The 54478-nt window shown below is 42.2% G+C and overlaps 1 protein-coding gene across 2 annotated transcripts; it reads left to right on the top strand.

Annotated features, from left to right (window-relative positions):
* Positions 1–3671: 3671 nt before the first annotated feature.
* olfm2a (olfactomedin 2a) lies at positions 3672–46811 on the top strand. 2 transcript variants are annotated; one of them, XM_069148860.1, is made up of 6 exons: positions 3672–4135; positions 34933–35082; positions 40125–40280; positions 42018–42237; positions 43513–43619; positions 45820–46811. In XM_069148860.1, the coding sequence occupies exons 1-6, from the start codon at positions 4079–4081 to the stop codon at positions 46492–46494; spliced, it is 1365 nt and encodes a 454-aa protein (XP_069004961.1). In that variant the 5' UTR covers positions 3672–4078; the 3' UTR covers positions 46495–46811. The 2 variants fall into 2 exon arrangements, with proteins under 2 accessions (XP_069004961.1, XP_069004960.1); XM_069148859.1 differs by lacking the exon at positions 3672–4135 and adding an exon at positions 25032–25456.
* The last annotated feature ends 7667 nt before the right edge of the window (positions 46812–54478 follow it).

Genomic DNA, 54478 nt, shown 5'->3' with positions numbered 1-54478 from the left:
GGCTGCGCTTCACCATCACTAACTTGTTTTTACTCAAATTATTTTATGAGGTTTTTCCTCATCTGTACGAACAAAGAGAGGGGATTTAGTGAGCTGTCAGTGTGTTAACACGGTCCTGGCAGAAAAATCCTTTTAAAATATGACATTTTAATTGTAAGAATAATAGCTTTTGATGAATGGAGTTTCACATTGACCCTGTTCGGCAAGCTATTAGCTTAAAACCCTGGAATTCTCTATTTTCAAATATAATGTTTAGATTTACAAAGAGTTTCAATTAGTGAAGTGGAAAGAAGAACTCAGCAGGTGGGTGAGTGTGAGCTGTGGTGGTCTGTTTCGCTATACAAAGACACTGTACTTTGGGGACTGCTGAATAAGGGGTTTCATGCTGTTTACTCAGACGTAAGTTTATCAGATATTCATTAAGAAGCATGAGTGTGGGATTCATGCTGTTATAATGTTTGCACAAGGATTAATTGTTAGATATCTGTGTTATGTTTGCAGGAGTGTCGGGGTTAACACTTCCCCATCTTTGTGTTTATTGACATGTTGACGTTGTGGCGAAGTGTGTTAGTGTGCGAGAGATTGTGTGTCTATTCAGGATTAAAAGCCCCAAAAAAACTGAGGTCCATAAGCTTTACTCTGCCCTGCGGGCCCACCAGACAACTTAATATAGATTCAACATTTTGGATACTTTCAGGAAGCATTTGGTCTTTCAGTTGTATTGCATAATAACTCAGCAGCAGCGGCAGCAGCAGTAACATTACGGAGATCAATAACAACCACAATCTCCGTTATAGGACAGACTCCAATGTTTGCTAGATGGATAGAGCAACTCATGTACTCCAACTTCACAAAATCCAATTAGACTGTCTGTGTATGTCTGTGCAATGATCTACAATCTAGTCACTCACTGGGCGTATATGCACCTGTCTATGATTTACTATGACCATGAACAAAACACAAAGCCCCTCTTTTCCTCCAGCTCTTCCCTAACCACATCCTCAGCATATGTTTAATATTCCTCCTGCTTCCCAATCATTTAAAGAGAATCAAGTCTTGGAAATTGAAAATCTATGTAATGATAGACTTGGCAACGGTGGCTCAATACAAAAAAGCTCCACCCACACAGCTGTGTTTTAATGCTTAAAAAAACATACTTTTTGACAAGCAAGGTGCCTGTAGGCAGTCAAAGACAAACACTCAGGCGCGTGCGCGCACACACACACACACACACACACACACACACACACACACACACACACACACACACACACACACACACACACACACACACACACACACACACAAAGATTCTGGTGGCTGTGAAATATAGTCCTCAGGCCACTTCAAAACTGTGGGTGTATTGTTTCAAATATTGTTGCAACACACACACTTACCCAAAGGAAAACACAGTGAGTGGACCTCAATCAGAAGGCATGAAATACAATAAAACAAGTATTAACATAAACACTGAGGGTAACCATGAGAAGATGAGAAGTCAAAGAGAGAGAGACAGAGACGACTTCAGAAAGGTAGATAAACATCTCGACTGGCAAACTGTTAAAACCTGTGATTTTAATGCTACATCTGCAAAACACAGTGCAGTCTCATGTGAGGTGACAGAAAGAGTTGATTCCTGCTTGCCTGAAAGGAAGTATAGTTCCCCTGAAGGTCTATTTTCTTCTTTCTCTTGGCCTTCTCACACTAACTCTGGGATGAAAAGAGAAAAATGCTGGGTCTTTGACAAATGGGTCATGTTTTGTATGCATTTACCTCAGAAATATTCCCAAAGCTTCCTTGATGCCCCAGGTCTCTAAAGTGTGACATGGGATGGAGATGAAGGATGAGATGGGAGCAGAGCAACCAGGAGAAGGGAGGAGTCTGTTAGTACAGTGTATTTCCTCAGCATGACCATTAAACACAGCAGCACTCTGGCCCCATGCAATGACTCAACATCACTTTTACTCAGCCTGGCAGCCCTGGGCTTCTCTATTATTCTCAGACTCAGGCTTTACTGTATGTATGAGCAAAGGCACCATGGTGCTACACTAAGACACAATACCACTGGTGAAAACCACATCACAGAAAGGCAGGAACAATCCCGGCAATTCTTCTTTCCATCTTTCTCATACACCACCTCTCCCTTGCTCCCCCTCAGCAACTAATTTTGCATCCTCGTCGGTTTTTCCTGCTGAGAAAATAGAGGGGTGTGCACCATGCCACTGAGGGCAGCGGCAGGGGTGGAGAAAGTCAACCCTCTGCTGTACCAAACCGGGGCAAAGGGGCTGGAAGACACAGGTTATCACACTGTCTGAGCTGATAACCGTTCTGAATGCGTTATGAACTAATCCCACTGTTCAGGTGTTAAAAGCCAGGGAAAACTAGAACCACAAGGTTTTGTTTTCAAGAATAAGATCCAGTTTTTAAGATTGTGAGATGGGTAAATTAAATTTAAAAAAAAGTTAACATAATTTATTCAAGCAGTTCCAAACATGATAAACCTCTGTGTTTCACATCTTTTTGTAAGTATTTGGGTCTGTGGTGGCTTTCAGGTTCATTTACATATAGTATGTCTTTGTGGAGTAGCTGTGGTCGAATTGGTGGCCTTTTCCCGGAAGTGGGCTCTGCATAAAGGAGGCCAATGGGGATCCTTCCATCCACCATACACGTGATACAGTCTGAATCTCTGCTTGAGGATCTTTGCTCAGGACAAAGCACCCCTGTTGGGCACCTCATCTCTCCAAGACATGCTGAGAATGTCGAAGTACTGGCTTCATTTAACACACAAAGACAATGTATGTGGTGCTCTACCACCTTGAGTACGTTAATGAAAGCCCTCTCCCCAGCAACTGTTTATTTTGTATGTCCTGCCCCTGCTGGGGATTCAGCTTCCATGACTCTGGTCAGTTAAGAGATACATCGCATGTGACATGAAGTGCATTTACATCTGAAAAGTTTTTTTAAGCCAAGCCAATTTTAAGGGGTGAGACACAGAATGTGTAGTGATATGGGTTGTGATATTTTTCATACCCAACTGAGGGTCACCAGAAGCTACCAACACAGCCTTTGAAAAAAAACCCCAAAAAAAACAGGGAATCAAAGGCCGGTACACAGCTCCCACTGACACACACAAAACACATGCAGAATGTGTGCACACCCATTCACAACCTCAACTGGCTTGGACGATACTAATTAAAATGCCTACCCATCATTCAATTATCTCTGTAAGTTAACGACATTCATTATCTTCATTGTAATCGAGGCAAGAATAATCTTTATCATTTCCCTAAAGCCCAGAGAATCCTTCTGTTTTGGCATATCCTAATTGGATTTACGTCAGCGTTGAAATAATGGTATTAATGTAGATCTGACAGTCACTATCACGATCATTGACAATGAGCAGGAGAGCATTATTAATGCTAAATGTCAGCTCCTTCTTGAGGTGTGTGTCATTAATATAGAGATCAATCAAACTCTTCATCTATTTATCATTGGAGTAAGAATATTTTCAGTGCAAGCAGGTCTCTCTCGCTCTCTCTCTCTCTCTCTCTCTCTCTCTCTCTCGCACGCACACACACACACACACACACACACACGGCCAAGCTTGGCTGCATCAAAGAGTGGTACTTCTTTGACTAGGCTCCAAGCACATAGACGTGCTGCTCCTAGCGTCGGCACCTTGCAAGCACAGCAGTCACCTTCCAACCTCTGCGACTCTCCCCCGCTCCTCTCGCTCAGTCGCAGTTATTTAGCAGGACGGAGGGGACCGCTGTCCGTCCTCTTCGCGCCGACTACAGCATCTAAGGACTCCCCCAAAACCCCCCTCTTTTAGAGACTGGAGCTTTCGCAGTCGCTACCCGCAAAGAGAGTCTATGCTCCACAAGAGCAACGCGGCTGGTCGCTTTACCGAGCCAGAGAGGGCTGCTGTGCGTCCTGGTGATGAGGCTGGTGGCGCACAGCCGAGACAGCATTAAAGGAATCCCTCTGTGTCTGAAGAAACCGCCCCAGTAAAGGACAAGAACGGAGGGGGAGAGCTGCAGGAACTGGTGTCGGCTGGGACGCTATCATTTCGACAAGAATGCATCTCTTCAGTGCCATGTTCCTACTTGTGATGTTAGCTGTCATGCCTGCTGAGGTACGGACGCTTGCAACCTATTAATGAGCATTGCTTAAAAGTTCCTAAGGCATTGTTAACCGCTCGTGTATGGATTCTCAAGAATGTGAAATTTAAGTGGGAACCGACGCCTTCATCAGAAATGTATGGCATTATAAAAGAGGGGAAATATTATGTAAAGTCAGTGCAAAGACCTGGTGCAGTATTAAATAGGCATAGTGCTATTGTTCAGAAGCTATCTCCATTCAATATGTAATCTGGTGTACTACTAAAGCAACAGCAGCGTAGGTATAAAGTTCAGGCACAATAGTAAGCAGAGCTGTTTTGACAGTAAATCCACTTGAACACGGTTTACTTGAGCTCCCGCACATTTTAAGACATACATCTTGATGTAATTTCTAGTTGTGTTGCGGACATTGTCTCAAAGAGGGGAAAGTAAGATGATATAAAGTAACGTTTTCTCTTGACAGAAGGCTATGTTTAATTGCTTTGCGGGCGCTCTGATGCCTTCGATGCCCCCCGGAGGTCGTTGTTTACGGATCTTCGTATCTACCTCTAACATCACTGACAGAGAGGTTCCAGGGGCTCCCCGAGAATCACTGTAACTGATGGCACCGATCAGGCTGAAAGGACCAGACAACTGTGTCCGATTTGTGGCTGTGAATAGAAGCTATGAGTAATTAGTATGGCGTACCAGACCAGCGCCAACAAATGGTTGTATATCCTGGAGATGTGTGTCTGCGCGTGTGGCGCGTGCTTAATGTGCACGACACTCGAGAGAAGCCGTGTCCGTTCGGGACGAATGACAAGCTTTGATGTGACAGTTGTAAATTGAAGCGAAGGACAGTCAATTATTTGACCCAGAAAAGCTTTCAGTCAAGGCAGGAGCATTTTAACTTGCAGGGGTTCAGCTGGTCAGCATACTGCACAGGTAGTGTTGAGCACAACTCCTGACGGATTGGAAAGTGTCAGGTATGCAGCTGAAGCAGATCCAAAGTGCCTGTTATGCAAGTTTGCATCAAATAGGTAATGATCTGTGTTGGACTGCGCCGTTTCTCACCTATAGTTCTATGCAGCAGTGTATTCAGGTCCATGTGCGGCGCCCTGTGACGCCTTCGGTTAAAACCAGTAGTCTGAGTCAATTTAGCACCTCAAACAGCGCCTCCTCGTACGTTGGCGGTGAGTATCACCGTTTGGCAAAGGCCACAGACAGGCCGCAGGGCCCTACAAATACAGCTCTAAAAATAAAATCCTTAACGTAGATAAACAAACGGAACAGCTTAAGTAATATTAGAGATGAGTAGCAGTATCACATTGAGTCTCTGTCATGCAATTTTTCTTCTGGGATGGTTCCAGTGGATTATGACACTTTAACCTCTGAAACCTGTAAACAATGCAGTTTGTTACAGTGAATGCCTTTTTTGTTGTTGTTGTTGTTGCCTGGTGGACTTTTCACACCAAGCACAACCACTGCCTGCATCTATATCACGATATTGAATCAAATCATTTGTGGTGTATTGTTGCAATTGTATCAGGCTGAGTAATAATTTGTTATGCATTTACAAATGTTTTGTAACATGTAAACGGTAAAGGCCATATGTTGCTGCCTAAATACACTGTGGTTACACACTGCGGTTATCCTTTAAATGGAGTCGAGGCTACAGTGTGTTTTCGCTCTGCAGGAGGTGCGTTGATGAACAGGTTGTACTGTACACCTGTGTGTCGGGTTCAAAGTATAGCACGTACAGCACAGATGGCACAAGAGGAAAACATACTGATTCCATTCTGAGTGGGATGAAACAACGTGCGGAGTTTTTTAGGCTCTAATTTAACAACTATACTGAACACATGGCCAGCCACATGAACCAGTGTAAATGTAATCAGTTAAAATTCCCATATGCTTGATAATGTTTTTAACCACAACTTCAAATAAACGGACATTTGATAAAAGCTAACTTAATAACAAATTTGAACACTTCAAGCAAAATAGTAAATTACACAACTTGTGTCTCCTGACACAGCACCATGGATGCATTTCAGTAAATGAAGAGGAATAAATGTCTGTGAAACACTTGTGGATTTGACACTGAAAATGTAGCCGATGATATACTATCATATCTCAAGCCCTTCTCATACAGTAATTGGCCTTGGGGGACAATTTGTTGTAAGTGTTTACATTAAATATTGAAAGGTCTGAAAGAAAATATGACACCACCCGTCTCTCTACAATTGCGCTGCAAACATAAAGAATTGATGACTTCTTGCATATCTGCTGCAATGAGGGTACACACTCTACCAGCAGAGTTGAGATATCACATATTTTCAGTCACAGCGTCAGCGCAGGCCTTTATGAAATATTTAGTGGGCTTTAATTAGACAGATGCACTTGTTCGTTCACTGCATGTGTTTGTTAAGTACCCATAAAGCCCAGGGGTCCTTAGTGCCTCTGATACAGATGAGCACCTGCTTGACCTTGCCACAGATGTCTTGCTATGGTGTGCACATGAAGCTGTGCATGACAGGATATCCTGACACGAGTGTGTGTCTGTGTGTGCATTTGTACGTAATGCATTTACTACACATCTATATACTATATGATAAACGACACCTACATGATACTTTGCTGGCTTCAACTTTAACAAGGTATGGAGGGAGATATATTGCATCAGATTAAACTTGGAATTAGAAGATGTTTATTTACTTTATGTCAACTAGGCCTTAATTGTGATTAATTATAATTATAAACTATGAGGAAATCAGATATTTTTTGTTGTTAAACGCAGATAAAAAAAAAAAAGACCACAAGAAAAAATTTTCTGAATATAAACAAATATAATTTCTTTGTCAAAGCCAAGAATTTAAGAACATAATCAAGACACATGCTCATGTTTGCAGATTGTAAAAATGCGTTTAGTAATATTTCTGCCCAACAACCCGGTTTAAAAAACATGCTGAAGCCTGACTGAAACTTGCGGTAACATCTTTCAAAGGGCAAATTTCTTTGTTTTGTTTTCTGTAGCTACATAATTTCTGTTTAAGCTGCAAGACTAAATAGATTGTTTCGTGTACTCGAAAGATTCATGCTAAAGTTTAGGGGCGGAAAAAAAATAATTTTGGTTTGGTCCCATTGGAGCAAAGCGAGTGCCAGAGGTTTGCCGTTATTGGTTTAAGATGTCTGGCCCTGAAGACTCCCAACATCAGTGTGGTTTAGAATGATAGAAATGAACAATCGGTTTGTTGTTTTTCCTGTTCAAACACCAAGTGCAGTGGGGGAGAAAACCTAATTGTCGCCATTCTCAAAGAGGCAGACAGAACCTTGTGTAAGCGATTGGCTTGATTTTTCTGTGATTAACTTGATCCCTTCTCTCACCAGGGATCATGAAAAATAATCAGTTCGAACAGACTATTTAGGACCTCGTTAAATTGTGTTTCCTCATTCTAGATTTGTGCAAAGATTGTGGCAGAAAGTCGCTTTGCCAAGGTCGATTTATAGCTAAAAGGCGAGCTCTGCAAAGGAAGGAGCATTTGTAAATCATATAGCTGTTTAAAACATCATTTGGCACACATGTTTAGTTTATTTACATTGAGGTAATTACACGGTAGTTTAGTACTATAATATAAGTGTCACTGAAACTAGACGGTTTTATTGACACAAATGCAACAGCAGCTATAATGAGAAGACTTTCTTGGTTATTTGTCAGAATTATGAACAAGCCTGACATAACATTAGGTCAGACTCTACACAAACAAACAGCCAAAGTGATGTATAGCAGGAAGCTGACCTGAGGATAGAGCTTTCTACAGTGTATCCACATGTGAGGACAATGAGGACAGACCTTTGCTAAACCAGAGTCAGGCAGGACAAACAGCTGGTTTGGCTAATGTCCAATTGAGACGGCTTTAAACAGTGCACCACCCTGGCAGTGACCCTTTGGCAAGAAAAAAAAAATCTCTTTTCCTGGTGCCAGTCCAATGAGAGCAAAGCAGCATGATCACAACAAAAGCCCTTCCCCAGATATGAGTGATCACGCCACTTGTGGTAAATTTCTGTCCTTGTCTCCACGCCAAAAAACAATTACACAGCAATCTGACCAAAACATTGCATGTCAAACCGTGTAAAAAGAAATATATATATATATATATATATATATATATATATATATATATTATTTTTTTTTATTTATTTATTTTTTTTTTTTAAACATATTCCCTCTGCCATCATTATCAGTGAGCTAACCTGTTAAAAGTTTACACAAATAGTGAGGAATGACACAGTCTAGCTTGATGACAGTTCACAGAAGAGCAGAGATGCAAATCTACAGGAGAAAGGACACTCCAGTAGGTAGCAGGCTGGACAGAGTGTGCTCTGCCAAGCAGCAGCCTAACCTCCACCTAGAGAATTAAACAAATGAAAAGCTGCAGGAGCCAGGGTGTAAATCTGGCAGCAAGAGCCACAGACACACAACTGTTACAATCACCTTGCTATGCTGGACAGTTCCAGTGCCTGTCTGAATTGTGAACATTGCATGACCACACAAGCCCATGTAATTAGAAGGTCAAGCTGCAACAGAGACATATCTTGAAATCTGTTACAAGGACGTAACACCGTCTGTACGTAGTTCAAACAGCATTCATTCTCTCAATTAATAAAGTACACATTTTCCTAATATATTACAATATTATGTAAGCTTAGTGTAATTTGCATTTCTACCTTGGCCTGTTGAATAAGAAACCTCACACTGACCTACATAACCTAATTTCTTTGTTGCCGTCAATCAGTAACAATCACGTCTTGCACTGTGTGGGTGAATAAGTGAGCAGGCAGGGTTAGATTAGCCACTCTGCCTGCATCCAACTTCATGCTCTCCCCCATCAGTATACAAAGGTGCTGCTTCACAATCAGCCACAGATAATGAGGTTGCATTATGTTTGATTCAGTGCTGCTTGGAGAGATTGAATAGTATGTGCTTGTGTCATGACTGATTAGGGTAGAGCTTGAATTAGTGCACGATAATGATAGCACATTGTGTGAGTCAGCCACTGTAGAGAGATTTGTTTTATAAAAGAGATACCGCCTGAGAAAGGAGGCTGAAGCACAGAGAGCTATTGAGCCTTTGTGCCGTCCGCTGTTCCCTCCCTCATCTTAATGTTTGATGTGCTTTCATGTAGCGTGCTGCTCCATCATCAGAGGCGTTTGTATGTTCGGGCGCGTTTGTAGGGACTAATAATCTCTACACACACACACACACACACACACACACACACACACACACACACACACACACACACACACACACACACACACACACACACACACAGCGACCGTGGGGACCCAACTCCCATCTGTGAACACAAAAGATTGTATTTTTGGAGTAAGACTTAAGGTTTTAAGGTTAAGGTTGACAAGTTGACAGTTTGGGCAATTGTGAAACGTGTTGTTTGTGGTTAGGAATTAGTGAGAGTCAATACTGTTCGATGGCACAGTGGGCTTTTTTAGGAGATGGAGGATTGTGTGCCTGGTTGGGTTATTGATGACGATATTTTTTGCAGGCAGTGGTCTGCGTGGTAACTGGTTAACGGATGCAACGGCAAGTAGAGAAGCATGTGATGTCAGTGGGATGACTCTCAGTAACTTTTTCCATATACAGTATATACATATGCAAACACGAATGACCTTCCTGCTTGAACAAAGACAACATAAGAACTGTTCGCTAATCTCACTACATACATTGCATACATTTACAGAATAAGATACTAGTGGTTTGTGCAACAGTCAGTTTTTCATAGCAACCTTTCCTTGCACTGTGGGCCAAATGTCATATTAATTTACAACCCTAACCACATCCCTCGGATGTTGTCTGTTTCTTGATTTTTTTTTTAAGCTCTGCAATTATACAATAATTGGATCTATTCAATTGTCATCCACACGAGGCATTTCTTGTTGGAAACCCTGAATATTCTTCAAATATCTCAAAGATAGGTAATACTCTCGCTTCAACCTGGAATGGCCAGAATGAAATAGAAGATTTTGGTAACCTTGGTATTTAGTTTATGTTTTAAATGACCACTTACTCATTCCCAGCCACAGACTGACCACCACCATTCGTGCTGCAGGCTTATGTGGGCTCTACATGACCTCTATTGCTGTTTTCTGTCTTGCTGAAAACCCAGCGGCCTGCTGTCCTAAAATGACCATCCGCCGTCCCATTGACCGAGCTGTCTGACTCCAGGGCAGGTTATAATCGCCATTAGGAAGGTCTTTAAGGTCTTTGGGGACCGAGTCCTAAATACAGTTCTTCAAGCCCTCTCATTTGTACAGACATGGTTAACCTGGCAGCTAACCAGCAGCCAGCTGTACACTCGGGGACTGATTACTTTTTTTAATTCATGCAGGAGGAAATGAAAGTAGATTTACACGTGTCATCTTTTGAGCCCGCACGTCCCCTTTTTGACCCTTATTTTCTCTTCCAGAAACTTTTACAATGTCTGACTAATGCACAAATTATTTCTCAAAATATGCTGGTTGCTAATATAATGCATAGGATGTTATTTGTATGTTTGCTGTCAACAGTGTATGGAGGGATCAGCTTGACTGGTGGGATGAATATCATCCCTATATCACATTCTCTCCCCCACTTTCTCTCTTTCCTTCTGTGTGAGTGTGCTGGAGGGTGTAGGACTCCCAGAGGTTTATGTCTGTGACTCTAAGCAAGAGTGACATTTCCCTGACAACACCCAGAACAGGCACACACATGCACGTCGGCGTGCACTCTTTCTTTCACACACACACACACACACACACACACACACACACACACACACACACACACACACACACACACACACACACACACACACACACACATTGTTTTTGTCTCCCACCCTTTCTCTCCAGCTCCCCTTTACTCTCTGGTTCACAAACATGTCAGCGATGGGATCCACACCAGACAAAGAGCTTTGCAACGCATGGAATCGATTCTAACAAACATGGCTAAAGCTATTAAGGCTGCTGTAGTGTACTGTGTGACTGACAGATGCCAATTAGAGCACAGACATGCTTGATCATCTGGTCAATGCTGGACACACTGCCACCAATAATAAGGGTAACAACATACATTACCCTTTAAACTGCCACCGTGGGACTCACTCTGTGTTGTTGTTTTTTTGGTGTGTGTGTGGATGCCCATCCACTCTTTTTTTTTTTTGCTTTGCAGTAGGCACCTTCTGACCAGTTTTCTCTACGACCTTGCTTTCCCCTGCTCGATGAATCTTTTATGAGCCTGGCAATGTGGGTTTCTGTGTAGAAGATTGGAATATAAATATGGCTGTTACGCCTAGAGCTCCTCTTCCCGCTCTGATACAAAAGCTTTCATAAGACTGAGCAGATTGGGCGAGCTGCTACTTGAGCGGTGCTCTTCACATCTTTTCACTTTTATCGGAGGAAACACATCAGAGAGTGTGATGCATTCTCAAACACCAGACATAGATTTAGTTTCCACCTGCTCATTCACATGGCTGGACAACGTTCCGCACCCCCTAGGAAATCGTGTTTCCTTGAAAAGCAGTTCGGTTTTCATGTCAGATTCTCCCTCAGAGATTCTGTGCAGCTTCGTTTTTCCCTTTGAAAGCCCTAGTTAATTGCTGACATTCACGTTATGGAGTTGAGAGCAGTAGCAGCCAATTGACAGTGAATGAGAAGCAATGAACAAGAGACAGAGTAAATCTTGGTTAAAATGCTCACACTGTACTCTGCTCCTTTCTCTCTTACTACCGCAGCTATTGCTCTCCTTTTATCTCTTCTGCACTTTGTGTCCCTCTCCTTCTACTTCACATGATCCTTGCTACCTCCGTTCCACAGAATCGTCGCCTCACCGCCACGTGTGAGTGTGACAGCATTGCCTCCCATGATGAAAGCTAACTCAATTGCGGGGCATTTATTTTGGGGTGGAATGAAGGATGAGCGCTATGCAGCACAGTGGAAGCGGAAGCAGAAGGCGAGAGGAACCGTTTAATCGATGTGTTTTCCGCGTGGCACTGTCACAACCACTCAGTAGGACCATTGATGAGGGAGGCTTTCTCTGACTGCGCCAAGACTTAAAGGCTCCAGTCAGAGAGGCGTGGGAGCCCAGCAGCCACCAGACACTGCTGCATATCAAGCAGGCTGGCGGAGCTGCTCTCTGCAGCCCCATGGTGAGCAAGGTAGAGAGGTCCTTTGATAGAGACACTACATGTACGAGAGGGGAGATAACAAGACGCTCCAGTGGAAGGAACACCAGCTTGAATTACATTTATGCCGCCTGATTCTAAACCCCTGGGATTTCTCCAAGTCTATAAAACACACATGACACAGTAGTGTGTAATACTGGCTGTGAATACAAAATCTGGATGTAGGAGTCACAACTGAAGACTGCCCTATGCAGCTAATTGGAGAGTCAGAATAAAATGGAATGATACTGTATGTGCAACATTGATGACATATCTTGAAATGAGGTTAATCTGGCTTTGATGGATTACACAAGATTGGAGAAAAATCATGTAACTCACAGACTTTGGCATTAATTTTTCATAAACCCTAGGGCTCTGATTTAGATCAGCATATTAGTTGAAAGGAACTTTTCTTAAAGTAAGTCCTGTATCCGGCACTTCCATGAAACCATTGCTACTTTTGTCCTTTCGATTATTAACACTTTGGAGTATACAGACAAGAATGGTTTTCTTTTCACCTTCTTTTTCAGTATTCTTCAGCTTTAGAAGCACAAAGACATCTTGTAAAAAGACTAAACGTATTTATTCTACTCTAAAGAAAGCATCCTTTCACCCTTGGTGATACTCTTGGCAATGGGCATGCATGCTGCATCCAAATGCTGTTAATGCTACGGCATGTGTAGGAACAAAAACAGCTACAAGAAGTGTTGCATTCTAATAAAAAGGGTTTATGTATTACAAAAAGAGAGAGCAGATCGTATATATTAAGCATTTAATCACACACACACACACACACACTGTAGCCAGATGCAGTGAAGTGAAGATGCTGTGGTGATCAGGGTTGGTGGGCAGCGTCAGTCCAAAGTGAGAGGATGTGAACTGGGTTTGAATTAGTGCCCAGTGGAGTAGCTGAGCAGGGCAGCATGGTTGGGAAGTGTGTCTGTGTGTGTGTGTGTGTGTGTGTGTGTGTGTGTGTGTGTGTGTGTGTGTGTGTGTGTGTGTGTGTGTGTGTGTGTGTGTGTGTGTGTGTGTGTGTGTGTGTGTGTGTGTGTGTGTGTGAAAGAGAGAAAGAGAGAGAGAGAGAAATAAAAGAAAGGATAAAGACAAAGCAGAGTTGCTGGAAATGAAAACTGGAGATTGCGGGCAGGGATAGAGGGAGAAACAGTCAGAGTCGGAGAGCTTTCCGACTGTGCCTGTGGGGCTATTATCCTTCCCATCCTCACCAAAGGGAGAATAATAATTAGAGGCCTATCACTCTGTCACTGCTGTGATTCTGTTACCCTCACTGGCAATGACACTCCTTGCAGATTGTCTTTAATTAGCTCTACATCGCTTAATCAATACGGCCACAACCATGACAAAACAAAGGCATGTGCATCCTGTCGCTTGGAAAAGAGAGACGCAGGAAGCAACAGGAAGAAAGGATGAGTGTTGACAGGCAAGATGTGAGAAGAAAATGATGTAGAGTGGCATTTCTGTGGGTTGGGGGGAACGTCATGCTCTGATAAAAACATGCTCTCATGATGATTAGAGTCTAGACTTGTTTATCTACTATCGAGTTTGTGTGCTTGCGGATGAGTAGCGAGATATATACGGCTGCATCTTGTTGCATAACAAGGTGAGAAAAGCAGGAGGTTTGAAGTCCTGGCTGTGCGTCAGGCAACCAAGATGTCAAACTATGCCACGGGTTGTAATGCAGCGATCCTTGTTATATTTTTCAGCAGCGTAGCTGAGTGCTACAGCCACACTAATGGTGATGTGATGAATAGGTATTCAGGAGAGGTCTCTCTTTATGCCTTAGTGCCTCGGGCTACTGGCCCTCTCAGGCCCGGCTCTCATCTCTTACTCTTCTCAGCGAGAATAACAGCTTACAATGAGCTGGTGCGGAGATCTTCAGGGAGGAGTACTCCTCACTTGTCAGGCACATTTTTCTACTTGGCATGCTCTGGATCGATATCTGCAGCTGCCATGCTTAAATCTGTGTTGATCTTATCCAAACAGCCCGGAACAAGACTATTAAACGTGAACGACGGGACTCATTCCAAACTTAAACCAACCGATTTGTGCCTGTGAGTAATATTAGATATTTTGGGGGGAACTACACTGTGAAAAAAGTGTATGTGGATAATCTGTTGATTCAGGGAAGTGCCATTAAATGGAGAATATCAACATGGAAATTTGAAAATCACATTATTTTGGACTAAGAGACAAGTGTCCTCCTTATAAGCCTTTCATTTTCGAATTAAGACAAACACAGAGTTGTTGTGCAGATGTGGGCACATGCACGGGTGTCATTAAAATTTAAATTAATGATTTAATCTGTGGGTGGCAGAAATGGTTCCAGAATGCTTGTTACCCTCTCAAACTCATTATTACAGGGTATTTCTGTCATTCTAATCTCCCATGCTTAGAGGTTGGATCTTATTTACAATCCATTCTTGTCCATTTTACCCGTGGCAATCAGGCAATAATCAACAATGATTTGTCCCGGGAGAAATGAGCAACAGAGTTTAAGTCGTAAAGACAGCCAATGAAAATACTTATGGTAACGATTAGCAAAGGAAAGGCCTCCTGAAGGGGAAAATCATCTTCCATCCCTCCATGTGCTGCATGGAATATTAATGCAAGGGATGGCCTTTATGGTATCATATCTGGGCTCAGACATGCACTCACAAATATCATCTTTAAGCTCCATAGATGTGCGTTGTGTTCACTGTGAAGGGCATGATGCACATCTTGCGTCAACTGGAATTCTTCAGACAAATCCACACAGCTACTATTTGTGTTTGTAAAACCCACACGTAAACTCACACATTCAAAGCACACCAATCCTGAGATGTGGTTTGTATTTTGGGATGAGAACTGAATTGAAACATGTCACCACATCCACCATACAGTTTATGTGCACCTTAGCTGCTGAACATTACGTCTGTTGCTGAGAGATCCAGCCCGATGATTCATTGCAGCCCCGTGTGGTGTACAGTAGCACACGACTCTATGGCCACTCTTTACTATTAGGGTCTCTCCACCTACCTCCCACCAGCTCCTTCCCACTCGCTTAACTCGCACGATACTTCTCATCTCACACTCGGCTAACTCCACAGAATATTGCCCCTTCATAATATCCATACAAACCTCTCATTTCCTCTCGCTATCCTCATTTTCACCAGTTTGTTGATATTTTCCTGTCTGTTTGTTTGTATAATCAGTGAACGGATCAGTGGCTCCTCATTTTGACAATGCAGCAGAGACTTTGCAGATTATACGGCTGGAAACGACGGGGTGTTGGGGGAAGGTACGACAACACAGCTAATACAAGGCTGTTTATTTAAACTAATAATCTTTCTTCTTTCCTTCACTACCAGCAAGGCAAAAACTCCATAAAAGCACACAATGACAGGGTAATGTGTGTATCTACAAGTTTCTCCCAACCCTTTTGCCCATAACTCCATGTGGCTCTAAATGTAATATTCAGTTAGGGGCTGTTTTGGGATTTCTCTCCACTGCACACTGTGCCTGTGTTGTACTAATAATGTCTCCCTAATTAAATGTTACAGCTTCTGTGAGCATTAATGACCTGAAGACAGAGGATACAAATGGGGGCTTCAGTAGGAGCTCTGACAAAGAGGCTGGACACAATACTGCAGGCTGGTTCTGTGCCTTCATTACTAATATACAGTACATAGTTGATGGGTTCTGGTCATTGTTTGCTCCTGCCCATGTCAAGCACAGAACCTTATGCAACTGTAATTGGCTGCTGCAAACTCTTGGTAAAGCAGACTGTAATTGGCAGGATCTCACCACATCTCTCCGGTCCTGTTAGTTTCGCTGTAGCAGACGTGGCAGAAAACAGACAAGATGTAAATTCATCACGTCTGGGAGTTTCAAATACATCATCCACCCTTTTCCCCCCTTTTTTTTTTTTTCCACTTTCTCTCGCTGTATCACTCTCTGCCCTTCATAAGCATCACATTCTCCTTTCTAACCTTTTTGTCCATCTCTTGTGTGATTCTTTGGCTTATTGTCCTCTTGTGTAACCTATCACAGTGATTAGCCAATCATGGCAAAACCTTCACTCTGACTGTGACATTTGTAAACAATGACTCAGACAGAGGACCAAATGAGAAAATACACACTCTTTGTCCACTGGCTGTCCCTTTAGTCCTCAAACAAGGCATTAGGTACTAAAAACAGCTCTTAGCTCCCCTGCAAATATAAATAAATACATCATTAACAAAACAAAGCACTGTGATAGTATAGAAATAAGACAATGGAATGGCACTCAATTCAAGCAGTGCAGGAGGAGATTTTCAAATGCTCTCAGCAGCAAACAGTACAAATCCTGTATAAAGGCCTACTTCAGGCTTGTAAATTTCAGCACGTCGATTAGTTGTGTTTTTTCAGTTGTGCTGTCTAAAACTGAGCCGCTGTTTGAGGGGAAAATGAGGTTGCCAGCGCTCAGTGGAAGACAAGTTACCATCTGGGTGAAAAAAAACTCAATTATTCTGGATGATAGTGACAAGGCCAGCACCACAAGTTCAGTGAAGGGCGTTTTGAAGAGGCGAGTAGCCATGGGGCGGCAGGCTCAATTAGAAGGCTTTCTCTGAGCCTCGGCTACCTTTCTGCTGGGAAGAAGACTTCCAATTTGCTGTCAGTAATTACTCAATTTACAGGAATAACTTTCCCTATGTAACAGAGAGAATGTTTGATTAGCTGGGTGGGAGAAAAAGGTCAACATTGGATCCAGAGAAGGGTAGGTTTGTTGGACATTGGTAATCAGGTCATGGAGCCAGAAAATGATCATGGTAATTGCGCGTGTGAATGCATATCTGTATCCATCTGTATCTGTGTGAGTACCTCATATTTGCCTCAGAAAGGGCTGCAGTGAGTCGTATTCAGCTGGTGCTGCTGGCATAAGAGGGGGCAGAACATAGAGGCATACTGCGCTGCAGAATGCATGGCAGCTGATTGCAGCATGTAGTACTTGTCTATTTCTTTGATCAAGGCTTTTCTGTGGCAAGCCCGAAAGCAAAATGTGGCGCACTGCTCGTGTCTGATTGAGCTATCACAGATTCAACCATATACAGTTTATCATACCAAATACCCTACAAATAATACTGTATAAGCCCCCATAGTGTATTGAGATTGTAATCAAGGAAGCAATCAGGAACAATCAATCCTTCCATGAATAAAATTTGAATGCGTGTCCCAGCAATTTATTCAGGAACCTGCTCAATACTCAGTACTGAACTAGGATTTTTGCCATGCCATGTCTGTTTGGTCATAGAAAATATTGGATGGTAAATATTTTTGTAATTAAGCCTCTAAAATGACAAAAAATTAGGTTGAGCATCTGATAGATTTCAGGGTAAAACGTTGAATTGTGTAATTTTACCATCTTGCATAATGGCCATAGATTATATATATATATATATATATATATAAAAAATTGACATAGTTCCAGGTCTGAACGTGAAGCCACTGTTGAAGTGACTTTAAATGCAATACCACTGAGGGCCACAAAACTCCAATTCAAATTCTCTCTGGGTTCTGACGATCCATCTGACAAAAAAAAATATTCAAATTTAATTTGATATAGGGCCTCAAAAAGCAGTATATTTGGGGGCATGTCTGGTTTGACTGGGATGTCTGGGGTGCAGTCAGGTTTCTGCTATAGGTGGGTGGGTGCAGAGTTACTGCTACTCTCCAACTCTTTCAAATGTGGTCACTTCTGGCCTCAATAAAACAAAATGGCGAAGGCTAGAATGCCAAACCAGTAAATGCCGTCATGGTGGACTGCAGCTTGGTAATGGTGCAATTTTAAAGCAACGTTAGCTGAGGTTTTAATATCTATTCCGTGAGGATAATATTCTTTTAAAATCTTGGTCTGGTATGAGGTCCTGCTGCCTTATATATTATGAATGTGTCTTCTTGTCCTCAGTTGCGGGTTGATTAGATGGGCTTTACAGGCTATACAGTAAGGACAGTCCATGGACTCACCACAGGGTATTGTATGTGTGTTACTGTCAATACAGCCAGGCAGACGCACTTACTCCATTGATTTTCTTTATCACACGTTTCCACTAGAAGGACAGGTTTTCACCTGTTAACAGCCATTATTAGAGTTTTTAGGCTAAGCCTTGGGCAATGATGCTGTTTTGTTCCCTGCTTTGGTTTCATATGGTGATCAAGGTACTATTACATGCATGACACAGCTCAACCAGGTCTCTCACACAACACTGTGGCAACCACCATTAGAGGGTATTGTGGACATTTCACAGCTCAGTGGAGAGAGAGCGTTGCTCATGCAAGTGGACACAAATATAGAGAAGCACTGACACGCACACACAAAAAACTATGCATGCACATGTGGACACAAACACACAGAAAAAAAACACATTTTAACACAGAAGCTTTAGATGCATGCACACACACCATGTAGCAACGGTTATTTTATTGTCTGTAGGAGAGTCTAGTGACTAACCTTCTAAAGTTGTGCTGATGCAAGCTGAACATAAAAGGTTATAGACTCCCATGTCAGGTCTTAATACTAGGCACATATATCATGTCCTAATACACCGTCGATCACTTCTGTGGTCAGAGTGCGACAGACGTCCTACTTTATTTGTGGTGATTGCTCACTGCTTGAATTATTGAACGTATTCATCTGAATAGGGTGTGTTCTTTATGCAGGCACGGGTCGATGCGTGTGTAGTCCTCCTGTGGTCTCTGTCACTACCATAAAATGCAAAACCCCAGATGAGTCTCCTTAATCAAAGGCCCACAGGAGCCATTAATAGATTAAACACTACATGTTGAAAACACACCACTGTGTCTGCTGGGCTGGACCTTGGGGTACAGCCTATTTATACCATTTAAATAGTTACCATGGTAATGAGGTCACACTTTGTTTGAGCTGATTTTGATTTTGATACATTTAGAAGGCAGTTGGCCTCCATGTCCATCAGCTAATTAATGAATTATGACTCAGAAAAATAGCCAGTATTCTTAGAGCCAGATGACTCCAGCATGTTTTTGAGCTCAGGCGGGGGCTCAGCTTCTGTGCAACCTCGCTGCCTCCGTCATAACAGTTCTGCATTATTATGAAGGAGGTCTGTGTAATTAGCTGAGGTGTAATTCGGTCCTCTATTTTCGCTGTGAATCTGGAGCTGGCTGTGTGTTTGTGCTCTGTGACAATGTGGCTAGTGCTTGGCGCTTGCTGCTCCCCAGTATCGTTATCTCACCCAGAGCTTGTCAGAATGGCCTCTGGGCTTCGTAGTGCTCTACTGCCATCCATGGGTGTGTACAAATTCTGCCATTTCTGCAGTTGGTGGGCATTTTCACCATTTGAACTGATTAAAAATGCCCTTTATAGAGCACACCCACAGGCTAAGAGCAGAGTGGATTTTTTTTTTTTTATGTTTATGATAGAGCACAAGGCCATGCTGGCATGACTATGTGGCAGCACCAAGGGGCTCAACAACATGCATGCATGTAGATGTTCCACAGCCTTATATCTACAGTATTGCAAATGTGAGATCGCTGATGAAAGTGTATGAGCTTAGGACAGAAATAGTAGAAGCTACGAGGGTAAAGGAGAAACACATGATATGATGCCATTTTTCCCCCATTGCCAAAGGGGCCAAAGGAAACAACAGGGCAAGGGAAGAGAGTGAGGGGAATTAAAGGCTAAATAAAATTCACAGAGAGGGAGAACAAAAGAAAGCGACAGAGAATTGCAGATAATGATATGGCAGAGTCGCAGAGAAAATGAGGCTGGCCAATTATTAGAGTGGAAATTTTGAGGAATGGAATGGCTGTGAAAATTAATCAAAAAGGATTAAATTAATACAGGTTAAATGGCTGACTTCCTCTCTAGCTAATATTTAATGAAAGCTTGTTCTGCCAACAGACTCTGTGATTAGACAGTTGATTGGCAGAGCGAGGGATTCTTTGAGGTATGACAGATTGTCCTCATCACTCTAATTATTCCCTATCTTTTATTTGGTCCATCACTTTACAAAAGATGACATCTGACCGATACTCGGGGAATGCTTCTTTAAAGAGTTCAGGAGCACTCCCTCTGCATGGTAGAAGCAAATACGTACGTTATTAACTGGACTGTGGTTATAAGACGCCTTAAAAATAGAAGATAAATGAGTAAAGGTGAAAAAGTCTGAGAAAAGATATAGCTTTAGTTACTGTACAACCCGCTGGCACAGAATACATCTAGGATTTTGTTAATGGCACAATCAATATGCATAGAAAAAGAATAAAGAGGACTGGGGAAATTCATACTTCATAAAACATGACATTAAAGTGTTGTTTTGATTTTGTAATAATCTATAATATGAAGCATAAGGGATTCTGTTAATTTTCTTTGTTTAATTTATAGTAATTGTAGTTTTATGTTATAAGAATATAGAAATACTTTGTCTAACTTGGTCTGACAACTTCTGAGACCATTATGAGAATGTCATGGACTCAGCTCAGTTGCTGGTGCAGTAAACTATGGAAACTGTTACCAGCATGTCAAATGTGAGAGGCAACATAAATAGTCTGCTTTATGTCTGTTAACTGTTGATGATTATTATATCAGAATCAGATTAGAAAACAGTTATTTTGTGCCATATATCACATGAGACCTCAAAGCATCTTTATTCGATCATATGAAAGCAGCACACAAAAAGAGTTACACACATGGCCTCAACCACCATCAATTATAACTGCTTCGGTGTGCGTCCTCCGTCTACTTTGAGACGACTGGTTTGAGTTTGGAGTATAACATTGTTGAAAAAGGAAAAAATATCCTGGCCGATTCTCCCCCTCTGTGATTTGTTTTACTGGAAGTTAAAAAGTTAAGTTCGGGGTTGGCATGAGACCAGTAGCTCTGATTATAAAAGTTGTGGAGTAGGGATGGGGAATGCATGATGACAAAATAGAGTCCCTAAGTGTGGAGTACTGTTTGTGTGTTTACTGTCTCAGCATTTCCTGTGCTCTCCTGCTATTGCATAATGCATTATTGAGCACATATTTAGCAGTCACAGTGTACAAATGGGAGCCACTGGAGGAAATTATAAGAAATGAATGTGTTGCATGGGTTTCTTGTTGTAGTCATGGTTGATTATCCAGCTTATTGTTTGCACAGTGGCCACATTTGCACATTGGGCAGCTGGTGTGTTTAATTATCCTCATCAATAAGCAACATCCTAAAAGATTTTCTTTTTTTCATCCCTCTTACCTTGGTGCCAGGTTTTCTTCGAAAAAGCTAAGTAAAGGAGCTTGGTTAAATACAGATTCAAGGAAAAAGGACATCTATATTCATTTTTAAATCTTTGCTGCCACCCTGTGAATATGAACATTACTGCATTTGCTTTAGATGGTGCATTAAAGGAATATATTTCATGGCACATTAGAAAATATAGCTCGCCTACCTTATCCACATCAAGCATGTGAGCAAAAACCATTAAATATAAGCACCTCCTTTATGATTCCATAAACCATTATAATCTGTAGATCAATGTAGATATACACTGCTAAAAAAAATAATGGGAACACTTAAACAACATCCTAGATCTCAAAGAATGAAAATGAAATATTCCAGTTGAAAATCTTTATTCATTACATAGTGGAACAAAATAACAATGATCAATGGAAATCAAAATCATTATCCCATGGAGGTCTGGATTCAGGTCTGGGGAACGGGCAGGCCAGTCCATAGCATCAATGCCTTCATCATGCAGGAACTGCTGACACACTCCAGCCACATGAGGCCGAGCATTGTCATGCATCAGAAGGAACCCAGGGCCCACTGCACCAGCATATGGTCTTACAATGGGTCTGAGGCTCTCATCCCGGTACATAATGGCAGCCAGGGTACCTCTGGCTAGCACATGGAGGGCTGTGCGGCCCTCCAAAGAAATGCCTCCCCAGACCATCGCTGACCTACCACCAAACCGGTCACGCTGGAGGATGTTGCAGGCAGCAGAACGTTCTCCACGGCGTCTCCAGACTCTGTCACGTCTGTCACATGTGCTCAGTGTGAACCTGCTCTCATCCGTGAAGAGCACAGGGCACCAATGGAGAAGCTGCCAATCTTGGTGTTCTCTGGCAAATGCCAATCGCCCTGCACGGTGTCGGGCTGTAAGCACAGGCCCCACTTGTGGACGTCGGGCCCTTGTACCACCCTCACGGAGTCTGTTTCTGACAGTTTGAGCAGAAACATGCACATTAGTGGCCTGCTTGAGGTCATTTTGTAGGGCTCTCCTTGTTCCTCCTTGCACAAAGGAGCAGATAGCGGTCCTGCTGCTGGGTTGTTGTCCTCCTACGGCCCCCTCCACGTCTCCTGGTGTACTGGCCTGTCTCCTGGTGTCTCCTCCATGCTCTTGACACTGTGCTGACAGACACAGCAAACCTTCTTGCCACAGCGTGCATTGGTGTGCCATCCTGGATGAGCTGCACTACCTGAGCAACTTCTGTGGGTTGTAGACACCGCCTCATGCTACCTCTAGTGGTGAGGGCACTGGCAAAATGCAAAAGTGACCAAAAATCAGCCAGAAAGGACAAGGACAGAGAAATGGTCTGTGGTCACCACCTGCAGAACCGTTCCTTTATAGGGGTTGTCTTGCTAATTGCCTCATTTCTACCTGTTGTCTGTTCCATTTGCACAACAGCAGGTGAAATTGATTCACAATCAGTGTTGCTTCCTAACTGGACAGGTTGATTTCCCAGAAGTGTGATTGACTTGGTGTTACATTGTGTTGTTTAAGTGTTCCCTTTATTTGTTTGAGCAGTGATTTAGTTTGATTTAAAGTATCAAAGATAATAAATCCCATGTCAAATCTAATTATAATAAAAATAAGTGATTAATTAACTAGGCAACAGTGTATTTATGACAATTACCCTACAAAGACAGCAGCAGAAGTGTGTACGTGTGTGTGTTTCCCTGCACAGAATCTTTTTCCTCCCTCACTGAAGCCTGTTCGACATGGAAAAGTGTGACTGTAAACAGCGATGCCACATTCAACCTCATATCTCCTTGAAACATTCCCGTAAAGTGACAGCTACATGTCACCAGATACACCCTTTGCTCAATAACAGCAACAGGAGTGGGCATCACTTCATGTTAGACAGCTTGTTTGCAGTTCCACTGGCAACCACATGGGGACAGTCTTGTTGCAAAAACAGAGGACAGAGCCCAGGCAGGACTGATGAGGGAGCGTGCAGGTGAGCTGAGGAGGGTTGACATTTTCTGGATGGGGCTCAGAAAACTGTCTCTTCTCATATCACTTCACAGCGCACCCCACACAGAGGAGCCCGTATCACTCACCAAATGTGACTGGCAGGGGAGGGCAGCCCATCCATGGCTGACAAAATGAATAAGTCAGCAGACCAGGAAGAAGGCAGGAATAGGCGATGACCTGGCCGTTTTGTCTGAGCAGCCCATTCTGACATCATTATGCATGCCTGTTTAGGGCGTAAAATGACACTGCCAGTACCCCAATATCTTGCCAGAAATTGTTGCGAGGAAAGGCTTCAAGGAGAAATTTGAAACATCCTGCAATTTCCATACCCCTTCATACCTCATTCCATCTGGCCTATGGCTGTGGAAAATTCAGGCTGCTATGATTCGGAGACAAAATACATCCACGGGGTCGATCTAGACTCCAGAACACGTCTGACATCTGTCCCGAAATAAGCTGAAATCAGGCTCGAGACGCAATCCCTGAGGTGAAATGAAATAGGTGGCGAAGCAGTTGATATGATGTCTGACACTGGGTTACCTGCTGTAATTGTGTTGAAAGCTGAAGCCAGCTAGATTACAGCTATACAACAATGGCAAAAGTATACAACTTGAAAATAACATGTTATACCCCTTTATTCAAAGAGGACGTGCTACAGCATTCAAGTTACTGCAAATCCTGAGATTATTTGTGGGTTTTATATCCAAAAGCTTCAAACCATGATTTTGTCATTTATGTCAATTCAGTCTTCATTCAGATTTACACTCATGCACTTTAGAGCATCAGCATCATTTAAAGTGGGTATCAAGGCTCAGGCAGTGGGTTGGTAATATTATAAAAGTGCAAGCTACTGGCTGATTTAGGATATGTCATGAAGCAGAATGATGGATGAGCTGTCAGAGGCAGCCGCCGGCAGCAGCACCTGGATCTCTTCCACATTAATACCTTGCAGAACCACCTGCCCGTGTCCACTGATGAGCCTCTGGCCAACCTTTAATCTATCCATCTACCCCTCTATATCCTCAGTCCTCCAGTCAGTACAGACACCGTGATGAGACAGCAGGACAGTCGACTGTGCACAGGACGGCACCCAGGTGCCCTGCGCACTCACATGTCACATAACATAGAGTGCAGATCAGCCGTCTGAAATCCATCTCGCTCAGATCTCGCCTCAGAAATGTGTGCGCGCACACACCAAGATGTGAGTCATAAAAGAACAGCCAAATGTCTGAGAAAAAGAGAGGAAGGGAAAAGAAAGGATACAGGCATGCAAAACAGGGCTGGCAAGAACAGAGCAGAGGCTGATTGGGAGGGGATGAGACAGAGAAGCAGCCAATGCGCAGCTCTGCATCTTGAGGAAAAGAGGTGGGGGGGGGGGGGGGGGGGTGAGGAGAGAGTGAGGAAGTGAGAGAGATGGAGAGAGCGAGTGAAAGAGAGGGAGGGGGTGAGGCTGAGGCAGCCGCTCTGAGAGGGAAGGCTCCAGTGCGATGCTTCTGGATGTGAGCTGCTCTCCTCTGACCGGTCTCTGCCTGTCCCTTTGACTGAGCCAGTGGTGTGTGAGTCTGGTAACTGTGCAGTACCAGCTCTGGGGGGCTCTGCTGCTGCTCACACTTGAGGCAGAAGCTGACCGGCTGGTTCCCTGCCTGGGCTGTCTGGAGCAGAGTGGGGTTGACTGGAGCCGAGGTCCAGGGTAGGGCAGGGCAGGGCTGGCTGTAGGGCCGTTTGTGCCGGGGCCCCACAGGAATCAAACATGAGCGTTCCTATGCTAAAGATCGGGGCAGTGCTCAGCACCATGGCCATGGTGACCAACTGGATGTCTCAGACTCTGCCCTCTCTGGTGGGACTCAATGGAACCACCATCTCCAGAGGGGGTACCTCAGAGAGGATTGTCAGCGTGCGTATGACTTTATTTGCTTTTTTTTCCCAAGTGTGTGTGCACTGTTTTTGTTTGAGCATGCTCTGGTAAACGGAAGGAGGAAGGAGGAGAGAATGTGATAGATGACAGAGTGACACAGCAGTAGAGAGTGTGAGAAAGTGAAGAAAAGAGATAATCCTGGGACTTTATGAGTGCTTGTATGTTTAACTAGAGAAAGACCCGAGGTTTCAGAGAGGGGTTTAGAGGTGTGAGTGGGACTTAAAGTCTGTCTCAAGGGCTATGCTATAGAAAGAGATGATGGAGGTAGATATGCATGTGCAAGCAATGTTTCAACCAAGCATGAATGATGCACATGTTGGTCTGAGAGTCACATTAAATATAATGATGCAGAATTGAGGGCTCGTGGTTGAGTGATGGGGAGAGGTGGAGAATGCATGTCTATGGTACATAATATGTTTTTTGCCCGCCTGACGGGAGGTAGAGAGCCGTGCTGAGTGATGCTCGGGCTGATTCCATCTGTCAGTCACCTCCAGGAGGGAAGGATGGTGCTCACATGCGCAGGTGATGGGGAAGTCTTGACAGGTTGAGACAGTTTTACAGTTCTGAGAATGTCTTATTCCTCCCGTGCTCCGCTTGTCCCTAAATCCTCTCAGTTGTCCTCTCCTCATAGTGGGAGGGCATGCATGCATCGGAGGTGTTTTGTAAATTAAAAAAAAAAAAAAGGAGTGGAAGTTCAGTTTTTAAGGTTTTATATTAAAATTTTGTTTTCTTGCAATATTGTTTTCTCTTTTATGCATGCACAAATATCAGAGCTCTATGTGTCTGTCTCATTGTGCTAACGAGAAATGATACAGGCAGTGACAAATATCATGCAGGGGCATGAATCCGACATTGCCTGGCTCATCAGCAGTTAATGGTTGCTTTTGCCTCTATCCTGAGTGTGTTTTTATGGCATTTTACCCATTAAGCAAATGCTCTGGTCTGTTGAAATGACAGAATGAAATGGGATGTCCCACGAGGTCTACGACCATCTGGATTCTGTATGTGTCTACTCCTGCACGAGTTTGTGCATGAGTATGTTTGTGTGTTCAGACATGAACTCTGAGTCCTGTCTCAGGGGTGAAGGTCCATCTGTTTAAAGAATACTTTTATAATTTATAATGGCTTGTTTAAAACGTTGATATACCACTTTATGTCTCTTTAATGTGCAGCAGTGAAGTGTCAGATTGAAATGTTTTCTCCAAAGAAAAAAATACATCTCGGCAGTGTTCTCTTTGTGAGAATTTTGCTCCAAACTGTTTATCTTTCCTTCAACTTGAACATATGTCAGCAGGTAATTTTAAGCAATACCTCAAAGTAAAATCACCACCATGTCAAGGCTTGTTTACAACTCTAAACTTTATAATCCTAATTGAACACTCACTTTTCCTTGGAGGGTATGGCCTGGATAAGAATCTATTTTATTTTCTATACACACTCATCTTGCTCAGGGTCAAGAGGAATAAGGAAATGTTGCCATGTCTCTTTTCAGTAGACTCATTCTAATCAAGACACATACAGCTCCAACATTTGCATATCAAAAGGCTGGAAACAGTAAAATATTATACATAGTCATGAGTGGGTATTTTTTTCAGAGGCAACCCTGATTTACAACTAGTGGAGGAAAAACGCTGCTATGGAAGTTCATTTCATCAAAGTTTCATCAAAACTGATGAGCCGGTTTGATGGTGCCAAGAATTATTCCAGTGTAACAGTCCGTTGTGAAGGCAAATGCCTTCGCTTTGAGACAGGAATAAACCCCACTCGTAAACAATGGGAGCAAATAAAACTTTAATGTAAAACTTCGCCTCAAAGTCCCATCACTATTAATAAGACATTTGCCTGTGATGATCTTGGAAGCAGACGTGACTCACAAATTGTTTAGAGCTCTAATCAAAGACAATCGAGCTACGGACTTGTGACACTATGGTGCTAGCATGCCAGTGGCGATTGCATGGCTGCTCCCCACCCTGCCACCCATGCATGCTGTGCTTCATATTCTCCCAGCTCAGAGCTATTTTTTTTTAAAGTCTGCTTCACTTACTTTCTCTTGCCATCTCCTCACCAGCTGATCTAAGAACACAGATGAATGAGTTTATATGAGTCTTGCTGTGATGGCATCGAGCACAACATTGCCTGGACGCCTGTACACATCTGGATAGTGCAAAACCATGTTCTTTACTGAGCCGAAGAGACCCGGGAACTCTAACACTTACATGGAGCCGATGTGGTTATTCAGTATGGTCAGGCCAAGATAAGCTATAGACCTGCCAGGCTGTGCTCATAAAACATGTTTTTATAATAACATAATGAGAAACCCTTTATTAATCTATAAAAAGAGACATTATAAAACTTTTCAAAACAGTGTTCTGTGTGAAAACAGAACAGCTAGACAATAAATGGTAAATATGATAAAAGGTGAAGTGCAGTTAGTTGTCGAGTGTTAGTTGATAGGATATAAAGGTACCGATTAAAAAGTGCTCAGTCTAGATGCTGCATTTTAAAGCCTTCAAATGAGCAACTGTACAGGGGGGGGGGCTTTGATGCTGTGAAGGTATTAAACACTCTGAAATATACTCTACAGAAATACGACTTTGATAAGCAGGTAATGTGGGAAATTCAGCACAGGTGAAAAGGAGTTTATTTATACGAGTCATTCATCTTGGATCTGAGTTCTGAAATAATTTCACGTTAGCACATTTCACACAGGTTAAGTGCTCTGAGCAGAGCATTACAGGAGTGTGAATAATTCGGTGTGTGTGACAGGGAGACAGACGGGGTCAGTCGACTGACGACTGTCTTTTTGATGTTTAGCTGGATGAAATTCTAAGCAATGAGTTGCACAATGTCTGTAATGTATTTTAGTATTGTAAATGCATTCAACAAAACTTGAAAAAGAGAAGTTGAGCTGAGTCATAATTATAGAAATAAAAAGAAGCATCATGCATGTAAACAGATTTAATTTGCAAGACACGTAATAAAGAAAAGGCTTGTCAAACCCTGCTGTGAATGTAGAAAATCTACCGAGATGAAAAATGTCTGCTTTCCTATGAAAATAACACCCAATGATTCAACACAGTCAATGGACTCTGCAATTAAGTCAAGGATCACTGCTGCATTGTAGTTGATTTTCAAATATTATTATGTGTGCACAAAACATGCATCCATAAATCATAAACATACTATAGTTGTAACTCCATAACACTGCACTGAAAGGCAGAACAGCAGGGTTGTGTATGTGTGTCTGTGTGTGGTGACGGTCCCTTTGATATCTAAAATAGGAAAGCTGTGAGGCAGAAGAGTGAATAGAATATTCTCACCATCAAAAGGGAGCATGGAAGAACAAATGGCGGTGTACAAAGAGCCAGGACTCCGAATCTGATTGGGGTCACCCGGCCTCTGTCTGTCACCATGCGAGACTGTAAACTTTATCACATCCACTGCACAATCTAATAAAGCAGATTGTAAAGATTGATTCTTGGCTATGGATTCATGATTAAACACTGCTGCAGATTCTTATTTGTGCATTTTGCTTTTATGTTTATTGTGTCGCTTTCAACCAAGTTTATTTGGGTTCAGACTTTGACAGGTGTCCTCTAATGCCCGGTCAATGTGAAGCAATGTCCAGGACCACAATCTCAGTGATTGCCAATCTACATAATGTAATTTTAAATTGTTTTGATACATTAACTAATTATGTGATAGCCTGTGTACAAAGCAGTATTGATCAGAGACGAGTAGGAATCTGGCTTCTGACATGGTTCATTTGTCATTATGAGAGTGTAATTCCAACCTGCTGAATTTAAGCCCAAAGCAAGGCTTCATCCTTGCAAAGAAATTTGATGAGCTCACAATTCACACAATTCTGTAGTCCATATTTCCACCAATGAAGCACTGACTGTGTTATAACAGTTTATACAGTGTTTTCTCACACAAGACACCCTGGCACTCTCTCCCCCTCACACCTCCCTCCTCCCTCCTCTGTCCAGCACCAGACGTGATAGAGCTATCTTGTTCCCATGTAACAGCGGAGTGGATGCCAAATGCTTTTCACCAGGGCACCTGGCATGCCGCTCGCAGCCGGCTCCAAAAAGTATAAAGTTGTAGCTGCTTGCTTGTAAGTGCTGAGCAGTGGTGAGTATCGTTCTCACCCCCTTTCCCAGGAGTACTACAAGTGTACCTTCCCCCCCCCCCCCCACTCACAAAAAACCGCACTTGATGCATCTGTCCTCTGTCGTTCAAGTGTGATCCGAGTTGGAAAGAGTCAGGTGCAGATGGGAAGCGAGCAGGACACCACTCAGAGGGGTGGCAGTCACAAGCGTGATGGAGTGGGAGAGAGGCAGCAGGGAGGAAGAAGGAAGCAGCAGGGAGAAGGGTATGATGAGTTTATGAGTCATATTATTGACTGGCAACCATGCTGCTCTGATTGTGGTAATCGGTTTTCCTTGGGAGCACAGGAGACCAGGGACATCTCTGGGAGTCTTCATTGAGTTTTGTTTTAAAAGGCCAGCAGCTGGCTTGTGCATTGAGGATTGACTGATTGTTCATTTGAAGAGTAAGGGTGTGTATTTGCATGTTTGTCAGTAGGCAATCAATTACAGCAGTAAACAGAAAATGTGAAAAAGGAGATCTGATTGTCTGGCCGTAATAGAGATAAAACTGAGCTGTGTGAGGCAGAGACAGATGTTTCTACTTTGCTGGGAACAAGTGTTGAGAGAAGCTAATGCTCGGCATAAAACATCATTCTGTAGAGAGAGAGAGAGAGAGAGGAAAAAGAAGGCAAAGCTGCAAAAGTTTGATAAACAAAGCTGGCATTGCAGGATGGAAATGGGGGAAAGAGATAGATTATATAGGTAGTACCTCTTACTTTGTTATCCCGCCTCTCAGACTATCACAACTTAATACCTCCTACATTCTCATCACACTTCCGTCTTTCCAAATACACAGCTTTATCTCCGTCCTCCTGTTCTTCCACTGTCCGTCCTCTGCTGTTAGTGCTGCTGTTTCTCAGATATGATGGCGTGCTCAGTTCACAGTGCAGCGGTCAGCGCTCTCTCCCATATCTCAGAACTTGCGCCTGCTTCTGCCCGTTTGCCCCTTTCTGCCTGCTGCTTATGAAAGTTATAATAGACTTCCTGTCATGCTCATAAAGTAGGGAGCTGTAGATTTATGATCTCATTTAACTCTGGCTTTACAGCAGCCAGCTCTGGGGTCGGGCTAATGAAACGCCAGAGGAAGTCCATCCTGCAACTCGACAGTGATACCACCAGCGTGAATGTCTAATTGGATAATTCCTCTGAAATTTGTTAATCATTAACAGCACAAGGATTGTAAATTTCATTGTGCCTGAGAATCACTGGTGATGGAACAAGTTGGTTAGTTTTTGTAAAGGTTGCACCTAAACTACACGTGGTTATTATGTAAGATGGTGACTAAGGGGAATGAGATCTGCTTTTTTTGGCAGCATACAGGAGACAAAGGAGAAATGTTGAAATAGCATCTCCTCTTCTTCTCTCTCAGCAGGGATTCACCTGAGGTTGTCATTCAGCATTGTAACTGGGCAGCATTTGAACTAAGCTAGAGGAAATTAGAGCCATTTCTTTCGTCCCTGTCAGCCTTTCCCAAACCACAACTCTTCCTTTCCTGCCTACGAGCGTATCAGTAACTCTTACTTGAATCAGTTTCCTCGTGGGAGGATGGGAGGTTGTGGTTTGAGGATGTGCCAGTAGCTGATGGTGAAGCTTCACACGCCCAGGCTGTCAAATGTGATGTCATGGGAATAGAGGGAACCCTAAGGTGGTACAAAAAGGGGGAAGCCAGAAATCTTAAAGAGTAATTTTCCCTTTAGTGAGCAAGCCCGATTGAGTTTTTATTTCCCTTGCCCTCTGTGGTTTCCTGTTGGTTTCATTGCTGCTGTCTCCCTCCTCAATGGACTTGTGCATTGCAGCCATGTGACAGCTTCAAATCTACCACTTACATATTCTATTTCATCCCTCACATCTAATGGGTGAAATTCTGGGACAGTGAACCGAGCGCCTCCTCTCAGCAGAAACCCCTTGTGTCTGGGAGGAGAGGGTGATCCCCTCAAACCTGAAGTGCTCCCACTCGCCGCCACTGATAGCATGATGCTGATAGCACAGGTTATGTTATCATCGCTACTCAAGTAACACTCGAATGCATGACCTGCCTGCAGTGCACAAACATTATTCACACTCCATTTCACTCTGCATATTCTAAACATAATTCTGGATAACATTTGATATTGAAGAATTTGTTTTTTCCACACTAATGAGATCTATGATAGGCTGCATAGTTAAATGAGCCAATGTCAATGACCCGTTCTTTGTTTCAGAGAGAAGACTTAATCACATTTACACAAATAAGCCAGCGTTCCACAACATATTACTACGTGCACCCTGAGAGATCGCTTGCTTATGAGCTCTGATATATAGGTCTCCCTGCTGCCGACTCAAGCACAAAGCATATAAGGGGCAAAGCACATTAGCATTTAAAAATTCCCCCTTCCCTCCTGCTCTTTAAACTGCCACCGTGATGAGAATGGGGAAGTTAGTGCAGAATGGATAGGTGGGTGGTAATGAAATTGGAACTGATTCAAATACGCTCTTAATTTCAGCACGGCATTTATGAAACATTAATGAAGAGAGCAGAGGATGTGTTGCTGTGAAAACTCCCCGGCTTCCGAAAAGCACGGGAGAACACAGCACGAGATTAAACATGTTGGAAAATGAAGAGGGTATGATAGTGGAGATGGCATTCCTCGCAAATATGTTGAAGTTTGAAATTATTTCACTCTACTGCCCATTGTGTAACATGTCATTTTAAAAAGAAAAAGTCGGTGTGACATCAACCGTGGTTCCCTTTGAAGCTGATAGCAACATGAAAAATTAATGCACACTTCTGCATCCATTCGCGAGAGTCTTTCTTAACCAAAAGTGAATGTCTGGTGCGTAGGCAGACAACCCCCACATGTATGGATATGAAGTGATTTTTATTGAAGGCTGCACATATCCTCAGAATGAGTAACTTAAGTGGATTCTGCTGTTTGAGTGGAGCAACCTCCACCTGTTAGCACTGCAGGACAGCAGCTGTAATGAGAAGCCATTGTGCCCCGCTGTGGTCTCTCAATCCACTAGTTTATGCACGCGCGCGCACACACACACACACACACACACACACACACACACACACACACACACACACACACACACACACACAGTCTTATATCAGCCATTACATATACACTACAGCTCTGCAGTATAAGCATGCATTACAACCTCAAGAGTTTCCAAATAAACCCTCTTGAGGGTACATCTGTAGTGCAGCCGCATTTTCAACTGCGTATCAAAGGGCATGCATTATTAAACAGAAAACAACAATTCGTATAAATACCATGGGTTCACATATATGTGGTGCATTTGTATATATAGCAACAGTTATGTACGGGAATACACAGGCATGATGACAAACACAGCTTAACACACATGAGCAGTCATGCACACATACACTTCCAGCAAATAAGAAGTCCTGACAGTGAGTGAGATGCAGGCACGGAAACAGACACAGGAAAAGAAGCCCACCCTCCAGGCAATGGCAAAATGAAAAAGACTGTCAGGCGCAGTTGCGAGAAATTGGAGGAGGTTCTGCGGTGGAGACTGCCTCTCTGTGTCTCGTCTTTACTCAACTCTGGTTACTATAGGGCCTCTGTTTTCTCTCCATCTAACAGCCTTTTTGATGCTCAATTGCCTCAAACAAGGAAGACAAATGATAAGAAAGGTGCTGACTGACAGACAAAAAAACAACAACCTGCAAGTCACTGCAGGGACCGGCTGCACAAAGACTCACAAATTAAGACATTCAGTCATCCTGATGTATTACTTATGCATGTATGCATAAATAAAATATTACTCCTTTGTTTAATTACATTTTTACGCATTCATTTAAAGATTTTAGGAGTGTACTTAATATGCATTGCATATAATGAAAAATATCAAATATAAAAAGAACTACTACTATAATGTCATTGTTAAGGTTGGCACAGCATCTTCCCGGCTGCAGTCTGTTTGCCACAGTTTACTTTGGAGTGAGTCAAATTTAAGATTCACTCATTCTGAGGCTGCGAAGGAAGGAGAGGGAAAGGTAGTGAGAGCAGGAGCGGAAAGGAAGAGGCGTGGAGTGCCAAGGGATTGGCAGGAGTGACAAGATGTGACAGGGAGCACATTGGCTCGCAGGGTGGTTTGCTGCTTTACACTCCAATCACACAGTCCCCCTTCCTCCCCCCCCGGACATTTTAATCTGATCCTGCCGACCCAAGGAGACGAGAGCACAGCACAACACCGCTCAGAGGGAAAGCGGCGAGATTTCCCTCCCAGACTTTTCCTTCCAGTTACGTGGATGGGTCTTTAATTTCATCATTAAAATGGCTCTTCCTCATCTCATTACATTTCGCATTATATGCTGACTGAGTGTAGATGCAGCGTGAATGAACAGGCCGCCGTGGCCCAGCCTTTGCGTAAACTGTGAGCTGTATGCATGTGCTTGTGCTTGCACGCTGCACAGCACTACTTTTGATTGGATTAGTCAGAGAGACATCCATCCTTTTAGCCTCACCCCTCCTCCTGGTGAGGGGCTGCATTATCGATCCCGAACAGCTCCATTTCCTTTCTGTGTCCAAACTTATTAGATGCTCTGCTTTCATGCAGCCAAGCCTGATCCCTCCATCTTCCTCTTTCCTCTGAAATCCCCACTTCCCTCCTATTTGTCTTTGTCTTTGTTCATCCTCCATCGAGTTCCCTCTCTATCTCTGTCATGTCGTTGTGTTTTCCACCCCGTTGTGTATTTTCCACAAATGTCCTTGTCTTATCTTAATCTACACCCATTTCTATTTTTCTCCCTCTTCTTTATCTTCCATATGACTCTTCCATCCTCCATCTCTCTGCTCTGGTGACTGCTGAAAGCACCACGTCTGTCAATCTCGGACTCTCTCTCGCTCTGTCTCTGTTACTCTTCATACTGAAATGACACCGGAAATGATTTTGAGTAGTAGGAGGGGATCAATTGCCATTAATTGCCTTTAGTGAAGAGTCATTTTTGATGGGGTTGCAAAGAGAAAAGTAATGCAATGGACAAATTATGACTGCAGCTAACTTATGGTGACAGAATGGGCACAACTAATCAAGATATGGACTGTATCAAAGAGTCATTTTTCCTCCAAACACTTTCTCCAACAAGTTTAAGCATAGATGAATGTATTGGTTTAGAAATGTTTTATAAGGGTGGAAGACTTCAGATTACTGTTGAAGGGTAAAAAATAAACCTTGTCTGCCTTAATGCATTTTGAAAAGCTTGCTTGGTCGCAGCATGGATAAACAAAAGCAGACAGAAAGTGCAAGTTCCTTTGCTTGGTCTGAAATATATATGTCTCTGTGTTTCTGCAGGCTCTTTACCCGAGCCCAGAGGAGGGCTGGCAGATCTACAGCTCGGCGCAGGACGCAGATGGGAAGTGTATCTGTACCGTGGTCGCACCAGCCCAGAACATGTGTAATCGCGACCCACGCAGCAGGCAGCTTCGCCAGCTCATGGAGAAGGTGACAGCTGTCAATAACACGCTCACTTTCCAGACACGACCTACACAGACACAGACACACAAACACAAACTGCCACACTGCGCTCGTGTCTGACGCCGTCTGTCACACACAGGCTGCTAAAGTGAACAGTCTTCTTTTACCCCACAGTTGATCAGTCATGCAGACGAACATGACACCAATCAGAAGACGATTTTTGAGCTACACAGCTCCTGAAAGCGAGTGAAGCATAAATCGCATCGAGATGTCCCAAACTTACCCCTGAAATTGGATTCCCTGAACCTTAACCCTATGATGTTTCTTTCACACATATAAATCCATAAATAAAAATCAAGAAAATTAATTGTTTTACAAATCGGTGAAAATGATAAATGCTTTGTTTTCAAGGTTACACAATAAATGCTGCACTTGCCAAATATGGGCTTATTCGGACTTTCTGAAAGTGAAACGTGTCACTCATCACTTTTTTTTTAGCATACTTCTGGTATGCATGATGAGGAAATAAATTCAATGACATAAAAATCATGTACACACAAAAAAAAACAACTTCAAGCAGGCTACACTGTTTCAGCAACCAGACAATAAATCGATGTATTATTTACAGGCCGTGTTATTTGGCTACAGGACAGTGTATGTTAATGCAATTTCCTGCTAGTGTCTAGCGCATTTAACACACACACACACACACACACACACACACACACACACACACACACACACGCACACACACACGCACACACATACACACACACACACACACACACACACACACACACACACACACACACACACACACACACACACACACACGGTATGAGAGAGGAGGAAGAAGAGGACCTCTGCTCACAAGAGATCAGCAGCTGCTTGTTTACACTCCAGATCTGGAGGCATTACAGCTGCATCTTTTTCATTTGTTTTCACAGGTCTTACAAAATTAAATAAAAAAAGCTGAGGAATAATGTTAAATAGATTTAACTGGTCCACTAAGCTGCTGTTCTGAGCTGTGCAGCTCATTCACAGCAGAGATGTTGTTATTTTTTTTATTTTTTTACACAATCAAAACCAGTGAGTAGGTGAAAGAGAGGGTGGAACCACAGAGCAAGTGAAAGCCCTGGAGCAGAGAGTTAGAATAGAGGGGGTGAGGCAGGAGGGGGCTGACATTGATGTGGTCTTGTGAGAAGAGGTGGTGGTAAATTGAGATGCTGAATAGGCTCTGAGGCCCTGATGGATCAATGAGACACCTGAATTCACATATTGCATTCATTCTCATTGAAGTTTGGCTCTTCCCCTGACGGGCTCAGTCTGCTGCCGTTTCAAGCACACTCTCGTACAGACCAAATCCACACTCATCCACACCTTAAAAGAAAAATGTTCCACCTGAAAAGGCAAAGCCTGGCAGAGAAACCGACAAACCTGATAAAGCTAGTCAAAGAAAGTGACTGTTTTTTATTATTTTTTTTATTTGTGTGTAAAGTACATTATATACATCCATTTATATATCCAATGTAGAAAAGTCTCAATTCCAGAGAAGTTAAATATCTGGAAGTATGCCGCTCCATCAAGCAATGCGGCATGACACTCTAAGACTCTGTGAGAAAGCCATACATCAATTCTATGCAGAAACACCGCAGAGTTGTCTGACCCTGAAATCAGCTCACAAAGGAGTGGAAAACGTGTGCTGTGGTCAGATGAATCATGTCAATTTGTCTGTGGCAAAGAGGAAAGGGACCAACACATGCAAACCAAACAAGTGAAAAAGTCAACATCTGCCATGGTATGGGAGAACATCAGTGGCAGCAGCATTGGTGACCTGCACATGCGTGAAAGTACTGATGAAGTGCTGTATATCGGGATTTTAGATACACATGCTGCCATTAAGGCATCTTTTCCCGGGAAGTACACACTGTTATTTAAGCAAGATAATGCCGGGTCTTTTTCAGCATGTGCTACATCAGCATGACTTCATAAACACGGAGTATGTGGGCTTCACAGCCTGCCTGCAGTCCAAATCGGTCTCCTCCTGAAAATGTAAAGCGCATCATGAAGAGGTGGATCAGATATATAGGCGACCTCGAACTGTTGAGCTGCAGAAGTCTTAAATCAAACAAGAATGGACAAAAACTTTCACTTGTAAAACCTAGGCAATCAGTAGTCTACGTTTCCAATTGAATACAAAGTGTAATTAAAAGGAAAGAAAATGTAATACAGTGGTAAGCATGCCACTGTCCTAGGTTTTCTTTTTGTTTCATAAAAGATTTTTGGGGAAATGTTTTCATGTCAGTGCTGCTTCAAAGCAAGTTGGTAGATTGAACACACGTTGAATTCCTTAAAATTTCAGCTGTTCTGAAAAAAAATATTAGTGCTTGTACATGTGTCTACTGGCTCATGTGTCAGCCATTAAAATGCAATACATGATAGGAAATAAGGCTTAAGAAAATACCACAGAGTAAACTCTTCACCTCTCTGACACAGTCAACAAAAAACAGAATACTTTCAGCTTTGCAAGCATAATATTGTTGTATTGCTATTTACATATAGTGTGGGTGTTTGAGCTTCCATGTCTATAGTCAGTACATGCACACTGTTTGCAAGTCACCAGTTATTAGAGCCAAGCGCTCCCATCTATTACAGTCCAGTCTAATGAGGACACCGGGGGTCAGCACTATCTGAGCTGCACACAAGTCAAAGCCGCAATTTAAAAGACAACGTGTGAGTCTTTGTGTTGTGAGCACATAACAGTTCCACGCCCACCGACACGTCCTCATTTGAACCCCGAGCATGTTTGAGCTTGGGGGATTGTTTGAGTGGACCAGATCCACAAAAGCTTTCCCCGACACAGAAAGCCAAGGATACGCTAACAATGTCAAAACTGCCCTGTGTTCAAAGAATGCAAAGCAGCCTTGTGCAAAACCTCTATTCAGCTTTCTGTAAAGGCAGACAAAACGCCATCCGAAGCAGAGCTAACCCTGAAGGACGGCGGTGCGCGAACGCTCACAGCAGACTTCTGAACATCTCATTCCCTTTTGACCTCTCCGTCTGTCTGACTGAGTCGAGATGAGATAAAATGAGAGATGAGGGCACCGTCACGCATTATAGGGATTTGGTTCAGAGTGAGTCATCTCACTGGACATGAAGCAGACGCACCTGCAATGAAATCTGGGACAGCGATGGTGGGGAGAATCTTATGTGACCAGAGTGAAACGCCGGTTGTTTGTGGATCAGTTACGACAGCTCAGAGGATGGAGCAGTCCCAGCTGCCACCACGGCCCTGGAGGATGGTGACACTGCATTTGTTTAGACTCCAGGCTGCTGGAACATTTTGCACTCACACGTTCCTCCAACTATTCCATATGTGCTGCTGTCAAACAAGTTTTAATTTGTAAAGAAAATATTTTCTGACCAAAGTATTCCCTGGCCAGTTCATGAAGCATGTGGGAGACGAGCTGAGTGTAGAAACTTGAAGGCTGGACAGTAATTGAGGGGGTTGTCAAAGTGTAGGCAAGCAAGGCATTTGGTACAAAACAGACTTCATGCCAAACTATGACCTTTGAGAGTTGGTTTTGTTTTTGTTTTTGTTCGGAGCGATATGAATAAATATCTTTTGTGTGCTCAGAGTTTTGAAGGTGCAATTCTGCGCGGGCGGGCGTCTGTTCGTGTGGGTAGCTGGACATATGTACACGTGCGTCTCCTATACGCACCACAGCCCCGTAACATTTGTCAATGTTCAGATGATTTCTGGCCAGTTCAGAGCAACGTGCAGGAGATGAGGGGGTGTATGAAGCAGTAGGCTGGTTATGCAGCAATAGAGTGGGCTATCAAAGAGTGAACAAGCTGAGTACTTAGTAAAAATTAAACAGGGCAGAACTGAGATTCTATAAACGCCTACTTAACAGCATGTTTGCTCCTACATGAGGTTCATTCTGTTTGTATGTATCCATTGACTTGTGTACACTATCATAATCATAATCTGGGCTAACTGTGCTTATTTTGATAGTTGTGGCAATATATATGCAAACCACTTGAACCTGTTGACTTTTAATCTATAATGTGTACTGTAAATATATGTTCATGTATTATCCAGATAGACTTACTGTGCTGCTTTATCAAACTTCTCACATTTCATCTGTATTATTTCTGCTTAATTGTTTCTTCTTTTCATTTGTATTAATATCTTTGCATTTTTAGGGAGATATCTTTTAGTTTTAAATTATTTGAACTAAGGGCATTTATGATTTTTTTTTTTTCCATAAATCAAGGTATTAGTTGAGATTTTACAGGCTATTCTACAGTCCACTCATTGCTTATGTACAGTAGGACATTGGGTGTAATTTTCCCTCTTTCACCTTCCTTATACAAGTATGAAGTTAGAGATTTACATTTTTATTTCAATGCAAAAATACAAGACAACTGCACAATCTTCTTTCAGTGTAGCAAATCTGAGAAGATATCACATTTCTTTATATAACTTGACATTTTGCAATGAGGAATTACATAGGATAAATGCATTGAGGACACTTTTTTTCCCTCCTGTAACTGCTTATTTCTGGGAAGCTGAAATGTATTGCAACCATGGACTCTGGACTATATTGAAGAGAAAACCTAAAGGCTGAAAAACACATCCACAACTGAAGGCTCAAATGAGTTTTCTGTCAGCCATGTTATTCTTAGGTAAAATAATCAAAGCCTTCAGATATGTTGGCAGGTGATGCATTTAAATGTTACGGCTATTTCCGCCAAAAGCAGAAAGGCAGTGTCCGATTTGAAACAACACTACCCTGTCGAAATTCAAGTAATACACAAGTAAGAGTCCGAACATGTAAGAGTACTATATGTTAGGTTGGAACACAATTATGATAGACTTAAAAGCATCAGGTTTGTTTTAGTTGATCCATGGAGTGGATAGCGATAATGAAAATGACCGTTGAATGGGTACTAAATAAGGGGTGACCAGACACTTTGGGTATAACCAGAGACAAAACATATCCTTCCTTTAAGTTTAAACGTTTGTATTAACTAAAGAAACTGTGTGTTTGTTTGCGTGACAGGTTCAGAACATCAGCCAGTCAATGGAAGTGCTGGACCTGCGGACTTACAGAGACCTACAGTACGTGAGGAACACTGAGAGTCTAATGAAAGTGGTGGATGGAAAGCTGAAGGTGGCCTCTGAAAATCCCCGCAGCCTCAATCCAAAGGGTTTTCAGGTAATTGGCTGGCTGTCACCTCCTGTACAGTGGTGTGTGTTTATTACTGTCGCGTGAACACAAATACTGTTGACGTGGCACTCCCTGCCCAACTTTACCAGATGCATTGCAGTCTTGTTCGCTCTTCACAGATGATAAAATTGTGTGACTCACAATAGACTGCCATATAAACATAGGTACACAAATTCATTTCAAGAACTATTGTATCTGAGCAGTTGAGTCACTCATAGAGGAAATCTGAGTAAATTCACATGCTCTTCAATTATTAAATCCCTGAACCATTCCTGTTTTTACATCCTTTCCTCTCTCTCTCTCTTCACTCAGCCTCCCTTCCTTCTCTCTATACTTACCATTCTGGGGTGTGCTTAGATAACAAGCACATATATTCACATTTATCTCAACCTTATCTCTCCACAAGCTAAGGCTTAGCTGCCATTATCAGTGGGCCTTTTTGTCTTCCTGTCAACAGCCTGTCTTGCCCCAGCTTTCTCCACATTTCTCACACTGTTACAGATATTAGATGGACCATAAAATAGTTTGATTAAAAGATGCCATGATAAATGCTAAGTGTGCTTTAATGCTGGGTCCGGGCCTCAGCACCGGGACAGGCACGAATGGCTGTGTTTTGCTTTCACTGTGTTTTATGAAAGCCATTTCGATAAGGGTAATGAAGATGTTTGTGAAATTAGCCAATTCATCAGTACAACCTGAGATGACTAAAATATGCAAAATGGAAAGCATTATATATCCAGCTTTATCTGAATGCAAATCTGTTATCCGACAAAGAGGAAAAAAAATAAAAAAGGAAGATTTGACCAGAGCAGGTTGGCTGATGAATGCGCACAGTTTAAAGTTGCCATAGGCAGAGCGCAGGAGATTAACGAGAGTGAATTTTCGCGGCATGAAAAAGTGAAAATGAGATTTATGATGTGGCGCCACAGGGCTGAGAGCTGCTCCATCTCCAGATTTACGATAAACCTTAACACGGAGGAAACAGCCCCTCCTGTGGCGGCCACACTTTATTGATACACCTATTTCTCTCTTGAGCCCTCTACTTTCAGCCTGGTTCTCCTGCTGCTCCCTGAACTCCTACCAAAGGACACATTGTTCTTTTTTACTTTTAAATACACTAGTCAAACTCCGAGTTTACAGCGGCACATTCTTATTTTAGGTGAAATTCAATCGCGTAAAACAGACGGCAGTAAACAGACGTTTGGACAAATTGAAAGTAATGTCCTAATTAAGTGGCTCTCCAATCAACACAAAGACTTAGGAATAAATTTGTCATAAAAAGAAGCCTGATGAAGAAAAAAAAAAAAAAAAAAGGAGCAAGCCACACAAGGTAAAGTGCATAAATATTAGGAGACAAAGTGATTTGCAAAGCAGATAAAAGGAAAGAGACATCCAATTTCGGCGAGTAGACCCACAATGTCAGGAATACACTTAGCCTTTATTAAAGGTCATTAGAAATCCAGTGCTAATGGGGTTGAACGGATGAGCCAGCACCAAGCCACAGGATAAGCGAAAAGCAAACAAACTGACAAGAGCTCCTGCTTGAAACGGAAGCTACAAACCAGAAATAGCCAGTGAAGCTTGAAGAGCTAGCTCTTCTGCACACAATCTCCTGTACTGACCGGCACAGTCAACCGGGTCCCCTATCCTTATTATCCTCCAAGGGTTTAATCGTCATCACCCTTTTTCTTTTCCATGTGTCTTTCTCTGTGATAACTTTCTCAGGAGTTGAAAGATAAGGTGACCCAGCTGCTTCCCCTACTGCCAGTGCTAGAACAGTACAAAGCTGACGCCAAGATGATCCTGCGTCTTCGGGAGGAGGTGAGGAATCTGTCCTTGGTGCTTATGGCCATCCAAGAAGAGATGGGGGCCTACGATTACGAGGAGCTGCGCCAGAGAGTCCTGCTACTGGAGACCAGGCTCCACTCCTGCATGCAGAAACTAGGTATAAAATATATGTGAAAAGCTGTGGGCGGGTGTGGTCACTGTTAATTACTTTGAAATTAATTATCAAATATCATTACAGCATTTAAACAATTAAAAGTTTGACAACAGCAGTGCAGAAAGGAATCGATGATTAAATTAGAATAATCAATGGTCAAAACTCTGTTGCATACGTACAACATTTCCACTTTGCTCTGAGCTTGAATTATCTGCATAAATTGAGAAAATTTGGCCTAGAAGGTTTAAATGAATGATTGATTGTGTTCTCATGTAATGTGATATACATACATATATATATATATATATATATATATATATATATATATATATATATATATATATATATACACATATATATGTGTGTATATATATATATATGTGTGTGTATATATGTGTGTGTGTGTGTATATATATATATATAAACCGATGACTTAACAAAAAAGAGTTTAGCCTCTCACTCCTTAGTGTTTTGATAATGTCTTACATTGGGTTTAAACACCACAGATAACTAATCAATCAATTAACTAAATAATAATTTGTATATATATTTTTATAGATGAAATTAAGTGCTTTACAAAACTGGGTAAAAAAGTAGTAAATATGACAAGACAAGGGTGAAAACAAGCATCTCACAAAAATGCAGCAAAATATACGAGAACATTTAAAATATGCATTACTTCACATCAGTCAATGAATAAATCAGTACATTTTTGTGTATCACATTTCAAAATGCAACACTGGACGTAGTTCAGATGCACACTTGAAAATGGAAAGGCTAAAGATTAATGTACAAAACATAGACATTTGCCTTACTGAACAAGACTACATGAAAAGTATATGGCTGTAACAGGCTTTTAATTTGAAATAAGGACTTTTAATTTGAAACAGAGGAAATCTCAGCATTCAACCAACCAATGGTGTCACTTTGATCACTCACTCACTCACTCACTCAGTTCATAGGGCTGACCTCTCGCAGTACATCCATCCATCCATTATCTATACCCGCTTTATCCTGAACAGGGTTCTCGCAGTACAGCCAAACAATATTTAATAAAAGCAGAAATAAAAAGGTATTTTAATGCATACATAAAGAAGTCCCATTGAAAAAAACTTAGCGGCTAAACCCATGCCCAACGGAATCACATGTTTCAGAACCAGTACACAAGTGGAGCAGAAAAGAGTGTGATCCTACAAACATCTGTGTGGTGTGTGTCCTCTCGAGTATGCAGTATAGGCATGCATGCCTTCTTACCTCTTCCTCTACTTTGACTTTCAGGCTGTGGGAAACTCACTGGCGTCAGTAATCCCATCACTGTACGTGCATCAGGGTCAAGGTTCGGCTCCTGGATGACAGACACAATGATACCCAGCTCAGACAACAGAGTGAGTTTTCAATCCCTACTACATACTTTATAGTTCCAACAAACACAGGATGATGTAGGATTAACTGAACATAAAGGATAACCAAGGTCAATCAAACTCTATCAACTGCTCAATGGAAAAAAAAAAAAAAAAAAAGATCCTTCACAGCAGTGCTGGCATGGTACCTCGATGGCTGACTGACTGTTTTGCGAGATATATGGGAACGCAAAGCTGAGTCACTGATGGATAGCATCTCTTTCCCTCCTCCCTGTCTTCCTCTGTCACTACAACTCCAGCTGATTAATCACTTCATCATCAGTGGAGAAATGAATGAGTTGTTTGGGCTAAAGTTTTCTAAATCACCTGGGTAATTACCAGGAGTGTGCCGAGATGCTCTGGACCTGGATGATATAGTAGTGACTTCAGCTGATTAGAGATGACATGCGGTTTTCATATGGGCAGTCACATGGTGTGAAGCAGCAGGAGAAGGGCACGAGAAAAAGGAAAGGACCTGTGGGATATGGTGAATGAGGGAAATGCTGGTGTTGTACAAGCAGAGCAGTGGATTATTAGCTATCTGTAGGGGCGAATGGAAACTGATGAAGTTTGAGAGGAGAGATGAGGTTGGCCTTTTTCTTCTCTACAATGAATCATAACAGGCTTAAGAGATACTGCAGACAGAAAAGGTCAATTTCTGTGATTGAATGCCCTGATCTTTGTCTTTAATCACTTGACTTGTTGAGATCATATTAGATCAAGCTTAACATAAATTTATCATTGTATTAAAACCCAGATACATCAACAATACCACATCAACATCCACAGGAATCATCATAATGTTATTCGGGAAACCCCATTGTCGCCAAACAGACGAGAGAAGGAAACATGTCTAAATGTGCTGTAGAGCTTCTGCCTGGCTCAGCTCCTGCCTCCTGCTCAGCTCAAGGGACTCATTTAGCAAGCGCAGGAGAAACAATGCTTAATGCTCCATAATCTCCCCTCCTCCATAATTCAGCTGCTGTACCTCACCACCCACAGCTCCTCCCAAACCCTTCCTCTCCTTCCACTGCAATTGAAAAGTCAAAACTTCAGAAATAGGCAAGACGGGGACAAAATACAAAAAGATGAAAAGTGGCACACAAAAAAAAAACTGAAAGAAAGCAACATCTTAGCAAAGCTCTCTGATATGTTAAGGACAAAATAAATATCTTCGCCGACCACAATTTAATTGAATCAATTAAAAGCTGAACTGTTCCTCAGCGGAGGCACAGAGGGAATAAGATGGGACGTGCAGTCAGAGAAGGGCCATGTCAGTGCAGAGATCCGCTGAGAGTGCTCGAGGAAAAAGATAGAGTTGCTAAATGGATTGATTTTCTGTAAATGTGGACTGGAAAGGGCAGGGAGCACAAGCAGTGGTTGACTGCAAAGCGCTGGCAACATCTTCACTCCCACATGCAGGAGAGATTAATACCTCTGCACGCACATGCAAGTACGCATAACTGCGCGAAGGCGAACACTCAAACAAGTACATTTACCAGATACGCTCAACATTCTTACTTTGCTCTGGGCTTTGCTACCAGCAATAACAAAACATCACTTACAGTGTTCTTGCAGTAAGGTGTACCAACTGTAACACAACAATATTCTCTGATAACCTTTAGATCTTCCCGTTAGCTCCTTTAAATTATCACGACCCAGCTTGTAAGGCCATGACACTGATGGAAGCATTCTGTTTGCAACTTCAAAACAAAGTAATTCATTAGACAACTCCAAAGACAAACTTAAGTGACATGACCCAAAGAGACACCGAGTAGACACCAGCCTCCCAGAGGGGATAAAAGGGGAAAGCAGAGGAGCCAGAGCATCAGCGAGAGTCTTGGAGGCAAACAGACTTATAGAGAACTGTCATATAGGGGAGGCCAATCCTTTGATTGAATGGGGGAGACCAAGCAATCAGGACAAACCTGAAGAGAAGCACACCACTAGAGACAGAGGCTGCTTTTGGATTGTCTACTTTGTCCACTATGCAGTACGCTATATAGTAGACAATTGGCCAATCCAAATGCAGCGAGAGAAAGGAAGACCAGTATTACAAGCTAAAGCAACCAATTCTCTGCCCCAAAACAAGCAGACATGAATCAGATCGGCAGGAAATGTCAGGGCTCGTCATGAGTTTGACGTCTTTTTTTTTAAATAGGATTCGTATTTCTTTTATCCACAGGTGTGGTCCATGGATGGTTACTTCAAGGGACGACGTGTCCTGGAATATCGCACAATGAATGATTTCATGAAGGGCCAGAACTTTGTGCAGCACTTGCTGCCTCACCCTTGGGCTGGCACTGGCCACGTGGTCTACAATGGCTCACTGTACTACAACAAGTACCAGAGTAACATTATCATCAAGTACCACTTCCGTTCTCGGAGTGTGCTGGTGCAGCGCAGTCTGAGTGGGGCCGGCTACAACAACACCTTTCCCTACTCCTGGGGAGGCTCCTCTGACATCGACCTCATGGCGGATGAGAACGGCCTGTGGGCTGTTTACACCACCATCCCCAATGCTGGGAACATTGTCATCAGCCGCCTGGAGCCCCAGAGTCTGGAGGTGCTGCAGACCTGGGACACGGGCTTTCCCAAGCGCAGTGCTGGAGAGTCTTTTATGATCTGCGGTACACTATATGTCACCAACTCCCATCTGGCTGGTGCTAAGATTTACTTTGCCTATTACACCAACACATCAAGCTATGAGTACACAGACATCCCCTTCCACAATCAATACTCCCACATCTCCATGATGGACTATAACCCCAGGGAGAGGGTCCTGTATACCTGGAACAACGGACATCAAGTGCTCTACAATGTCACACTCTTCCAGGTTATTAAGACTTCTGGGGACTGAGGGCCGTCAGACTGGCCCACTCAAATAATGCTGTGGTCATTGTTCGGGAGGGACAAGGGAGCTGGGTGGAGGTGGGTACAGCTTGTGGGAGGAGTGGGTTGGGGGCTTCAGTGTATGGGCATAGGCTTGGATTTTTTTTAAGAATTTCAATCTTCATAGAGTGCTATTATTCACATTCTCAAAAATCACTCCGCCAGTAAGGTCGGTAAAGAAAAAAGACTGAGCGCTTCTCTTTTCTTTTTCTTTTTTTCTGTGATGAGTAAGCATGGTTCTTTTTATTTGTGATGAGAAAAATAAATATTCTCTTTACCATTTAAGACTTTGTATTTCATTGTTGCTTTCATTTCAAAAAGACCTTCACAGCAATATGAAGAGGTGAACAACTTGTAAAAACACTATAAAAACCTGTCCTAAAACTTGGAAGGCACAAATAGGTGTTACATTTCTTTTGAAATTGTCATGAACGTTTCTTTTATTTCTCCTTGTTGGAGGGGATATGCCAGCGCGCTCTCATTTCCAGCATATCATATACTGCCATTTTCACAGCCATTGACAGAGAAATACGAACAAGGTGTCCTTTGGCGTCGACATCTTGACCACCCAGGTCAAAAACAGAGGTCATGAGGCAGAGTAGAAAGAGTTACAAAGTCCAGGTAGGGGAGGTCGTGGGTAGTTGGATGGATGTTTGAGTTTACAAGAAAGCAAAAGTCAGCATGTATTTCTTTCAAGTAACATAAGCAAGTTCCTTACATAACATATCTAACTCACCTAACGTACGTAACATTACGAATATAAAATTACTTGTTTTAACCCAATGATCTCTGGCAAACCCTAACCAGGTACTTTTGGTGCCTAACCTTAACTAAATTGCCACCATGCCACATCCTCCCAAACCATGATCTTTTTCTAAACCTACCTATATTTACCAACATGATTTTTGGGTGCTTAAACCTGAGAGACCTTGTGTGGATATATGAGACACCAAAGGGCACTTTGTGTGTACCTCGTGAGATGCCAGCAGGCTGTAACAAAGCATCAGTATTTGGGTTTGGATATGCAAAGATTTATTCCTTGTTGTTCACTAAAACCTAACTGAGATACAAAACAATACAAAATAATTATTTAGAATAAAGTTGAAGCATTTTTTTTGTTTTTATTATTATCATGAAATCTAAAATCCTTAAAAAAAAACAGAAGAAATGCTAAACGGCATAATAATTTGAATAATACTGGAATCATTATATATATTTTGCTAATAGTGAGTGGCTATTATTGCAGCCAAATCATTAAATGATGAGGGGACAGCATGTGAATACTGACGAGGCAATCTCTGGAGCTACATTAAACCATATCTTTGAAAATATATTTTTTCAATCTAAAAAGCTGGGCCATAAGGTTCTGTGCGTTCTGGGTAATAAAGTGGTATGCTTCTACATACTGGAAGTGTTGAATTTAACTGCAACAGCCATCACTTACATTTGATTTTACCAAGGTGAATTGTAAGTGAAAGCAAAACATCTGGTAAAAGAAGCAGGTGGTGGTGTGAGAGGTTGAGAAGAACACAGGGAGAGAGAGACAAAACGTAAATGGCATTTACATTTGAGCAGAGAAATGTCACTTCGCAGTGATTGTTGCTTGTAAAGCTCCAATCTTCTTTAATCTTGTTAGTTGCGCAGCTTTTCTCAGGTGCTTTCTGCAGACAAATGCTCAAACACAGGGCACACAGTGGGATACCGCTCACACCAAATTCTCTGCAGACCTTTCATTGCATTCGTTTCATTATTTACTATTGAAAATATTCCTTAAGCTATATTGCCATTTTCTGCTTTGGAAAAAACAAGACAATAGCCCACATGTGCTGTCATTTCATTCCTTTGATTTCTAAGGCTTGGTGGACACAGAAGACATAAGATAAAATAGCAAGTTCCACTTTCCTTGTCCTTCGTTACCATGGTGATCCTATTCATCCTAGATGACCTTTCTATCAATAAGTGCTGTGCTGAAAGAACCCTGATGAGTTCATACACAGTAGAGGCTGACATTTAAAGTACAATGCAATACACAACAATACAGACCATCCACCAATATCCAATAGAAAAAGTGCTCTATAACTACCCTTTATAGGGGAAAATAAATGTTATGGAGTTAACTATTTTAATTTCAAATGTAGTTACACTTTAGAGGTAAGTGGTTAACAAACCTATAGGTAATTAATAGTAGCTGAATGTGCTCTCTAAAACAAATCCATCCCTCTCTTCGCTTTCTCAGCCGATTTTAATTTTCTTCACAGCCCAGTCAGCTGCAAAGAAAAAATTGCACAGCCTATCCTGAATATACAGGCAATTATAAAACAAGGCAAAAGGTTGCTCATTGTAAAAAGAAGCATTTCAGAGATCATCATTTATTTTTACCAGAACACAACGGTATTTAATGTAAGGCATGACTGCCTATGGCCATGACTGGTTAAGATAGACCTGATACTTTTCTGCCAACAAACCTTTCTCTTTAGCAGTGAGCAGAGAAGGAAACAATGACTGCACAGAGAAAAAGCAACCTCTGCAATCAAACAAAGTAAGAAATAAAAACCTGAGACTAGAGAGAGGCATTAATCTGAGAAATGTGAAAGGTACATCGATCCATTCACATCCACATTCTTCTCATTTAAGACCTGCAACTAAATGGATTCTAGAACAGGTACAAATAGAACCAATATTTAAAAAAATGGCATTCACTTCAACGACGCATTTTGTTACAATAAAAAATAAGTTATTTTGCACTCTCCCACACCGTCAAATTTCTTAAGCAGTATTGCTTCTTCACTTTTAATCATTTTTCTTACATATGCATGGTGGCGAGACAGAAACAGAAAAATGCTACAGTATTATCAAGTACTTCAGAAAAAATGTTATTGAATTTTCAGTTTAAATTACTGAAATCAGTTGTTGATACCAGCTACAACCATCCCCCCCCCCCCCCCCTACTTATGAGGCGAACATTAGCTTTGTAAGCACCAGTGAGTGATGTTGGGTAAGCCAACGCTCAGACCAAGGTCCAGTGCAAGAAGTGATAACAATGATGTACATCAGGGGTGTGATGAACAGCATCAAATCATTACATTACAAATCATTTTTCATTTAAAACGCTAATTTTTGAATAATAACAAATATTGCTTTTGTCATTGTTCAGCCCAACTTTTAGGGCATTTTCCCACCTGAAAGTCCAGATCAAGGTCCGAACCAAAGTTCATATTTTTGTTACATTGTATACATTTGATCCGTGATCAGTTTTGGCTTCACATTGTAATTTTGTGTTGGCACTGCAGAAATGCATGATATACCAATACGTCCTGTTGTCAGAACCTACGTGGGCTGGGTCTGACATTGACTAGTTTGTAGACTGGCATGTATCGGACACCAATTTATTGTGAATTTGGCCGATAGCATTTTTTGTTTGAATGAGAAAAATCTCGCAATGATATTATTATCATTATTATGGCATTACTACCATCAGACCAAGTTACAGTGAAACACTTTGTGTGCTATTGGGTCTCATTTTCATTTCCGCTTCCATTCCAGTACTTTTTCTTCCTCTACTGTTAAATGGATGGCAATAGCCTGCCTCAACTTCCTGTTATTGGTCTGAGCGTCCTAACCATCCAAAAATGGTTTTCACACTGCAAACGCACCAAACTTTGAATCTGTTGGATCTGGACAGAGACAAATTTTTATGGTTGGATTAAATTTTTATCCTTTGGTCCGAGGCACCTTTCACACTTGCTGTTTTAGTTTGGACCAAACTGAAAAGTCTGAAGGTCCAGACCGAACAAGGTAGGTTGAGTAAGAGTTAATATCAGCAATTTCGGTTAAATGGCTTGAAGGAAAATGTGGTGTTAAGGTCAAAATGACCAAACTCTTGAAGTGAAAAAAGTTGCTGACATAAAATAACAATGATTAGCTTTTGGTTTCATACCGCCTCACAGACGATTATGATAATTGGGACAATACTGATATGAAGAAAGCTTAAAGTTTCACACAGTATAAAAGTTAAGAGCTAAGCTGTGTCATGTGTGGTCAAACGTGGAAGAAACTGCTGTTTGTTTACACTGATAGACTCTCAGCCATTCCTTCAGTTTAATTTTTCATTGTTGTAAGGGTCAGCAGTGACTTTGCCAAAACATTTCCTTAAAGCAGAGTTGTGCAGTTCTCTTGGGAAAGCAAAAGAAGCAACTCTGAAGGTGGCCTGAATAATAAGTAACCAATACAGAATTGTTATGTGTTGGATGTATTAACCTACAGAAATCTCTCAGCCTGAGCAGCCCACATTAATGCAGAGCTTAAATCTAAAAGGAACAATAGACTACAGTGTAGCTCGACTGGCTTGATTTACTTAAAGTGGCTATGAGCATGCATTCTCACATGCACTTGAGCTGATTGAGTGCAGGTGGCAACGATAGCGCTGCTTTGATAGAGTGCATGGGGTGAGATTCATAGGCAGGAGCCGAGCTGCAGACAGCAACACAAGAATTAAGAAGCAAACCCAGTTCCCACTTTAATCATGTAGCTATCCTCGCGAAGAAGGGTTTGTTTTGATGGAAACAATCATCTGTGTGAGTGCAGCTGGTCCTGAGATACCACTCTTTGATTAAACTGTACCGTATAAGCAGAGTACATCTGCCTTCTACCCCTTCTGTTCATCCAGTAGTTACACATCTTCTGACAGGACTTGGATCATAAATGGCCCCAGTCTTGATCCATAAGTCTTCTAATTCTTCATCTTTCCTTCACTGAACCTCTTTGCATCACTTTCCTCATTAATTGTGAGTTCAGTTGCACTTTGAACAACAACTTCTCTTCTTCACATTCACAATAAACAAACTTTTCCTCAAGCCCCTGCCCCTCGAGGTGACACACAAGCCCTCTGAACAGGGCTTTGAACATTTGTTTCTTCATGATTAAACATAACTTGCACTCAGTTTCCTTATTTTCCTCCACATTTCATATTCATCTTGAACTCAAAGGATGCAAAGGTGTCAGGGTGTAGAGATGGAATAACAGGTTAGCATGAGAGAGGGTAAATTTACTCGCTTCCTTAGAGAACCCTGCTCATTAATTGGCTCTTTAATTGTGTTTTGAGCTTTCATTGATTCAGCACCCGCAACCCCAATCTCATTAGGTGCTGTTTTGTGAAGGGCAGTAGAACCATTCTGGCTGCAACTATGGGTGATTCAGTTTTATAACCCTGGTGTCCAGACATGGCACACATCACTGAGGCTGTAAAGGTTTACCATGAAGCACTGAACTGAGTGCTGTCTTGGATCTCTCTTCTCCTTCTGCAATTAATGTAAGATGCTGCTGGAAAGAAGAGATGATGGTTTAGCTGGTGTGCCAGTAAAGAAAAGGAATATTAAGCGAAATAAAAAATTTCTGCACCTACATTGCTGCAAGATGGCACGGGATGTGTAGAAACCGATGACACATTTTTTCCACGTCGTCAATTGAAATGAAAGTTCAGCATTTTTCAACTGGGATCTGGGTCTAAGTGACTAATGGGGACAACGGTGTTTGAAACTAGTCTAATATTGAGTGAAAACGCTTCACCAGGCCGCCACCAAACTGTTACAACATCATGTCTGTATTGCAATGAATTGTTGGTAAATCAGTAAAAATCGGCACCCCAAGAAGATTCCCTGGAAGCAGAAATTCCATTTGAGGCCCCTTATGGACTGGATGAATTGTGGGTTTGGACAGTCCTCAGTGGTAATGCATCTGCAAAGTCCGTGAGTCTGCAAGAGCAGTGAAGTCCAAGCTGTTGGGATTTGGCCATATACACAGGAGAGGAGGATAGTGAGAGACAGATGAAGCTAACTGGGGTGGTGCAGACAATCATACTCTTGGGAAACACACAAAGTCAGGAATTTAAGTATCCAAAACGACAGGAGAGGCAAAGATAAAAGACTAAACACAATAAAAACACGGGTTGTAAGACCATGTTTGTCGAGACTCACTGCAGAATATTTCTGATTATTATATGAATGCAGAGTATATACAGAGGTTATATTTGGCATCAGAGTCTCTGACTTTGTCACTCCCTAAGCACACCACACTCTTGAGGACGGGTTATGATATAAACATAACAGACATAAAATCCCCAGAGCTTACGTGTTGATGCTGAGGTCAATGTGAGGTTTGTGAAAGAAATCTGTTTCACGCTATGATGCAAAAAATATGGGGACTTGTTTGTAAAAGATTTGCTCTGCACTGCCAGCATCGGCCAAAACGTCATGAGTTGTTTTCAAAAACAGCACAAATCAATAAAAGAAATATCTTGATAGGACACAAGCACAGACCAAATGCTATGAAAAGAGACAGAGTATTACCAACAAATGAATCACTTGACATGTCTCCCCTTTTAACACAGGTTAAGCACTGCTTAACCTAATTAAATGGAGAAGCCTCCCCGATTGGGACTATGACTTCAAAGTGAGATAATGGTTTTAAATAAGTACTGTGGTGTATTGCATTTGTAAGAGGTAGTATTTATAATCCTGGAAAAGTACATGGAAATTTTTGCCTGAAAAGATTTGACATTATCAACAATTCTCATTCATGACTCCAGTTTGTTGTTAGTATTTTTTATTGGATGCAGGCTCAAATCTAAAGTTAGTAGAGCCCAATGGATGTGTTTATAAAGAGAGTTTCTGTCTTCAGACAGGATGTAGGTATAACAAACACTCAGCATTAAAAATGCAGGCAGATCATGAGCAGCTCTGGAGTAAAAACAGCACTCTAAATTAGCAAGTTGAGGTAAGAGAAGTGAAGGGTTGTGAGAGAGACAAGCAAAGTGACAGACAAAGTGCAATCAAGGTGAGGTGAGAAGACTGTCAGATCACAGACCCCCCCCCCCCCCCCCCCCCCCCCCCCATCTGTATGTCTTCGAGACAAGATTCTGTTCACTCCACCAGAAGATCAAAAGAGAGGAGGGGGGGGGCTCTCTGAAGAGACAGAACCTTTTCCTCTTCCTCGGTCCTCTCCATTCTGCGACAAATACAAAAGTTCTCAAAAGAGGAAGAAAAGTGCTCCATAAGAAAACACTTGGGGCAGCAGCCATGAGAACGGCAACAGGGGGGGAGCCCATTTTACATTATTTTGGTGCTGTGTGACCAAAACACAGAACTAAGTGCATCAAGATTAAAGGGCCAAATTTAAAGGACATCTCTCCAGTGTATCTCACTCTACTGAGGTAGACTGCATCTGTTTAGTGCTGTGGAGTTTTGGTTACATCAAAGTGAAAGTATTTCACTGTGTAACAAACTTTCTGTTTTTCTTGATCAGACATTCGTGAGTGCTTTCACTGACATACTGTATAAACAGTACATCCAGGTGTAGACTGAAGTTATTGTGAACACATACATTCACATGCTGTGAGATAATACCGACTCTCAACAGAACCTGCCATTTCTAATTCACACCTGCCTCACCAGATGATTACGGATGACTTCACCTCAGAACAGCCCATTTCACTGAACATCAACAACACAATAATTACATACAGGCACACAACAAAACTGTACAATATGATACATAAAACACAACCTGGCCTATGGGCTGTTGTCAGCAAATGATGTGTGCCTATAGAGCACAGACACACTTGTACATGCAAAGCTCAAAGTTGCGGCCACATGACCAACCCAGTAAATAATATAATGATTGCAGAAACAACACGCTGATTTGTCAAGTGATATTTTGACATTTCTCTACTTGTAACAGTCCTTTGAAGATAGAAAAATATGGACTGCAAATTTGTTGAGGAACTGATAAGGTATAATGTAAATGTGGTATTTGTGTTTAATTTTTTTGGCATTGCCATGTAAACAAAGCTAGTTCTTTTTCAATTAGCTCACTCTAGATGCCCTGGATAATCAATAATGAACCATAAAGGTAAAAATGCAATAAAATAGGCATTTACAATTAACAAAAAAAAACAA

Source organism: Embiotoca jacksoni, unplaced genomic scaffold (assembly GCF_022577435.1).
Source record: "Embiotoca jacksoni isolate LCO1_2020_lvr unplaced genomic scaffold, fEmbJac1.0.p SCAF_15, whole genome shotgun sequence".
NCBI lineage: Eukaryota > Metazoa > Chordata > Actinopteri > Embiotocidae > Embiotoca > Embiotoca jacksoni.
The sequence above is the reverse complement of the archived record's forward strand: the minus strand, read 5'-3'. Positions and strand labels throughout refer to the sequence as shown.

Bases quoted from the DNA above. Each gene is read 5' to 3' on its own strand.
- olfm2a (XM_069148859.1), top strand. From the start codon at position 25,313: ATGAGCGTTCCTATGCTAAAGATCGGGGCAGTGCTCAGCACCATGGCC. The intron at 25,457-34,932 runs GTGCGTATGACT...GTGTTTCTGCAG, and splicing joins CCTCAGAGAGGATTGTCAGC to GCTCTTTACCCGAGCCCAGA. The intron at 40,281-42,017 runs GTAATTGGCTGG...TAACTTTCTCAG, and splicing joins TCAATCCAAAGGGTTTTCAG to GAGTTGAAAGATAAGGTGAC.